Genomic DNA, 72089 nt, shown 5'->3' with positions numbered 1-72089 from the left:
ACATTGAACAGTACAGCACAGGAACAGGCCCTTTGGCCCACCATGTCCGTGCTGAACATGATGCCAAATTAAACCAATCCCTTCTGCCTGCACATGATCCATTTCCCTCCATTGCCTGAATATTCATGTGCTGATCTAAAAGCCTCTTGAACACCACTATCGTATCTGCTTCCACTCCTGGCAGCACATTCCAGGCACCCACCACTCTCTGTATAAAAAACTTGCCCTGCATATCCCCTTTAAACTTTCCCCCTCTCGCATTAAAGCAACGCCCTCTAGTATTCAACATTTCTACCCTGGGAAAAAGATTCTGAGTGTCTACATTATCCATGCCTGTCATAATTTTATAAACTTCTATCAGGTCTCCACCTCCAATGCTCCAGAGAAAACAATCCAAGTCTGGCCAACCTTTCCTTATAGCTAATACCTACTTTTAAGTGGAAGATAAGAAAATTAGTGTACACAGTGGAAAATCAGGAACCTGCAAGCAAAAGTCTGATTCAAACTTTTCTTTCTCCCACCACACCCCTAATCCAGCATCCTCTCTCTGAAGAGCTGCCAACTGAGTGAATAACCAAGGACTGTAAGCAATGTTGGAACTGCTGGTGCTCCACCAGAGGAGGAGAGAAGGGCAATGAAACAAAGGATGGACAGAGAGAGACCGAGAGAGAAGGGGAAAAAATCACAGGGTGGGAGATTACATGTGCAGCTCATTTCCAATTCATTTTTGCAGATTAGCATGCAACCCGCTTGAAGCTTAAATTTAATAAACAGTAATGCTGCCAGGTTTTACCTGCATTAATCTTCCATTTAAATTCAGGGTCATGAATTCACCCTCCATTCATTTTGGCTTCAATATAATCCTCTCAGCTTCGTCCATTATGTAAAACATTTTAATTACACAAGTACCAGCTCAGCTGTCAGCTTGCTCACTCATCACGGAGAGAAAATGTGTTCACTTGGTGTGCAGGAAGCGTCCATTCTTTTAACTTCAATCCCAATTGTTCTCTTTTAACCATTTTCTCTCCTCTTTTTTCCTGAAGACCTGACTCTTTTCTGTGATGTAATCACTCTACAGCCCGTGAACTTGACCATGCGACCACTCCTGTGCCAGTCTGGACAGTACATATTGGCCAACTATTTGACTGTAGATGCATCACAAATCCCATTCCTAATGACCGGAAGGAGGATTAAGTGCAGACACTGCCAAGAGTCATACAGCATAGAAGCACCAGTCTGCGCCAGCCATCAATCATCCATTTACGCCAATCCTACGTTGATCCTATTTTATACTCTCCTCACTCCCATCAGCTCCCCCCGACGTTCTACCACTCACCTACACACAAGGGTCAATTTACAACAGCCAATTAACCCACCGACCTGCACGCCCTTTGGATGTGGGAAGAAACTGGAGCACTAGAGCAAGCCCACGTGGTCACCAGGAGAACACGCAGTCTCCAAATAGACAGTACCCATGGTGGGGATCGAACCCAGGCCACTTGCGCCATGAGGCAGTGGCTCTACTAGTGCCGCCCTGGTTATGGTAAGTGGTACGGTTTGGAAACATGCGAGTTGGGACCAATAATCCGTTTTTGCTTCTACATTTCTATGCTGGGATACAGCATCCAGGAATTCTGACTACATTGCCCTTGTCATTCTGAGAATGCTCAGGTTGCTTGGAACAGGTCAGTCCAGTCATTCCAACCTCCTCCTGCTTTCCAATCCTCCAAATGTCTGCAACCCTTAATTCTGCCTCCTCCTTCATCCCACATTTCAATGTTCCACCATCGATTGTCAGCTGCTGAGACCCAAATTCACCCCTAGACCTCACCCTAAATCTATCACCCTCCTTAAAACCTACCTCTCTGAGTAAACATTTGAGAACCATCTCATAATGTGTCTCAGTCCAAATTTTGTTTGATACCCCATGGGGCACTTTACTGTATCAGAGATGCTATGTAAATGCAGCTTCCGCGGCTGATTGAACATTGAGTTTAACTGTGGGGACAGTCTGGCCCCAGGCTCCACACTAATGAGCTACAGTTTGCTTAAGTCTTGAAGAGCATTAGCCGTTCTAATCAGCTCACCCATTTCACTGTTGCAAATTATTAGCTAGATAGTATGGGAAGAACCCAAACTGCAATTGGGAGCTAGACCTCGAGATGAGGGATTTTTCCCAACACCACGCCTCAATGAGATCGCCAGTTCTGAAGCAGTAAATTGCTAATAAGGCTTCCTCCTTATCCTTATCCCTAATCCAATCGTGCTGTAATAACTGATGAGCCATGTGTATATAACCAAAGCCCTTGCAAATATCTCAGCTCTGACAGCAGAGGGGTACGAGAAGGGAGTGTTTAACTGCAATGAACCTGTGACCTAGTAAATGGTAGCTCAGGGCCCTCAGTGACAAGCTGTGAATTTAATCGAAGCTGGTGTCAATACAGGACTACCACCACAGGAATATAATGACCTGCTCACCCCACAGTCACTCCCAATTACTCCCACAGCGCCTTCTAGATAAGCAGCACAGAAGGAGACCACTCAGCCCATTGTTCCTGCTTGCAGCTCTTTGGAAAAAGCTCTCTAATTAGCCCTGCTTTCCCTGTTACCCTGCCAATTTTTCCTTTGCAACTATTTCTCCGATTCCTTTTTGAAGTTACGATTGAATCTGCTTCCATCACCTGTCCAGACATCATTGCAGCTACGTCAAAGAGCAGTGGGAGCGAGCGACACTGTGGTGCAGCTAATAGAGCTGCTGCTTCATGGCGCCAGAGACCAGGGCTCTATCCTGACCTCGGGTGTCCTCTGTGTCGAGTTCGCAAGCACGCTGGTTTTTCCCCGGCTGTTCCAGTCTATTCCCACATCCCAAAGAGTTGCGGGTTTAAAGGTTACTTGACCACTGTAAATTGGTCTGACTGTGTGGGTCAGTGGCAGAGTCTCAGGGGAGTTGATGGGAACGTAGAGAGAATAAAATAAGATTAATGTAAGTGGGTCAGTCCAGATTCAATGGGCTGAAGGGCCTGTTGCCATGCTGTAATCATAGACACTCTATGATTGATAAGCAAAAGCTTGTGCTAAAATGCAGGACAAAGATTAGCCAGACATGATCATTGTGGCTTTATGGATCTCTCCTGTGTCTTGGATGTTAGTTATCCCTCAAACCATGTAAATAAGACTTAAATAATCTTGTCATTATGACATTGGTCTGAACTGTACTTTGGATGTACTTTGGAGATGCAAGAGAATCTGGAGCAACAAAGAATCTCCTGGAGGAACTCAGTGGGTAGAGCAGAATCTGTGAGGGGAAAGGAATTGTCAACGCTTTAGGTCAAAACCCTGCATCCAGCAGATTGTTCATTGCTCTGGAAGTACCGTGTCTCTCCCCCCGTCATGTTTCCCTTCTGTGGAGACATGGTACCCAGTGACCCTGAGGATTCAGTGCTGCAGCCATACCATGAAGCAAAGCCATCTGCAGGCAGTGACTAGGCCTCAGGAGATGGAACCAAAGGACCTGCCCCGATAGCCTTGTGCTCTCCACTCTTGCTGTCAAAATGTTTCCAACTGTCTCTGTCACTGATGACAGAGTGAAAGAGTTGAATTACATTTAAGATTTTAGATAAAATTAGTTGAAACTGCTTTTAACCCACAAAATTAATAAACAAAGGGCAGGCACAGTAGTGTAGCAGTTAGCATAATGTTATTATAGCGTCAGCGACCCAGGTTCAATTCCCGCCGCTGTCTGTAAGGAGTTTGTACGTTCTCCCTTGTCTACGTGGGTTTCCTCTGGGTGCTCCGGTTTCCTCCCACATTCTAAAGACGTACGGGTTAGGAAGTTGTGGGCGTGCTATGTTGGCGCTGGAAGCGCGATGACACTTGCGGGCTGCCCCCCAGAACACTCTGCACAAAAGACGCATCTCACTGTGTTTGGATGTACGTGTGACTAATAAAGATATTTTATCTTATCGAAAATAAAAACTTAATTGTCTGAATGATCTCCCAATCTGCCTTGTCATAGTTCTTGCACTTTGTTGTCTGCCTGCACCGCACTCACTCTGTAGCTGTAACACGATATTCTGCATTCTGTTTTTCTTTTTACTACCTCGATATACCTATGTATGGCATGACCTGGATGGCATGCAAACTAAAGCATTTCACTGTACCTCAGTACATGTGATAATAATAAACCAATACCAATGTTAGTGGACTCCATTGATTAACGGAGCCACACTTAGGTACATCCGTGTACAATCAGGTTCAGGGGCAGATATGAAACATATCCACCCTTCAGGTCAGTGATGAGCCCAAGAGCAGAGCTAAAGATCAGATGTCAAAGCAAGGACAACCAGCCCATTGTTGATGGGGTGAGAGTTACCTGCAAGGAAAGGAGCGACCATTTTACAATAGTGACTAGGCTTTGCGATGTCTGAAGCTTGGGGTCAACGTGCAATACGAATGCGCAGGAACATAAGAAGTTACAGAGAGTAGTGGACTCAGCCCAATACATCACAGGCACATCCCTCCCTACCATCGGTGGTACCTGCAGGAGGTGCTGCCTCAAGAAGGCAACATCCATCATCAAAGATCCCCACCATCTGGGACATGCCATCTTCTCGCAGCTACCATCGGGCAGAAGGTACAGAAGCCTGAAGTCCCACACCACCAGGTTCAAGAACAGCTACTTCCCTTCAACCATTTGGTTCTTGAACCAACCGGCACAACCCTAATCAGTACCTCAGTATAGCAACACTATGACCACTTTGATCACTTTGCACTTTGTTTTTTTTGTTCTATTTGTGTTCTTGCTTGCAAAAATTGTGTATAATTTATGTTTAATTTATGTTTTTCTTGTGAATGCTGCTTATCTGATGCTATGTGCCTGTGATTCTGCTGCAAGTAAGTTTTTCATTGCACCTGTGTATACATGTACTTGTGCAGATGACAACAAACTCGACTTTGACTTTGACAATTCTTTTCATCTGCTCATTCTGAGATAGTGATGTTATCACCCAGTCCTCTTCGAGCTACATTCCTTATTTTTACATAACGTGTGAACTTCTATTAATACTTACCTTTAGACACCACAAGCAATTTGGGAAGTGGAAGAGTAGGAATGATTGGGGCACAGGAAGTCAGGATGAAAAACAGTCAAGGCACCACACTTCCACCACTTGTGGGAGGGTATAATTACAGCACGACATGTTTACTTGGGTAGGTTCCATTATAAACAGAAATGCAAAGCTGACCAATGAAAGCAAGGATTTTTGGACAGGAAGTGCTTGCAAAACAATAATTGTCAGCACATAATTTTGGGTTTCCCAAAGACAAGTGGGTGGGTAAGTTAACTGATAAGTTGCTCCTAGTGTGTAGGCAAGTAGTAGAATCTGGGGGCAGTTGATGGGAACGTGGTGAGAATAAAATGGGTTTGGTGTAGGACTAGTGTCAATGGACTCTTGATGGTCAGTGCAAGTTCGATGGGCCAAAGGCCTACTTCTGTGCTTTATGTCTCTATGACCTCTCTTAACAGAGACTTGTGGGGAAATGCTTGACAAGGACCAATATCCATGTATGATCAGTGTGATATTTTCAACTTATTCCCACAGTGATCCCCACAAGAAAAGGCCTTGAGATGAGAGGCAATGAACAGACGTTTTAACACAATGCCATTCGCTCTTTGAGACATTCTTCTGAATAGATTCCCAGAACACCTGTGAGTGATGATAACACAATGTGAAGCGTTCTCCTGGATGTCACAGTAAACACTTCATAAAGCACCAAATAATTCGATTTCAAAATACTGGAAATTGCAAGTTGGGCTACATTTCTACACTATTGGTATTGGTTTATTATTGTCACTTGTACGAGGCACAGTGGAAAACTTGTCTAGAGAAATTAAATCCCACATTATCATTTTGGATTTAACTAATCATCATGGACAATCAGGTGCTCTTCATGAGACAAGAAGAACTCCCTCAGTTTTATGTTTATCCTGATGTTAACCCTTCCCGGTAACAACCCTAGGTACTTTTCAGTTGTTTTTATATACTTTTCAGAATGCCAACATCCATGGCAAAGCCAGAACTTATCATCCTTCAGAAGGTGGTGGTGAGCCATCTATTTTCAGTCTTGGTATTGGTTTATTATTGTCACATGTACTGAAATACAGTGAAAATCTTTTGTTTCACCTGCCTTAAAAGTAGATCATTCAGAACATAAGTACATCGAGGTAGTACAAAGGAAAACAATGCAGAATGTAGTGTTGTAGCTATGGAGAAAGTGCAGTGCAGGTAAACACAGTGCACGGGTTACAACAAGGTAGATTGGGAGATCAAGAGTTCACCTATAAGTGTTAGAGAGGTCCGTTCAAGAATCTGGTAACAGTGGGACGGAAGCCGTCCTTGAGCCTGGTGGTACATGCTTTTAAGTTTTTGCTTCTTCTGCCCGACAGGAGACGGGAGAAGAGAGAATGGCCAGGGTGGGAGGAGTCTTTGATTAGGTTGGCTACTTTCCCAAGGCAGGGGGAAGTGTAGACAGAGTTAATGGAGGGGAGGCTGGTTTACATGATGGACTGGGCTGTGTCCACAACTCCCTGCACTTTCTTGCGATCTTGGGCAGCTCAGTTGCCATACCAAGCTGCAATGTGTCCGGATAGGATGCCTTCTATGGTGCATCAGTGAAAATTGGTAAGAGTCTCTGGGGGCATGCTGAATTTCCTTGGCCTTCTGAGGAAGTAGAGGTATTGATATAGAGTCTAATTGGGACATGACTGTCAACCCCGTGCTTGTTCATTACCCAGTAGGAATGGATAGGTTGCACTGTCCCAGGATTTTTTTTTATTCACTTCCTCAATCACAAGACTTTGGGGTCAATTTTACACCCCCTGTGGGTTCCGCAATGAAGGCCAATTGTCCTGGTTTAGGTTGCGGTCTCTGGTGAGGCCACTTGGAGTATTGTGTACAGTTTTGGTCACCCTGTTACAGGAAAGTTGTTATTAAATTAGAAAGAGTGCAGAAAAGATTTACCAGGATGTTGCCTGGACTTGGGGGCTTGAGTTGCAAGAGGTTGTGTGGACTAGGATTTTACTCCCTGGAATGTGGGAGATTGAGGGGTTACCTGACAGAGGTATATGAGATCACGAGGGGCATAAACAGGATGAAAGCACATAGTCTTTTTCTCAGGGAGGGGGTGCTAAAAACAAGAGGGCATAGGTTTGAGATCAGAGGCGAGAGATTTAAAAGGGGCATCAGGGGCAGCTTCTTCACGCAAAGGGTGGTGCGTATTTGGAATGAGCTGCCAGAAATAGTGGTTGAGGCAGGCACATCAGCAACATGGATTGGAGAGGTTTAGAGGGCTATGGGCCAAATGCAGGCAGATGGGACCAGCTCACTGGGCAACACAGTCGGCATGGACGAGTTGGGCCGAAGGGCCTGTTTCCATGCTGTATGACTCTATGTACCAATCATGACCGTTGCGTTTCTCAAAACATCTTGCGTTGAGGATGAAGATTATGGTGGATAACTGCTGCCTTTATCAGCTTTGGCCCTCTTTATGCTCCATTGTCTAATGATACCATGGTCACTGGACTTCACCTGGAATATTGTGACCAATGCTGTACTTAGAAGGGGAGCTGAGGAGATTTACTGGAATGGAATTAAAGCAGGAAATGCTGGAAACACTCAGCAGGTCAGGCAGCATTTTCGGAGGGAGAAACAGTTCCGGTGTCAGGTCTGTGACCCTTCATCAGAACTGGGAAAGAAACAAGTTAGTTTGGCAGCACAGAAGGCTGGGAAAAACATTAGGTGGAACAAAGGGAATTTCCCTGATATGATGAAATAATTTGAGGAGGGGAAATAAAAAAAAGGATTAATGTAGGATTAGTGTAAATAGGTGGTTGATGGTCAGCAGGGACTCGGTGGGCCAAAGGGACTATTTCTATGCTGTTTCTCTCTATGACTCTATTGTGGTTGTTATATTTTTACGCTATCTCTTTCCAAATTCTGAAACATTAACTGTTTCTCTCCCCACAGATGCTACCAGACCTGCTGAGTTTTTCCAGCATTTTCTGTTTTTACTTCAGATTTCTACCGTCCGCAGTTTTTTTGATCTTCATTTACTGGAATAGCTCTGGTGATAAAGCACTTCATTCATGTGAAGAGACAAGAGAGACTGTTTGCCCTTACAGTAGGTAAAGTCAAGGTGAGATTTAACAGAGCTGTTCAAAATCATCAGGGGTTCTGACTGTGTAGATAGGGGAACAGTGTCCAAAGACAGGAGAGATGATACCCCAGATAATTGACCTAAGGATCGGGGGAAGTTGGGAACAAGGAGAAGGTGGAATTCTTACAGGTGGAAGAGTTCTTGTGATCCAATATGGGCTGCCTGAAAGGATAGGGAAAACAGATCCAAAAATAATTTTCATAAGGGAATTTGGTAAACACTTCCAAAAGGAAAATTTTGCAAAGAGAAATTCGAGGGTTATCAAGAACAAAAGGACAGAGTTGTAAGTTGAAAGGGAGGAGGTTTAATGGGAATCTTAGGGGCAAGCCTTTTTTTTAAAGCACAGAGAGTGGTTGAGATCTGGAACGCACGGCCAGACAAGGCTGTGGAATCAGATACAGTTACGGTGTTTAAGTGGTGGTTAGACAGTCACTTAAGTAGGCAAGGCATAAGAGGGTGCAGCCCTAATGTGGGCGATCTGGATTGGTGTAGATAGATGAAAGGTTTTGGTGAGCGGAAGGGCCTGTTTCTGTGACTCTAGGACTCTGTGACTCTATGAGCAGGGCAGCAATAACTCGTCAGCTGGGTCTTCAAAGAGCCAGCATGGGTATGACGGAAAGAATGGCCTTGCTCTACACTGTAAAGGTTAATGATTCCTTAGCGTGTAACCACAGCTCCTGTCCCTGTTGTTGGTGCTAACAGCTTCATTCCAGCAGCTTTCAGTGATGGGTGTACACCAGCAATTATCTGACCACATTTAATAAAAGGCTTATTAACTCCTTCATAAAATATTCATACATGTTAAATAAAGGGAGGATTTGCCAATTTTTCTGCCTATTCAGTGCCCATCAATGCAGCATTTTTAATTACCTGTGCCCCGCACATCAAGTAGCATTGGTTATTTAAGCACCCAGTGAACCCTCCCCTGGTCTTCTTCACTGGAACACAAGTGCTCACGTTGCTTTCTTCCAAACCTTCCACAGCTTCCCTCCCCAGCTCCGCAATTTCCCCTCTCAGAGCTCCGGAGGTCAGGTTTGAACCTGATCCCAGGGGCTGGAATTTGTGACACAACGCAGTGCACCAATGAGATGCCACACCTCTGGAATTACAACAGTGCCTGTACATCACAAAGTCCGTCACTGGGCAGGAACACACTCGGAGGCGTCCCGAAGTTGGCGAAGGCAGGAGGGAGGGAGTCCCAGACCCGGTGGCAGTGTAGGAACAGTGGTACGTTTCCACATTAAGATGGTGCACGATTTGGAGGGGAATTTAAAGGTGGTGGAACCCCCTGAGTGCCTGTTGCCTTTGTCACTCTAAGTGACATTGGCCAGAGTCCAAAGGATCCCCGTCCAGCTGAAGGGAGTGGCGGGCCTTTGATTCGACCAATCCCCAGGGCTCGATGACCTGGCTGTGGCTGCGGCTGAAGGAACGTCGACAACTTCCAGGATAAGGATCGCTGAAGGTTACGGCGAAGGTGGAAGGGGGAGGAAGTACACAGACGTAAGCACAAGGAGGAGAATTTTATGTTGGAAGCACTGGAAGGCAAACAAGTGTATGGGAGCTGGACGAGCAAAATGAAGCATGGGGTAGAGCATGTGATGAGCCAAAACTGGAACTGCTGTAGTCTGGGGGTGAACCACGTTCAGTCCCAACAGGGATTGGGAATAAACAAAATAAATATGGAACAAATGGGGAAATATGGATGGTTATTTTTACAAGAACTGTATAGTCACGAGTTTAGTTTTGAATCTAAATACAAAAACCCCAGGTTTCATGACCATAGGATGAGTTTCCCCTTGTGTTTAAGCAACCTCCCTCTCTATCCTGAAGTCCCAGACCACCAGGTTCAAGAACTGCTACTTCCCTTCAACCATTCAGTTTTTGAACCAACCTGCACAACCATCATCACTACCTCAGTATACCAACACTGTGACCACTTTGATCACTTTGCACTACAATACATTGTGTATCGTTCTAATTGTGTTCTTTCTTGAAAAAACTGTGTACAATTTATGTTTAATTTATGTTTTCTTTCTTGTGAACGCTTCTTATCTGATGCTGTGACTACAATGCTGCTGCAAGTAAGTTTTTCATTGCACCTGTGCAAACACACACTTGTGCATAGGGCAATAAACTCAACTTTGACTTTTTCCCATTTCCAATCAGCCCTGATGCTCCGCTAATTCTTCTCTGAACAGGAATTCTTCACAGAGCAAGAAAGAAGAACAGAAAATACAGCAAATCTTCAGGATTAGTGATCCAGCTTGATAAACCTCTCATCAGAACTGGGATTCCAGATTACTGGGGGACAGAACACAGACAGCAATGTTTCATCTCTGCTGGGACTCACCTCGACAGGGTTCATTGTTGACTCTTTTCTTCCTGAGTTCTAGCTCCATTTTCGGAGACCGTGTATAATTAAGTACACTTCTTCCCACCACCCAGGGTAGAAATGTCAAGTACTAGTGGACGTGCATCTAAGGTGAGAGGAGGAAAGTTCAAAGGAGTTGTGCCTGGCAAGTTTTTTTCACATAGAGAGTGGTGGGTGTCTGGAACAGGCTGCCAGGTGCAGTGTGGAAGCAGATATAATAGTGGTGTTTAAGAAGCTGTTAGATAGACACATGAATACGCAGGGAATGGAGGGATATAGATCATGTGCAGGCAGAAGAGATTCAGTTTAATTCAGTATTGTGTCCAGCCCAGACATCGTGGGCTTAAGGGCCTGTTCCTTTGCTGTACTTTCCATGTTCTATGTTCACACTTCCTGTGACATCTTTCTGCGCTATCTGTTCAGGCAACATCACCTCATGTACCAGCTCGTCCGATACACCTTCTTTCTGCCCCTCCTTAAGTACTTTACGGAAGCCTGGTTCGTTTCTACTCTACTTCTCACAGCTCTGTCCTCATACCCTCTCCTCCCAGCCGACTTCCCCTTGGCCACACTTTCCATCCCACCGGCCTTCACATTCAGCAATCCTCCTTTGCCGTTCTGATGTCACACACCTTCCCCTTCCCTTTCACCATTCCCAAGGGACCGTTCCCTCCGCAACTCCCTGGTTGTCTCTTCCATCTCCACCAGCTGCTGCCCTTTTTAAGGCACCTTCCCATTCCTTCACAACACCTTTCCTTTCACGCTCCTGCCTTGCCAGCATCAATGGACCCAAAATCCTTCTGGGTGAATCAGTGATCCTTTTCTACTTCCAATGAAGTCCATTTGCTGCTCACATTATAGTTTATTTTAGGGAGCTGAAGCACAGATTGGGTGACAGCTTGACAGAACAGCTCTGTTCACTCCCAGTGTCAGAGACATTGAGTTTCCAGTTATCTCTCAGCTTTACTTCCCCATCCAATCTGACCTCCCTGTCCTCAGACTTCCAGTGAAATTCTCTGCAAACTCAAGAAATGACACCAAGAAATTTCGTCACATAACTCAAAGAAAAAGGTACTGTACAGTCGAAAAAATATATAATATTATCCAAAGACTCTGTCTACACTTCTCGCTGCCTCGGTAAAGCAGCCAACATAATCAAAGACCCCACCCGCCCCGGACATTCTCTCTTCTCCCCCCTCCCATCAGGCAGAAGATACAAAAGCCTGAAAGCACGTACAACCAGGCTCAAGGACAGCTTCTATCCCACTGTTATAAGACTATTGAACTCACCTCTTGTACGTTAGGATGGACTCCTGACCTCATGATCTACCTCGTCATGGCCCCTTTTATGATAAGATTTGACTCTTGATGGTTGCACATTGTCTGCCTGCACTGTACTTTCTCTGTAACCGTAACACTTTATTTTGCATTCTGTTACTGTTTTCCCTTGTACTACCTCAATGCACTGTTGTAATGAAATGATCTGTATGGATGGCAGTTCTTCACTGTACCTTGGTACATGTGACAATAATAAACCAATTTACCAAATTTACCTTGTGCATATTTCTGGGTGCTTCAGCACATGTCACAGAATTAATTTCTTATAAGTCTCAATAAAGTCTTCTTCTAAACTCCAAGGAATACAGACCCAAACTGTTTAGCATCTCCTTTTTTTCAATCTTTTCATTAGTTTTCAAATGAATACAGATTAATATATCAATGTTTATGCATGTAATACAAAGAGATCAGGAGAAAAATCATGACATGGATAATCATAAAGAACAATAGAGTATAAAAAAATCTGTAGATCCAATGATCTGTTAGTGAATGAATATAATATAAAAGAATGAGATTTATTATAAAATATAAAAAAGAAAAAAAACAAAACAATAAGAAAAATTATAACCAATATATCAAACCAAACTAAACTAAAGAAAAAAAAATCAAAACAAACCAAAAAACAAAAAAAAACTGGACTAAAATTTCTTGATAGAAACAGAGCAATATTATGTCATCAACTCCGTTCCTCTAAATTAAAAGGTTAATATAAGGGGATCTATATCATGTGAAAATATTGAATAAATGGACTCCAAACTTCCTCAAATTTAAGCGAAGGATCAACAGTACCATTCCTAATTTTTTCCAAGTTTAAACAAGTTTGAGAGAACCATTGAAAAGTAGTAGGGGTTTTGGATCCTTCCGTTTAAGCAAAATGGATCATTTGGCCACTAATGTAACAAAGGCAATCATACGGTTAGCGGAGGCAGATAAATGGCAGTTTAGCATCTCTTGATAGGACAACCCTCTTTTCCCAGGAATTAGCCTGGTGGATCTCCTGTGGACTACTTCCAATGCGACTGTATCCTTTTTTTTAGGTAAGGGGACCAAAGCTGTGCACAGTATTCCAGGTGTGTCCTCAGCAATACCCTGTACAAGTGTAACAAAACCTCCTTATCTCTAAACTCCAAACTCTTTGCAATAAAGGACAAAATGCAGTTTGCCTTCAGGTGGATCCTATGAATACATTGTTTTTCAGGAAGATCCAGGTAGGATGTACCATCTCTGATGGGTAAAGGATCTTTGCAGATAGATATGGGTGTTTGCCTCATCCCTGAGTACAGTGTACGGTCAGCCATGCCTACCCTGGACCTTCTGGTAATGAGGTGCTGCTAGTGATATCACTACTAGGCACCCACTCTCACCCAATGAGCAGAGAGCAGCTAAATACCGCAACAAGCACCCAAGTAGCTTAAGCACATTCTGCGGACATTGTGACGTGTTATGCAGCTTGCAGTCACTTCTGAAGCTGCCGGAAACGTCAGGAAAGTGCACTATGTGCAGTGCTCCTCATTATCCCAAGAAGGTCCCTCAAGGGTTGCAGTGTGAAGCCTCCAGCTCCAGTTTACATGGGTGTGGGCTGAAACACCTTGGTTGACGTTATCGGGTCTGTGCCTGAAGCTGGGAAATGCCCGGTGCACCAACATGGGTTCAGATAGAAATTGACCAGTCCAACTTTGCAACATTTCACCTGGAAATGTTTCTTAATGCTATTCGTAGCGGTTAGCACGACGCAATTGCAGCGCCAGCGATCGGGGTTCGATTCCCGTCACTGTCTATAAGGAGTTTGTACGTTCTCCCGTGTCTGCGTGGGTTTCCTCCTGGTGCTCTGGTTTCCTCCCACATTCTAAAAAAAAGACGTACGGGTAGGTTAATATGGGTTTAAAGTGGGCGGCGTGGACTCGTTGGGCCGGAAGCGCCTGTTACAACGCTGTAAATAAAACTTAATTTAATTTAATATAGTCTGGGTAAAGTAATTTTGAATCACATATCACTGAAATAACAACACCATCCAGTCTAATTTCAAACTAAATCTGTCTGCTATCTCAATGAAACCTCCTCTGTACCCATTTCTATATCTTATCACTACCCCATTTGCCCTGCACCACTGCCCCAATTATAATCTCTTCTGTCTTCTGTCCAATAGCAGATCTTCTTTACTACCCGTCCTTTGCACCTTCAAACTAGTTTTGGCTCCGACATTTCCCAATTCCAATGGAAACTTGAAGTGTTAACAGATTTTCACTCTCCACAGACGCTGCCTGACGTGCTGAGTGTTTCCAGCATTCTCTGTTTTTATTTTAGATGTCCAACTTTTTCGTTTCAATTGCACCTTTCACAACCTCAGAAGATTGCAGAACAATCACAGCCAATGAATCACAGAGTGGGATCAATAATGCAGGAAATGCGGCGGTGAAATTATACACAGAAAGCTCCCACAACAACAGCATGATAATAACCTGACAATCTGTGTTTTAATGACTTTACAGGTAAGTATTGGCTAGGACACTGGAGATAACTCCCTTGCTCTTTATTGAGCTCAAGCCTTGGGATCTTTTGCATCCACCTGAGATGTTAACTGCTTCTCTTTTCACAGATGCTGCCTAACCCACTGAGCATTTACTCTCATCCAAAGCACGATGCCTTCAATACTGCATTGGAATTTCAGCCTGGATTTTGTGCTCACCTCTCTGGAGTGGGAATCTTCGCAGCCGTCAGGTGCAAGAGGTGAGTAAGTTCTGCAGTTGGTCATCCATCGGATATTAACAGTGTTTCTCTCTCCGCTGATACTGCTTGTTGGCCATTTCCTACAGCTCTCTCCCCTCTTGTGCACACTCTCCTCTCCCTCTCTCTCACACCCTCTCTCCTCTCCCTCCCTCTCGCCATCTCTCACACCCACTCTCTCCATGCTCTCTCCCCCCTCTCTCTCTTCCCACCACCACTCCCCAATAACCTATCAGGTTGCTTCATTAACAGCTTATCACTATGGCAACCTTGTCATCATCCTTTCAGAGCTATTGCCTTTGTCCTGTCCATCCCTCCCTCACCCTCTCTACAATTTAAAGCTGACCCGCTCTTTGTTTCTCTGACCATAGACGCTGCCTGACCTGCTGAATGTTTCCAGCATTTTCTGTTTAGAATTTTTGGTGGTGTTGGTTAAGGGAGGAACAGAGAGGTCACTGAGAGACCCTGTTTTCCTATGAACTGGACCACAGTTTCTTAACATCCACCCGACGCAGTAAGTGGGCGAGGGTTTAACACCACACTGAGAAGATAGTGCAGCACATCCTCAGCTCTGCACCCCAGGGTCACACACTCATGTCCCTCTGGTTTTGTTGACAAGTGGCATTTTCACACAAGCTGCACAAAGTACCCAAACTAGAGGGAGAAAAAAAATTGGCCTCAGCCGGCACCAAGCTTTTCCACACAGAGGGGCTCTGAGATGAAAGAACAAACATTGGCCAGAAATCTGGCAGGTGCTCCGCACCCTTTACAGACACCATGTGATACTGAACAGGACAAGATCACAAGGTCATCACAGCTGAAGGGGGTCCATCGGTTTATTATTCTGGGAAAATCCTAAAATTCTCCCCCAGTATTATCCCTAAAATGATGTTGGCACTTTCACTTCTACCACCAGTGGAAATGTCAAAGGAAGCAGAACTTCTTGCTTTGACTCACACTTGCAATTTTCAGGGCTTAGCTGAAACCAGGCCCCTACAACCGTCCTCCTCTCTTCCTTGCGCATACTCTCCTACTCGCGCTATCCCTCCCTCCTGCTCTCCCCCCTCCCTCGCGCTCTCCCCCCTCTCTCCCTCACGCTCTTCCCGCCTCCCTACTCCCTCGCGCTCTCCCCTTTCTCCACCTCCCACTGCCGAGAAAATACTCTGAGGGAAAATGTCTGCAGGAGTTCCTTGGGGCAGTGTCCTCAGCTCAGCCATCTTCAGATGCTTCATCAAAGCCCTTCCTTCCATCGGAAGGTCAGAGTGGGGATGTTGGCAGGTGATTGCACAGTGTTTGGTTCCATTCCCAACTCCTCAGCAAATGGAGCACCCTGTGCCTGCATGTATGACAAGAACGCAAGAAAATAGGAGCAGGAGTAGGCCACTCAGCCCCTCGAGCCTGTTCTGTCGTTCAATGTGATCCATGCTGGCCTCAACTCCTCTTCTGTGTCAGTTCCCCATCGCCCTCAGTTCCTTGATCTTTCCAATATTTATCTATCTGCACCTTAAATAGATCTAATAATCTGACCTCCATTACCCTCATGGGCAGAGAATTCCAGAGATTCACCACCCCATGAGGGTAAGGCCACAACTTTCAGGGGGCTGATGTGGCACCATTTACACCCCAAAAGTGCCAGATAATAACCAGCTCCAACAAGAGGCAGTCTGACCACCTGCCCCAACACTCAATGACAATAATATTGCCAAGTCCCCCATCATCAACATCCTGGGGGTCACCATTGACTGGACCGGACACAACACTGTAGCCACAAGAGAAGATCAAAGGCTCAGCTTCCTGTGGCAAGTATAACAGTTAAATTACTGGATTAGCAGCCAAAGTTCTAGATCAATCCAGAAACACAAGTTTAAATCTCACCATGCGGCTAGGGGACTTAAAATAAAGCAACTAAATTATTAAAAATGGGATTAAATAAAGTCCCCTCAGGAATGGCAGCATTGAAACTCAGGCATTGTTGTAAAAAACATTGTTCAAGGAGAGAGACCCACTGTCCTTACCTGGTCTGGTCTTACCCATGTGATTCCACAGCCACTGAAGAGGTTAATTCTTAGTTATCTCCTCAGATCAAGGTCACCTGGGGATGGACAATCAGTCTCAGCATTGACAGTGATGCCCCCACCCCTCCATATCCCTGTTAATGAAAAAAGGTTATTAGCTGTTCTTTACCTCTCGCTGCCTTGGTGTAGCAGCCAGCATAATCAAAGACCCCACCCACCCGGTTCATTCTCTCTTCTCTCCTCCCCCATCAGGTAGAAGATACAGGAGCCTGAGGGCACGTACCACCAGACTTAAGGACAGCTTCTACCCCACTGTGATAAGACTATCGAACAGTTCCCTTATACAATGAGATGGACTATGACTTCACGATCCACCTTGTTGTGACCTTGCACCTTATTGCACTGCACTTTCTCTGTAGCTGTGACACTTTACTCTGTACTGTTATTGTTTTTACCTGTACTACCTCAATGCACTCTGTACTAACCCAATGTAACTGCACTGTGTAATGAATTGACCTGTACGATTGGTATGCAAGGCAAGTTTTTCACTGTACCTTGGTACAAGTGACAATAATAAACCAATACCTCTGATTCCCCAAATCCATCTCCACCCTCTCTAAGATGTATCACACCTGGATGAGTGCATTCAAGAAACCCAGCTGAATGGCACCCTTCCATCACTCGCCCACAATGGCTAAGGTATACACCGCCCACAAAATGCACTGCGGTTCCTCTGACAGCACCTCCTAACCCAACGGTCTCCAGCCCACGAAGGTCAGGGGCAACACCTGCATAAGAACACCACTGCCTGCTGGTTCCCCTTTGAGTCGCCCATCAACCTGATATGGAAGTACATCAACGACACACGAGGGGCAATCCACCGCGGCCAGTTGACCGACCCACCCACACAGCTGTAGATGTGGGACGAGGGCGTACCCGAGGGAAACGCATACAGTCACAGGGAGAGCATGAAAACTCCACACAGACAGCACTGGATCGCTGGAGCTGTGAGGCAGCTACCCAACTAGCTGTGCCACTGTGTCACTCTTATCTATTTTTCTCATCAGTCCCATCAATTCTTCACTGACCATCAAGCACCCCTTTACATTAATTCTATGTGAATTCCATTTTTTATTCTGTTCACATTCCCATCAACTCTCCACCCCTGCCCCCTGCCGCCAATTCTACCACTCGCCTACACACTGGGGGCAACTTACAGCGGCCAGTGAACCAAACAACCCGTGTGTGTTTGGGACGTGGGAGGAAACTGGAGCACCCGGGGGGAAACCCCCGCGGCCACAGGGAGAATGTGCAAACTCCACACAGACAGCACCCAAGGTCGGGATCAAACCCGGGTCTCCGGCGCTGTGAGGCAGCGGCACTACTAACAGCTCGACCGTGCTGCCCACCTGCAGCGGAGTCCGTGGGCCTCACAGCAGCTTCATCCTCCATCTCAGAGCTCATTGAGCTGGAGGGGAGACATTGTGCTCTGTATGAGGGAATCCTCCAAGAATAGGGCAAATGAAGGAAGAGGGGGAGGGGAGGGGATTGCTTCGAGGGTCTGTTCCTAATGCAGCAGACTGCTCCACTACCCCCTTGTTGCTGAGCTTCCAGCTGACAGACGCCTGATGGTAAAAGCCTGGATCGGGACATGCCTCTATTCACCAATTCCTGGGCAGTGGTACAACTGAATCATTTCATCTGCCTGTAGGGGTCTGAGCATGACTGACAGCTCTCTGGCACTTGGCTGCACAGAGGGGAGGCGTCTGTTGTATCCTCTCCCTTAAACCATCACTGCCTGAGAAACATCTGAAGAGCCTCTGTGGAGTGGGTGGCGAGGTCTCGCCATTCTGCAGAGCTGGGGCTGGGCTACTTGCCCTCAGCACCGAAGGGGACGGAGTTGCAATTCCAGCCTCCAATCCCGGGGTCCCAGCTCTCTCCCATCTCACTGACTTGTGGAAGCAGCCTGCGTAACGCGAACCCAGTAACAGGTACCCCTCCCCTATCCCAATCCCTGGCACCAGTCCCACTCCGACCACATGATGTTTACAAGCAACCGAAACACTGCGGTAGCTCTAAACAAACAGTGAGGCTTTGGGACAAACACAAGAAATTGGCTGCGTATTGTTTTTGCTTAACTCTTTAAATACTGGATTCGAACACATGGCCTCACCCCTTCTCTTTCCCCAAAATCCCGTCTGGGACAGTGGCGCGGCTAATAAAGCCACTGTATCACAGCAGCAGAGACCTGGGTTCGAGCCTGACCTCGGGTGCTGTCTGTGTGTGGAGTCTGCAGGAACTCCCTGTGGCCGTGTGTGGGATTCCACCCCCCCCCCCCCCCCGGGTGCTCCGGGTTCCTCCCACATCCCTGAGACTTATGGGTTGGTAGGTTAATTGGCCACTGCAAAGTGGGTGTGTGAGTGGTGAAATGGGGGCAATGGGGGGGGGGTTAATGGGAATGTGGAGATGATTACAAAATAAATGAGATTAATGTAGGATTGGTGTGAAGGAATGGCTGATGGTCAGCACAGACATGATAGGCCAAAGGGCCTGTTTCTGTTCTGCGTGACTCGATGATTCCCCTATTTTCGCTGTATTCCTCCAATTCCATCCTCTTGTACAAATCCAAGACCCCACCACCACTAGTGGCTCTGCCTTTAGAGGCCCCAACTTCTAGGATTCCCTCCCTAAACCTCTCTGCCTTGCTAGCCCTCTCTGCCGCCTTAAGTTACCTGAAGGCATTCCTCCCTAGCTGACGCCTTGGTTACCTGTCTCCTTCTGCTCCTCTTGTGGCCCCATGCTAATGCTCATAGTTCATCTGGGGTTATCATAAAGTTAACGGCATTACATAAATTTAATTTGTTTCATTTTCTCCCTGACTCTGATATTTCTGTGTTTCCAGGTGCAGTCACTAACACACATCCCACTTCTGCTCTGTTGTTGTCCCATTATAAAACTCTGAAACAGGACATTGGCAGTGCTGGTACAGCAGATTTCCGGACTATTGGATGTTACTTGCACTAATACTAAAACCTTTTTATTTCTCTTTTTACCCCCAACAGTATAATAAATTCTCCAATGCTCTCGTTAAGTTTAAAGGATACAGGAAATACACAAGAACTCCAGCCTTATCCACATTCCTGACCCCTGGTGTTCCGGACTCCAACTGCACACCCAAGTAGCAGCCACCCTCTAGATCCCAGCACCACTTTCTGGACTAATGAGTGAGCCAGATCCCAAACCATCAGGATTTCCAAACAATCAGATGCCGGATTATCAGAGTTATACTGGACACAGGAACTCTCTTTCTCACGTGGAGTGGGTGGGGGGATAAGAGGCAGGCTGTTTGAGTGATCAGAGGTGCTGTACAGATTAGGAGGTGCCCAGGACTGCGTGTGGTCAATCTGGAATTGGAATATTATTGTCACGTGTACTGAGATACAGTGAAAAGCTTTTCCGGACAGATCATTCAATACGCAAGTACATTGAGGTAGTAAAAAGGAAAACAGAATGCAGAATACAGTGTTACAGTTACAGAGAAAGTGCAGTGCAGGCAGACAAATAAAGTGCAAGGGCCACGACAAGGTTGATTGGGAGATCATCTTTTAGTGTATGAGAGGCCTGTTCAAGAGTCTGATAACAGCGAGATAGAAGCTGTCCTTGAGCCTGGTGGTGTGTGTTCTCAGGCGTTAGTACTTTCTGATTAAAGTACAGTTGAAGTTGATATACCACCGTTAGGGAGGCTGTTCCATGATCCTGTCACTCTGTGACCCTTGCTACTAATTTCCAGATGCATAAAGAGAACAGTTTTGCCTTATATCATTGGATAGCGAAGTAAAAGCTTACAATGTTGATTCAGCCTGAACCCAGAGTGAGGCAAAATCAGTAATGAGGGGGATGCACACTCTAAATGCAGGGCTAAGCAGTTTTCTGATGGAGGGCCTCAGATCTGAAAGGTTGACTGTTTCTCTCTCCACAGAGGCTGCCTGACTTGCGGAGTGTTTCCAGAATTTTCTCTTCTTATTTCAGACCACCAGCACCTGCAGATTTTTTGTTTGATTTTCATGGGCCAAACACCTCTTTGTTTGAGATTTAATTTTCCCCTCCATTTCCTCTGAATCTAGGACACTTGGCCTGCAGCCTCTGCATCATGACGCAGCGAGGAAGGAAACAGCTCCCTGTTGTTGCAGTTGGCTGAGCTTCAGGCACGGCCAGCAAACAACACTGGCACAGCCTCGCCTGACAGGACTGTTACCCTGCATTCAAAGACCAATGAGTTTCACCCAAGCCCTGGTGAGCTTAGGGAAAGAGGTACTGATATTCCTTACTCAAGGAGCACACATTCTGGGGCTGGAGTTTTGTAAAGAGCCACTTTAACACTGTTGATAATTCTCAGAGCTGACCCCAGCCAGCAACTTTACCAAGAGCTACGGTATCTATTATGCACAACAACACATCCAGGGAACTAATGCAACAAGATATCACACAGAGCCACTAAGGACAGATTCTCTCAGGTAACACCGTGGGTGGTACAGTGGTGCAGCTAATAAAACTGCTGCCTCAAAACTCCAGCAACCCAGCTTCAATCCTGACCTTGGTTGCTGTCTGCCTGGAGTTTGCACGCTCTCCCTGCGACTGCATGGGTTTCCTCTGGTTTGCTCCCACATCCCAAAGGCGTATTGTTTTGTAGGTTAATTGGGCCGCTGTAAATTGCCCTTATGTGTAGGTGAGTTGGAGAATCTGGGGGGAGTTGAGGAGAAGGCAGGGAGAATAAAAAATGAAATTGATGTAGGATCATGTAAATGGGAGGTTGATGCTCAGTGTAGACTTGAGGGGCAGAAGGGCCTGCTTCCGTGCTCTATGACTAGACGCCTGATTGACAGGGTAGGTTTTAGAGAGGAGAGGTGCAGAAGTCCAAGGAGAGAATTCCAGAACTCTGGACTTCAGCAGCTGTTGGCGCAAATACTCTGGTATGACCTGGAATAGCAGCCATGGAACATGGAATCTTCCCACAGGAACCACAAATACTAACCCAGTTGTCGAATTGGGAAGTCTAGGGAATGAGGAGTTTGAATACAGGATAAGGATCATTCATTCACTGCAGTTTCCGACTCTTTACGTACCACTGCTCACTGGTGCTCAAAGCAACACCAGAGTCCAAGAGGCAAGAGCCCTGATTAATGAACTGTATTGGTGCTAATTGACAGTAATTGACAAATAGGATGATAACTGGTTATCTATTCAGTAACCGACCAGTATTCACAGAGCCTGTCTGGAAGTGAACCAGCCATCGGGCTTTAAATGGAGATAGAAGATGCCAGAATCTGGAGCAATAAACAAGCTGCTGGAGGAACTCATCGGGTCAAGCAGTGTCTGTGGAGGCAGAGGGATGGTCGACGTTTCAGGTTGAACCCCTGCATCAGGACTGAGAATGTAGAGGGAAGACAGCCAGTACAGAGAGGAGAGGGGGAGGGATGAGGCAGGGGCTGGGAGGTGATAGGTTGAACCAGGTGAGGACGGAGATGATGGGGAGGGGGAGGGGGGAGATGATGAGGAGGGGGAGGGGGGAGATCGGGGGGAGGGTGAGGGGGATATAATGGGGAGGGTGAGGAGGGAGATCAGGGGGAGGGTGAGGGGGATATGATGGGGAGGGTGAGGAGGGAGATCAGGGGGAGGGTGAGGGGGATATGATGGGGAGGGGGAGGAGGGAGATCAGGGGGAGGGTGAGGGGGATATGATGGGGAGGGGGAGGGGGGAGATCAGGGGAGGGTGAGGAGGGAGATTAGGGGAGGGGGAGGGGGAGGGGGAGGGGGGAGTTGAGAGACAAAGGCTGCTGTAAATAGGTGGAAAGAGATGAGAGGAAAAAAAACAATGAGCAGATGGAGCCGGGATGGAGGGTGGAGGGTGGAGGGTGGAGAGGGGAGGGTGGAGAGGGGAGGGGTGGTGGGCAGATGGTGCCAGGGTGGAGGGTGGAGGGTGGAGAGGGGAGGGGTGGTGGGCAGATGGTGCCAGGGTGGAGGGTGGAGGGTGGAGGGTGGAGAGGGGAGGGGTGGTGGGCAGATGGTGCCGGGGTAGAGGGTGGAGGGTGGAGGGTGGAGAGGGGAGGGGTGGTGGGCAGATGGTGCCAGGGTGCAGGGTGGAGGGTGGAGAGGGGAGTGGTGGTGGGCAGATTGAACCAGGTGAGGGAGGGTAGGCCAGGGGAGAAGGTACCAGGTAGATGGGTGTCTGGGTGATGGGCAGATGGGGATGTGTGAACAGAGGGAGATAAACCGAGGTGGGACCAGCAGGAGTGGGACCAGCACCCCATTCCACCTGGGCCAATGGTATGAACATTGAATTTTCCAGTTTCAGGTTCCACATCCCAAGCATTCATTTCCCACTTCTACCGGTTCTCCGTCCCTTTGCTCACACTCTGCCCATCACCCACACACCCATCCATCTGGGCATCTTCTGCCCTGACCTACCCCCCCCCCCACCCATCCCCTTCCCCCATCTCGTTCCATCTCCCCGTGGATGAGATTCTGCCATCCTTACTCTCTCTGGCCTGGATGTGATTCCAGACCCATTCCGTGTGGTTGGCTCTACCTGCCTCCTCAGTTCTGGGGTAATTAGGGATGGACAATAGATGCTGGCAACACCCACAGTCTGTGAGTTAAAAATAAAACCCCGAAAAATTCTCTGCATCCACCCGATCAATCCCTTTTATTATTTTAATGAGGTCACACATCACCTCTTAGAGCAGAACTCATCCAGTTCAACCACTCCTGGATCTTTAAGCTCTCAGTTCTAATATCAATCTTTTTTCACTGAGGTCTCTATGTTGTTTTTGTAATGTGTGGATAAATACTGTTCACTGTACTCAGTGCGGTTCAAGATAACCTGATTCATTTTTTGCTCTTACTTTCAATTATATTATCTGTAGATCAAACTTTTTCCTCACTATCATCTTCCAATAAAAGTCTAAATTTTATACTTGCTGTACTCAGTTAATGTCTAAAAGGCATTAACTCTTAGCTTTGCCCTTTAATTGTTACACTTATGAACCTGACCTTGATGTACAGACAGCCTGCCTAGCTTGGAGACCAATGAGTGTGACTTTGTGGCTCTTGTACTGTAGCCTATAGCTCAGTGGTTAACACCTTTACCTTTAAGTCAGAAAGTTGTGGGTTTAACGGTCATTCTGGGTACCTGAACAGAATATCTGGCGGACACTCCAGCCGAGAATATTTGGCCAAACTTCAGTTCAAGAGCAGCACCAAATGCAATCTGCGGTGCACACTTACGAGAATTAATTGTCCCAGTTACTATGTTGGTGAGGGCCAAGTTTGTACCCATTGATTGCTTGCTAGACCTATCCCGGTCACAATGTCAATCAGAATGCTATGCACATTGGACAGCAGTGCTGACTTTTTGAAGTTACTACAGCTAACACCTGCTCTTAATCATTTACAGCTGCAGGAAGGAACTCCCATCAGTGCTGTTAAAGGGATCATCCACTATGTACAGGTTAATTACTGACTGACTTCTTCTGGCTGTTGTTAGGAATGTTACAACCCTTTGGTGCTTTCTAGGGTTGTACAGGAAATGATGTGTGAAGTCTTTTCGGGTTCAGGCTAGGCGTGAGTGGTCATTGCTCTTGGATTGCAGTGGGAGCACAAGAATAAGCAGAAGGCAGGCAAAGCAAGATCCCAACTGGATGACTGATGAAGATGTTACGGTCCATATTCTCAGATGGAGCTGGGGTTGCTCAGGGAACTGTTCTGCTGTCTGGGCAAGGAGCAACATGTGAGACATCTCCATTCCATACGGACACCCTCACTGAAACCTATCACCTCCTGCAGCCACAACTAACCTCAAAGCAGGACAGGGACTGCATCGCCTGTGTCCATGGCAATAACTTTTTTTACATCTGTCTCCTTGCAGTCTGCAGCTGGAGAGAGCCGTAACCTCTCTCGGTTTGTGTGGAGCACTTTATACTGACACATTCTGATCAAAGAGAGCTGACCCTGTTTCATTCCCTGAGGCAGTGAGACCAAAAGCAAAATACTGCAGATGCTGAACATCTGAAATAAAAGTAGAAAATGCTGGACATACTCAGGCACGATCTGAAGACAGAGAAACAGAGTTAATACTTCAGGTCAATAACATTTCATCAGAACTGGAGAAATTTGGAGATAAAATTTTAAGAAGGAGAAGAATTATAGAGTTGTACAGCACAGGAACAGGCCCTTCAGCCCATCATATCCATGCCGTCCATTTTACCTATGTATACTAATCCTATATACCTGCGTTAGGTCCGTAACCTTGCAGGGGGAGTGGTGGAGAGAGCACAAGGGAAGATCTGCAGTAGGGAGAAAGGCAGGAGAGATCAAATAACGAAGGGAACCCATAGTTCAAGGTAAAGGGAGGTAATGAAGGAATCAGTGAGTAATGGAGATACGAGACTGCAGACGCTGGAATCTGAGGCAACAAACAAACTGCTGGAGGATCTCAGCAGGCTGAGCAGCATCTGATGCACGGTTTCGACCTGAAGCGTCAACAATCCCTTTCTCCCCACAAAGGCTGCTCAACCCGTTGAGTTCCTCCAGCAGATTGATGTTGTTCTCAATGGAAGGTGCTCGGATGAAAGAACTACAAAGGGCTACTGTTGTCCAGGATAGCTGCCCTGCTTCCTACATTACAACAAAAATAATTTGTTGGCTGTAACGTGTCTCAGGACAACCTGAGTGGGGAAAAAAGAATTTTTATTCCTATAGCATCTTTCACCTCCTCGGGATGTCTCAAAGCACTCTACAGCCCTCTGAAGGGGAATCACTGCTGGAAGGGAACAGCGAACATTCCTCAGGGTAGGCTCCTACAAACACCAGTCATAATGAGTAACAGATAATCTGAAACAGCTAATTGAGGTATAACTTTTATCCTTTACATCTCCCCCTGTTCATTGAAAGGGTGCCACAGGATCTTTTGAATCTACCTGCAGACAGACTATCCAAAGGCAACAGCAGTACACATCAGGTTAAATCCCAACACCCATCGCTCAGAAAGAGGGGGGTATTGCCAAACCCACCATTTCATACACACAGAGTCCACAATGATGCTCATTGTACCAGTCTCCACCTAACTGAGGAACCAGTTGACAAACACAACATAATGGTAGGGTTAAAAGGAAGAGTTGCATTTATATAGCCAGCTTTCAAGTTGTCCTAAAACACAGTGTAACCAATAAGGCATTCTTGAAGTGCAATCCCTATAGGAAACGTCAGCCAGTTTTAACTTAAAGATCCCATAAATAGCAATGCTATAATAATTAGATAATCAGTTTTTAATGATGCGTGACAGATAAACATCAGTTGAGACACAATGGGCAACTCCCAAATCTCCCATAGGATGCCACAGGATACCTGTTAAGGAGGTGGGTACAGTATTGGTATTGGTATTGGTTTATTATTGTCACTTGTACTGAGGTACAGTGAAAAACTTGTCTTGCATAACGTTCCTACAGATCAATTCATTACACAGTGCATTGAGGTAGTACAGGGTAAAAACAATAACAGAATACAGAGTAAAGTGTCACAGCTACAGGGAAGTGCATTGCAGGTAGACAATAAGGTGCAAGGTCAAACAAGGTAGATTGTGAGATCAAGAGTCCATCTCATTGTATAAGGGAACCATTCAATAGTCACCACCATGAGATAGAAGCTGTCCTTGAGCCTGGTGGTACGTGCCCTCAGGCTCCTGTATCTTCTGCCTGATGGGAGAGGGGAGAAGAGAGAATGACCCGGGTGGGTGGGGTCTTTGATTATGCTGGCTGCTTCACCAAGGCAGCGAGAGGTATAGACAGAGTCCATGGAGGGGAGGCTGGTTTCCGTGATGCGCTGGGTTGTGTCCACAACACTCTGCAGTTCTTTGTGATCCTGGGCAGTGCAGTTGCCGTACCAAGCCGTGATGCATCCAGATAGGATACTTTCAATGGTGCATCAATAAAAGGATACTTTCAATGGTGCATCAATAAAAATTGGTGAGTGTCAAAGGGGACATGCCAAATTTCTTTAGCTTCCTCAGGAAGTAGAGGCACAGTCCTTCATCGCTGGGAAGAGGGTGTCAGGCTAAATCTTTGTCCTCAAGTCTTTCAAGGGAGTTTGAACTTACAACGTTCTGGAAGAGGGAACTGACGACAGGAGGTGAGTTAAAAGAGTGAAGACTTTGGAAAGCAAGAATAGGATCTTGCAGATGGAAGTAGAGTCCATTTCCAGAGACATCCAGTACGGCTAAAGATGTTGCTTGCATTAATTATATCGTGGCAGCTTAGATGAGTGAATTGGAGCTTGAATGTAGCTGGAATCCCTTCACTCACTGATAACAACGAATGTAAAACCTTTAATTGAGTAAAGTATCTCAAGATGCTTCACAGCAGCATTATCAAGGTAAACTGCAGAGAGTTGTGGATACAGCTCAGCACATCACGGAAACCAGCCAGAAAAACATGAACTCTATACTGCTGCCTTGGTAAAGCAGCCAACATAACCAAAGGTCCCACCCACCCCAGACATTCTCCCTTCTCCCCTCTCCCATCGGGCAGAAGATACAAAAGCCTCAAGGATACCTTCTGTCCTGCTGTTATAAGACTCTTAAACAGACCTCTTGCACAATAAGATGACTCTTGACCTCACAATCTACCTCGTCATGGCCTTGCACCTTATTGTCTGCCTGCACTGCACTTTCTCTGCAGCCGTAACAGTATATTCTGCATTCTGTTCTTGTTTTCCTCTTGTACTACCTCGATGTACAGATGTGATGAAATGGTCTGTATGGATGGCATGTTGTCAAGATGAAAGGTCTTGACCCAAAACGTCGACTGCCCATTTCCCTCCATGGATGCTGCCTGACCTCCGAGTTCCAAAGAAGACCTGTGCTCAATCAACATTCCGCCTTCAAGTATTAGCACCAAAACAGAAGCTGATTGGTAACTTATTCCATTGATCCTTTTAGTACAAGACATAATTGCAATCCCTGCTGCAGCATTAATTTTGAAAGTTCTCTCATACAGATGAGATGTTTAGCCAAGGCCCAAATGGCCACTTGGTAGAATGCAGATCATATTTTTGAAGGCAAGGGAGTAGTCTTCACTCTGGTAGATATTTAATTATTCACCCCCAACATCGTCAATGATGTAGTCATGGAATCATAGGATCTGCCACACAGGAGTTCATTTGGTTCATCACATCCTTGATAACCAAAAATGGACTATTTAGGTTAATACCAGCTCTTGGTCTTGTACATCTTGGCACTTCAAGTGGTCACCCAGCTGTGGGATTCTGCTTCCACTATCCCTTGGGCTCAAGACCCCACAACTTGCTGGGTGAAAATATATTTCCTCAACTCCACCTTAATCCTCAACTAATCAATTTAAATCCACGTACCTGAGTTACCACCCTCTCTCTTCTCCAGACCTGATCGCGTTCCTTATTATGGGAGGAACCCGGCTTCCTACATCACTACAGTGAGCTGACGAATGACTGCAAACTGGGATCCTAAAGTTGTGAATCATTTTCCTTTTCTTTACAGTGGCAAAACATTTTATCGATAATTATAATAGCATCCTGATATAAGTAGACTTCTAAACTCATTATTAAATAATTCAATGCAATAGCCTTGTGTATTACCTCCTGTATTAGCAATTTCCTATTCCAAGGGGACTTTCATGGATGTCCTGACAAGGCATGACTTAATGTTCCATGATTGGTTTAATTGGGAAATTACGTGATAATGTAAATCTTTCTCTTTTGCTTTATTACTTTTGAGCATGCTGTCAAAATAGCCCACTGTGTTGACACTGATTTCTCAGTATGATGTTGCCTGCTGAGTTATACTGTACTCTGGGAGCTGCGACTGTTCACCTGCAGAGACTGAGGCACTTTTGTTAGAGCACGAAATGCAATGCAGGATATACAACCGGAACCTCAGTTACCTTGCTGCCATAATGCAGCCTGTCTGACAGCAACCTACACAGGTCAACCTTGTTCTTATACCTGTCGATGCTATGCTTGAATTAGAATCTTAAACATCAGGGCTCCAGCAACTTAGGAACAAGATTGGATCACTCGGACAATCAAACCAGCATGTCATTTGGTTTAATTAGGGCAGTTCTTATCTTTCCAATCCCAATTCCCCACTTTAAAAAAATCTTAACTTAATTCCCAACGTTGTTGCTCACAATATCCCACATAATTTAGAATACTGGGATTAGTTTATATTGTTCTACATTGGAACCATCCCTAAATTCACTCCTTGTGTTCAGTATAGGTCAATGAATCTGGTTCAAGCAGTGGTGAAGTTTACAGTGGGATCCAGAACTAATCCATGTTCAGGAAAGTTTCATTATTTGGCCTGTGTTATTTGAACTTACAATGGCAATGTTGGAGAAGTGTGCATTTGGTCTCAATATCACCCCGATTCGAAGGGGAGGAAGTAACAAGCAGTGTGGATTCTCTCTAGAAATGTGACCCTGCTGGAAAGAGTCCTTGTGGAGACCAGTTGCAGGTGTATTCTGATAGCTAAATAGAAAGTATAGAAGCAAATCCCTTGGATCATTTCAGCTCCAAGGTAGCAAGGATCCCACCCAGTTCCCATATCCCTTTACCTCATTAACCTCAGTTCATCTGTGGAAATTGACTAAAGGAAAGGGGGTGCACTGACCATCTCCAGAATTGGCAGGTGGCACATTGGCAGAGCCAGTAGTGCTGCTGCCTCACAGTGCCGGAGGTCTGTGTTCAATCCCAATCTCCGGTGTTGTCAGCATGGAGTTTGCACGTTCCCCCTGTGACCGTGTGGGTTTCCCACGGCTGCTCCGGTTCCCTCCCACGTCCCAAAGACGTGCAGGTTGGTGGGTTAATTGGCCGCTGTAAATTACCCACAGCGCATTGGTGCATGTTAGAATCTGGGAGGAGTTGAAGGGAATATGGGGAGGATAAAATGGTGTTTAGTACAGGATTGGTGTCAATGAGTGTGAATGGATAGTCAGTGCGCAGACTGAATGTGCCTGGATGACAGATAGTCCAAAGCATTAGAAGCTGTCACCACCTACGAGGTCATCCCCCAAATGGGTCAGCCCTGTCCAGAAAGGAGAGGGAAATGGGGAATGAACAGAATAGACCGACCAACTACAATTCATCCATTCCCCAAAAAATCCAAAATGCTACATTAGAATTATTTTCATTTATTTGGAAAAAAATAAATTTGAACTTCTCTTCAACAGAAAGACATATATAAAACATAATAGATAAACATATGTACAATTCTCTTATAAATATACACTATATACAAAATAAAATTAGAAAAAGTATATTTCATTTTGTATGCATATCAAAATTCTTAAATTATAAAATATTAAAATAACATTGGCTTGACTTTGAAACAGAAATGCAATAATTTTCCATGTTATTAAAAGGAGTCCTTCATGATAAGACATATACACAGCATATTCCCATATTTGACTATATATAGAATAAGAGAATCCACCGGGAGGCAGCAGGTTGATGGAAAGGTTTGAAAGGTGTCCTGAAGCTCGGATTCATGAATGGGCTTTACTGAAGTCTGAATGGATGCCTGCCTTGAACTCAACTCACTGAACATTTATCTTTTGTAATGTATACTGTACGTCTTCCTCATTCTGATGTCTAGAATGTCTTCTTGCAATCCTCTGATATTGTCTGTCATTTTAAACAGAGAGAAGGGCAATATTCTGCAGAGCAACAGCCCCTCAAGATTGTGGGTGCCATGTTGCAATTTGATAGAGCAACTTATTTTTGCAAAAGGGATTCGAAAAAACACCTAGGAGACATCAAGTTGAGAACTCATGGCCACAATCGGTTCAAAAGGTCCTGCCTTTTTTGCTCCACCATTCCTCCCTTTTTCAGTCCTTGGGATGCAGATTTTTTTTGGGCATAACTTTGCCCTTGAAAATAGTGCAAATGTTTCCCAGCTTCCAAAGAGGTGTCAGCAGGCAATCTTCATTATCCAGAAGCCAGGTTCAAAAAAAACGGTCTTAAACAATAAGGAGGTTCTCCGTTCCAAAATCCAGCAGCATGAATAAATATTAAATACAGGAATACAAAACCCCATAGAGTCCAATAAATCTGTAAACATTCAGAAACAGGAGAAGCTTGAGCATCAAAACTTAAGGAGACCAAATTCATACCTGCAATAGGGGAAGAAAAGAAAGAAGGATTAGCTGTTGCGATGGTGATCTGTCCTTGTTGTGGGTCAAGCTGGAGCTTTGTGCTTTCATTTCTATGGCCCAGGACTCCAGCACCAGGAGCCAAGTCTTACCTCAGTCGCAAATATGCATGGTTCAACCCTCTCCGGCATGATGTACATTGGATGGTACAATCCCTCCTTCTGAAACGAGCCCGGGGGTTTGGAAGTTGACAGGCAATCAGATTTCTTACTGCAAGGGAAGAAGGTGGGTGGGGGAGTTGGAGAGATATTAGACTTCCAATATTTGCTATTGCAGAAAGCCTCCCAACGTTATACAAGCAAAAGTTATAGTATTTAAATCCAGTACTCACTTTTCAATATTCTTTTTCAAAGGCTGTTCCTCTTTCAGGTCCCCAGACAGATTGTAATCCAGTGCATGAAGTTTCTGTTTACAGTTAAATTTATCAGTCAGACAGTCTGTGCTCAGTGCAGCATCCTTGTTGGAAACTTTGAACTGTCCTGTGGAGATGATGAAGGCTTCCTTCTCCTTCTGGTAATCCGACAGGTTGTTGATGGTCTCCAGATCATTCCGCACCGCACTTCGGCTGCCCTGGTTTCTCCGCACGTGCTTCAGAATCACCACCGCGGCAAACACCACCAAGGTCAGAGTTACAAAGCCCAAGGCGAAAGAGATGGCAAGGGCAACGGGGAAGGGGTTATCCCCGTCAGTGGGAGTGGTGGGCGTCACGTGGAACTCACAGTTGGGTCCCATAAATCCAACCGGGCATTTGCAGACGTGGCCAGTGTAGTGAGTATAGCAAATACCATTGTTTCTGCAGGGGTTGCTGACACAGGGGTCCTTGCGAATGCTGCAATCCTTCCCGCCATAGCCAAGGGTACAGCTACAAGTATAGGAGTTGATTCCGTCAATACAAGTGCCGCCATTTGCACACGGACTCTTGGCACAGTCATCCTCATTGATCTCGCATCTCGGTCCGATGAACCCAGTCCGACAACGGCAGGTGAAGCTCCGACCAAGGACGTAGCAGACTCCTTCGAAAAGGAGGACAGATTAGGGCAAACACGCACGCAATCCGGTCAAGTCGGGAAGGGGGAAGAGCTCGGGAATGGGGGGGGAAGAGCTCAGAGGGGCGCTGGGACTTACCGTTCGCACAGGGGTTGTTGGTGCAGCGGCCAATCTTCTTCTCGCAGTTGGAGCCAATGAACCCAGCAGGACATCGGCAGGTGTAACCTCCATGTGGCTTCTCGGTGCAGGAACCTCCGTTAAAGCATGGAGCATCAGCACAGGTCATAGCGCTGATCTCGCAGTTCTTGCCGTAGAATCCCTGGGGACAAGTGCAGGTGTAATTGTTTTCTAGATCCTGCAAGATTGCCAAAGAACAGGGAGAGAATTAATTAAACCATCAAGTTCCAAATGCAGTAGAATAGTAGGAAGTGTTTTAGTCCCATTCAGTGGTTGCAAAGGGGAGGAAATTAATTCCAGTGTTAAAAGACTGAGACTTGAGTGGAGTTGAACATGGTACCAAACCATGGCACAGAGTGTCCAGAACAATGTTGCCCAGAACTTGGAGCAGGTTGACCACACAGACCTCCGTTCAATGGTGTTTTGGTAAAGACACTATATAGGGAACATAGAAAACCTACAGCACAATACAGGCCCTTCAGCCCACAAAGTTGTACCGAAGTGCTAGAACACTCATTCTCGAGTAGAATCACAGATCTGAGACAGCTGATTTCTCAACAGCAGACACAAGGGCAGTGTTACCGCAGGGCAGATAAGAAATCAGGTTACAGAAAACAATCACAAACAAGGCAAGATAAAGTAAGGGAGACGGCTAGCTCAGAGCAATGCAGGTACTGGAGTTAAACGTACGCGAAACGCTCAGATATTTCAAACATAATCACATACATGCTGAGCAAAAACAGATCCAGAACTTCACTGCAAATGAAATCATTCCCTTAATCATGGCACAGATTACAGGGCCCCTTAACCTGCTGTAGACACATGCCATAATTTACCTAGGATCATTATTACTTCCTGCCATAATTAACTTTGCAGACCTTAACAAATCCTGTCGCCAATCAGAGATCCTTAATTCATGGTATACCTGACTTTGGGCTCTTAACTCTTCTGTACTTAACCCAAGGTCCTCAAGTCATCTCGATGAGTTATCCTTTATTTAGTATTGGATGTGGGCATGAGAGACAAACCTCTTTAGATATAAAATTCCAAAACTTCACTACCCTGTGGGTGAAGAATTTTTTTAGTCCTGAATAACCAGCCCCTGACTCCAAGACTGTGATCCCTAATTCTGGACATCCCAGCTAAGAGTGCAACTACCCTATCAAAGCCCATATGAATTTTGTGGGTTTCAATGCTATCACTTCTCATTCTCCTAAATTTGTGAGACTAAATCCCAATCCACCTAATCTTTTCCCGTACAACAAATCCCAGGAATCAATCCTGCATTGATAATGTGAACCAAGGAGAGGTGGGTTAGACTTTTACTGTAGATGGCCATTCAATGATGTGAATGGTACTTGCCCTTTATCAGTTTAAGCCTGAGGCTTTACCGCAAGGAGGCACGGACCTGAGGGATTCAGGGGACTGAACACATTTATCAGTGAAGGTCCTCATCTCTGTTGAGCCAAGCAGTTGAAAATGGTGGGGCATAGGACACTACCCTGAGGAACCACTTGAGTCAGATACCCATTGTCAGATCCTCAACTGGGTATAAGATGCCCAGGAACATGCCACAGATCTCAATCTGGAATCAACACGATTTTTTTTTCCTCCAGGTTTGTTAACCCATCCTTTACCTGATCCCTAGGTTAGGGAGGTGTTAGGAGTTGATTCCTGACTCTTCCAGTATCCGGATAAAATCCTTAATGTTTTCTTTTCCTAATCCAGGAACCGGAATATCCGGTTTTTGAAATGGGATCCTTAACTCCATCCTCTACTTTGTCTGGGGACTTAACTCAGCCTGGACTTGCCCCAAGATGAGGATCTCATCCTGTATCCGAGTGAGATTCTTAACCCTTCTTACATGATCTAAGATCCTTAGTACATCCTTTCATCAACCTACAGTCCTCACCTTATCCTAATTTCATACAGAATCCCTAATTCTGCACCTGATCCAAGACTCTAGACTTCCCTGTCAATTCTAACACACTTGAACCCATCCCAAAATTCTTAATTCATCCTGGACTTCACCTAGAACATTTAACTTTTCCTGTACCTGGATCAGAAGTTTGACTTATCCTGGACTGGACTTAAGAATGTTAATTCACTCAGTTCTACATCCAGGATATTTAGCATGTCCTCAATGGAACACAACCCTGGGATTGTTAATTCATCATAAACCCAAACAAAGGTCCATAATTTATCCTGGATCTAATTCAGAATCTTAACACATTGTGTAGATAGCTGGGAAACGCAGTTTCTCAACTCGTCCTGAGACTCATCCTGTACCTTGCTGGAGATCCATAATTCATCCTGTACTTCAACAGAGGTCCTTGGCTCACTCCATATACAGCCCAACCAACCATCCGAATTAAACCTAAAAAGCTTAATTTATCATTGATAGAAACATTATGGCACAAAAGGAGGCCATTAAGCCCATAATGTTCACACCAGCCAAAAACAAATACCTCTTCTACCCTTTCTGGCAGTGATACAGGAAAACTATGAACCCTGATTATTAACTCTGCTCCCTATCCACTGTATAAAGGCCCCTCATGATTTTATCCATCTCAGTAAAATCTATCCTCCCACCTTCCCCAGTTCAAAGAAAACATCCCCAGCCAAACAAATCGTTCCTCATAGCTAAAATCAGCCCTGGCAACATCCTGGTAAATCACCTCTGTGCCTTCTCAAGCATAATCACTTCCTTCCTGTATTATGTTGACCAGTATTGCACTTTGCCTGTAAACTGTGGAGACCTTTGTCGAATTCCAGCACCACCTCTCTGGTCTTATATTCTTAGCCTCAGCCACATCTAGCTGCCCTGTGACATGGACAAGGACAACAAATTCATTATTATTTCTTTGTCCTCCCTAAAATCAATGCCTCTCATTCTCTGAATTAAACTTCACTTGCCACCTTACAGCCCATCTGAGCACCCACTGACATCCTTCTGCAGTCTGCATCTTTCTTCCCTACTAGCAATAACATTGCAGGCATCATAATCAAGGGTCCTACATTTGGTGAGGTCATTGTTTGCGAGACTGGAGCCACTCAGTTCCACTTTTCCATTCAATAACATCACAGTTGTTATTGGAATTGTTACAGGAAATGTGGCCGGGAACTGAGCTCCCGGGCGGCAGAAAACACCTGCAGCAGCCAGCAAATCCATCCCACTGGTCTCCCAAACGCTCGCTCGAACGTACGGGCTGTACAAAAGTCGGGCGTTCGTATGCTGGGGAGGAGCTGTACCACATTAAGCGAGGAAAGCCTCGAGTTGTGTGGTAGGGTTCCCTCAAACACCTTACACTCGCTTAATGTTACCCTCTGCTCCTGCCATTGGGACAGGTTTGGATCCAACTCATTACTTCCCTTTGGGCTTTTACTTCTTGAATCAGTCTGCCCCAGGGAATCTTGCTCTTGTTGAAATCCACAGACGGCATCAATCACGCTGCCCTCATCGACTCTCACATGAAATGCAATCAAATCAGTCAGAAGTGACCTCTTCTCAAACCCACGTTGGCAGTCCTTCATTAATCTGAGCTTCTCTAATATTGTCTCCCAGTGATATATTGCCATTTCATTACTGAGTGTGGATACTTAGTCAATCCTTTACTCCATTTTTAGGTACAGATGCCACATTCACCGTCTCCCAATCCTCAGCCAACACAGCTGTAGCCAGAGCAGATTAGAAAATAATGGTCAGAGTAATCGTGTTCCATACAACAGCCTAGGATACAGTTGCCCAGCTTTGGCCATGATATATTTTCATATTTCCCCTCTCACTCTATTTATCTGAATCCTTCACAATGCTCCTTAACTACAATGTCTGCACAATCATAGAATTCTACAGCACAGTACAGGCCCTTCAGCCCATAATGTTGTGCTGACATTTTATCCTGCACTAATATCTATCTAACCCTTCCCTCCCATTTCTCGATCATTCATGTGGCTTTCTAAGAGTCTCTTAAACGTCCCTAATGTATCTGCCCCCACAATCTCTGCCAGCAGTGCGTTCCACGCACCCACCACTCTCTGTAAAAAGCTTACCTCTTCTTTCTTGTTATCAAGGAAATCCTCGTTAAATAACACTTTGGGCCTTTGATTTTTTTCTGCTCCCTATCTTCTGAATTTCCTTTTAAACTTCCCCTGCACTCTCTACACTCCTCTGGCCTTCAGAAGTATTACCTCTCTGTATTCAAGATAAGCTCACCTTCCCACCCTGTGAGCTTCCTGAAATCCAAGGGTGGGAATCCTGCCCTTTTTTCCCCCTTTATGGGAACATTTCCTCCTCCTCTGGGAATGCACACTTCTTGGTATGACCTGACCGGGAGTCCCCTCTTGAGATTATTAACTCAAACTGTACTTAACAGGGACAGTTATCCCATTGTGTAGTGCGATCCCTAACTCACCTTGTACCTGACCCCGGGGTCCTGATCTTATTCTGCAATTGACCTTTGCAAGTGTCTTTAACTCCACATCTGTGACTCAGATGTTAATGATCAAACTTAAAACTCATTCCCATTACAGTCCTGATTTGTGTCTTGTAGGTGCTGGAAAGACCTGGGTAATCAGGGGTTGAGTCACTCATTACAGGGTACCCACAGCCTCTGACCTGCCCTTATAGGTACAATAACCTATGGGCTGATTCAGCTAAGCTTCTGGGCAATGGTGACCCCCATTCCCCTTACAGCAGGTGGAAGTTGACGCTGGAAGATTTACTAGTGGTAGAAATGTCATTAGATTCTGTCATTGGTTGGCACTTGTGTGATGGGAATGATACAGGCTAACTATCAGCCTATGTTTGAGTACTGCCTGAGCCTCACTGCCAATAGATAGGAACTGCTTCAATATCTGATGAAGTGGAAGTGAACATTGTCAGAGGGTCATAGACGCAGCAGAGTGGTGCAGCTGACAGAGCTGCTCCCTCACCGTTCCAGAGAACCGCCTTCAATCCTACCCTGTGTGGGGTTTGCACATCCTCCCTGTGACGTGGGTTTCCTCCCACATCCCAAAGACATGCAGATAATTACCCACTGCAAATAGTGTAGGTGAGTGGTAGAATCTGGTGGGTGTCGATAAGAAGTGTGGGGAGAATAAAATGAGATTTATGTAAGACTTATGTAGAAGATGGTCGAGCTTGTTCCTGTGCAATCAGCAACAGACATCCCTTCTCTGACCTTACGATGCATTGATGGCACTCCAGGACTTGCGCACTCCCCCAAGGACCTCCTACACCAACATCTAAAGCCTAGGCTTACTGCTTTCTAACAACTAAACCTTCCTCTGTGCTCTCCAGGATTGTAACTGGTGGCAATTATTGCTTCGAATTTTACTGGGGTCTTTGATATCAAGCATAGGCAGAGCTGCCTTGATGTCAAAGGCAATACTTGCACTTTATCTCTGGAATTGAGCCAAGGCTATAATGCTGTTTAAACCAGGTGTGTGTGTGAATTCAATCTGGGCACCGTTGAGCTGGTTCTTCCTGACAACATCTTCTAGTACATTGTTGTGTGCACACTGATTGGATGGTGACAGGTCAGACTGGATTTGTTCCACTTTTTTTTTTGATGGCAGGACATACCTGGGCAATTTTCCAGGTTTTCAGGTAGATGCTGGTATTGCAACAGAACTGCAGCAGCATGACTAGTTCTGGAGCACAAGCCAGGGTGTTGGTTCATTCCATAGTCTTTGCTTTATCCAATGATCTTGGCCTTTTCTTGAAACAAAGTGGTGTGAATCAAGTTGCCTGAAGACCAGTTCTCTGAAGGTAGGAATCTGATCTCAGGAGGGTATCAAGATGGATAACCTGTCTTTGACCCCCACACATTGGTTCACATCATTATTTAGGATGGGGAATTCTTGGAGCCTCTTCAATTGCTCAAGGCCATTCATGACTGGACGTGTCAGGAATCCAAATCTTTGATCTGATCCATTAGTGTGTGGGTTGTGTTGTTTAGCACACATGTTGCCCTGTGTGCACATCTCCATAGGAGGGTGCCATTTGGCCCACTGAGTCTGTGACAGCTCTCAGAGCATTGGCGTCAGTCCCATTCCCTCATTTCCCTGTAACCCATTCTCTCTCTCATGGCCAATATCACACTCCTGATTCTCCTACAGCCCACTTGCACAAGGGGCAATTTACAGCAGCCAATTAACCTACCAGCACATCTTTGGGAGGTGGGGAGGAAGCTGGAGAACCCACGTGGTCACAGGGAGAACATGCAAACTCCACAAAGCCAGCTCCCAAGGTCAGGATTGAACCCAGGTCACTGGAGTGGTGAGGCAGCTCCTCCACCAGTGGCACCACTGTGTCACTCACCTGTACTTCTCAACTACGCTGGATGAGACTTTGGTGCATCTGAATCTAGCTGGTCCGTTGGTTATTTATTTTGCACATTGCAGTTTTTGGTGCACCTGAGTGGCTTGCTGGGCCAATTCAGAAGAGAATTAAGAATCAACAACATTGTTGTGGGACTGGAGTCACATATAGAACAGTCCAGGTTAGGATGGTGGACTACCTTCCCTCAGGACATTAGTGAGATAGATGCAGTGGGTTCATGGTGCGTACTACACTCACTGTATGTCAGTAATGGAAAGAATGAATTTTGTGGATAGTTGATGAAGTACACATCAAACGTACTGCTTTGTCCTGGATGGTGTTGACCTTCTTGAGTGTTGTTAAAGCTGCAATCATCCAGAACAGAGCTAATTCCATCAAACTCCTTACTTATGCCTTGCAGATGGTGGAAAGGCTCTGGGATATCAGCAGACAAGTCATTCATTGCAGGACAGTCTATAACCAGAGTATTTACATGGCTGGTCCATTTGGGTCAATGGTGCCCCCCAGCACGTTGATGGTGTTGGGGGGGGGGGGGGGGTGCTCAGTGATGCTAATGTCATTGAATATCAAATGGCTTGACTTGCTCCTATTAGAGATGGTCATTTGTGGCGTGAACATTACTTGCCACTTATCAGGCAAAGCCTGAACGTTGCCACAGTCTTGCTACATGCAAGCATGGGCTACTTCATTTGCTGAGAAGTTGCAAACAGAACTGAACATTGTATAATCAGAATGCATGCTCACTTCCAAACACTGTGATGGCAGAAAGGTCATTGATGAAGTAGCTGAAGAGGGTCAGGCCTATGACACTGCCCTGAGGAACTTGTGGGATGATGTATTAGGGTTGTCCAATTCACACCCCAGCTTAACTCAACTTGTTCTCAACCCAGGATCTTAACTCATCCCATCCCAGACAGGGTTGGTTCTCATTCCCTACAACCACTCATTTATATTTGAAGCAAATACTTTGCTCATCCTACATCTAACCTGTGACCAATAACCTATCCTGCACTAGCCACTGATCATTAGTTCATCCTGTACAGAACCACATACTAGTTTGATGGGTTAGATGGTAGGTTGGATTGGCCACTGTAAACCGTTAAACATTTGATCCGTCCTGGCCTCCTCCAGAGTTCCTACTAGCACAGTTCATTACAAACCACGTGATATCAAGAAAAGGCCAAGGGCGGGGGATACAGCAAAGGCAACACAACCAGACCTCACACTGGCTGTAGTATCGTAGATCTGCCTTCCAACTGTAACTGTGCCAGTATAGTCATAACTCTGGTATCTATCCAATGTTCACAAAATGTAGGACTAATTCAATCCAGCTGCGGACTATCTTCAGCCTAGTCCCAATTAGGAGAAAAGTAACGGGAAGTGTTAAGCAGCACTTGTTCTATACTCTGCTCACCGAGGTCGTTTCTCAGGAACACTTGGCTCCAGGTCCCACCACAGCCTTGGCCCACACACGAATTCCAGAGAGGAGGAGAGAGTGAGATCAAAGCATTTGACTGAATGGAATCAAGGAATCTGGGTAACACAGGAGTCAGCGAGCATCAAGAGGAGATCACATCAGTGCTTGGAGGCACATCTCATGCAGAAGAAGATGGTCGTGGTTGTTGGAGGTCAATCATCCCATCCCCATGACATCACTGCAGGAGTTCCTCAGGCCAGTGTCGTGGACCCGCCATCTTCAGCTGCTTCATCAATGACCTTCTGTCTTTCATAGAAGGTCAGAAGTGGGGACGCAATCATCAGTGAACACAATGTTCAATTCCACTGCAAGTCCTCAGCAAATTAACCAGCCCCATGCCTGCCAGCAGCAAGATGGATACCATTCAGGCCTGGGCTGACGGGTGGCAAGAATCCTGCCACTTCCCCAGGGTGTTAACATTACTTTTGCCAAGTTACCTACCATCAACATCCTGAGCATCAATGCTGACCAGAAACTTACCAGGACCAACCACACGAATACTGCAGCCATACAAAAGGCTGGGTATCCTGTGACAGGCAACTCACCTCTTGACCACCCAAACCTTCCCATCACATGTGTGATACAACACTCTCCACTTGTGTGTCCAGTGCTCAAGAAACTCAACCCCCATCCAGTCCACAACTGGCACTTTATCTTCTAAACCTTCATAAACATCATTCTGTACAACACTAGCACACAGTGGCTATAGTGTGTGCCATCTACAAATCACAGTTCAGTTACACACCAAGGATTCTTCAACAACACCTTCTAAACCTGTGACCTCTACACACCAAGAAGCACAAAGACAGCGGAAGCATCACCACACCACCAACCTGCAGATTCCCCTCCAAGTCACACACCATCCTGACCTAGAAATACATTCCCATTACTTCATTATCACCGGGTTTAAATCCTGGAACTCCTTCTCAAAATAGCACTGTGGAATAACCTTCACCAGAAGGACTTGAGCTGTTTAAAAAAAGGTAGCTCACTGCACCTTCAAGGGCAATTAGGGAGAGGCAATAAAAGCCTTGTTAGAGATGGCCACATCCCATAAACAAATAAAAATAAGTTTATAGGGATCCTTATCTGGTCCTGTATCTAACCAGTGACCTATTCTTAATTCATGCCCCACATAAACCTGCACCAAACACATTTTTAGATCGTCCTATACACAGCCTGAGTTAATTAGCTTGTACCAGTCCAAGATACTTCATTCATTCCTAAACCAGACCAGCAATCCTTGACTCACACAAAATCCTCAACCCATAATCCCATCCTCCAGCCAGTCTGGGATTTGTTACTCAACATGGACTAAATTAGGATCGTTATCCCTCTAACCAGATGCTTCTCGTCCTACACTCAAACCTGGATCTTTAACTCTTCCTGCACCACAGCCAGAAATTCTTACCTATAGCTGGTTTATTTATCTTAAAGTGTCCTGGAACCTTGGCTCAGGAACATCAGATCATCTTGTGCAGGTTTATTAACTCCCCCTCTCCCCAACCTTAGATTATTAACCTGCACTTGACCAGCAACCAGGGATCAAACTGAACCTGGCTCAGATCATTAACTCTTTCTGCTCCACTGGGGAATATTCACATATCATGTGCATAATCTGGGATCCTTACAATTCCGCAATTGGAATTATTTATTAATCCCACACTTGACCAGGATCCTAAATTACTCCCACAATCAAGCAGGGATCATTAACTCACTTGTGACATGACTGGGATCCTTTACTCATTGACCAAACAAATTCACTTATGACCCCAGACTACCCAGTCACCTAAAAACCCTTGGCTAACCTGACCTTCCCATCTCTTGCACAGCTGGAGATGGGATCATTCATTTCTCCTGTCCTTGATTTAGAATCCTTAACTCATCGCACACTCATCCCTGGATCCTTTCCCCACCATGTCACCTACCAGCTTGTCATCTACCCGCACTCAGATCATTAACCCCTTCTGCACCCAGTCTAGGAACTTTAACTCATCCTGTATATGACTAGTGATTCTTAAATCATTTCCTGCCTCAATGAGATCTTTAAGTCATCCTTCTAACCAATAGCATCCTTTAATCATTCGTTACTGATCCAGGAATAAATCTTGTACTACCTTGAGGTCCAAAACTAAAATTGGGATAATTTCTTCACCTGATGTACAAAGCCTGCCATCGTTAACAAATTGTGGAACCGAACAAGGATCCGTAACTCATCCTCTCTCTAACCTGGAATCATTAGCACATCATACACTTGACCCATTAAAGATGAAGAACACGATGATGCTGGAGGAACTCAGCAGGCCAGGCAGCATCCGTGGAGAAAAGCAGGCGGTCAATGTTTCCGGTCAGGACCATTCTTCAGGACTAAAGATAGGAAGAGGGGAAGCCCAATATATAGGAGGGAAAAGCAGAGCAGTGATAGGTGGACAAAAGGGGGGAGGTGGAGTGGGCGCCATTTCTTTCATATACACTTGACCCACATACTTCTTCAGTGTCTGATCAAGCCCTAACTCATCCATGCCCAACAATGCAATTCCCCCCTCCACCAATGGTGGGATCCTTTGTTTATACTGTATTGTTCCAGGATCATAACTCATTCCCTTCCTGATCTGGGATCCTTAACTTAATCAGTACTAAGATCTGAAGCTCATCTTTTAGCCAAACTAAGATCCTTAACCTCTCATCGACTTAACGTGGGAACCTGAATCCGTCCACTACCCAACCCTGTTCACCAATTGGTTTTGTACCAGCTCCCATCCCAAGCCCTGATCACCATGTGCCATGACCTTCAACTGATCCTGCACCAGTGCCTTAACCATTAAATGATCCTGTGCCTGATTCCTGATCATTGACTATTCCTTTATCAGAGTAACAATTAGTAGTTGATCTTCTATCAGATCTCAATTATTAGCTGTGCCTGATTATACTTTACATAGAACAGTACAGCACAATACAGGCCCTTCAGCCCACAATGATGTGGCAACCTTTGAACCTCACCTATGACTATCTAACCCCTTCCTCCCACATATCCGTCTATTTTAAATTCCTCCATACTTATCTAGTAATCTCTTGAATTTGACCAATGTACCTGCCTCCACCATCACCCCAGGCAGCACATTCCATACCCCAACCATTCTCTGGATAAAAAACCTTCATTTGATATCTCCCTTGAACTTCCCACCCATTACTTTAAAGCCATGCCCTCTTGTATTGAGCATTCATGCCCTGGGAAAGAGGCACTGGCTGTACACTTTATCTATTCCTCTTAATATTTTGTACACCTCTATCATGTCTCCTCTCATCCTCCTTCTCTCCAAAGAGTGAAGCCCTAGCTCCCTTAGTCTCTCCTCATAATGTATACTCTCTAAACCAGGCAGCATCCTGGTAAATCTCCTCTGCACCCTTTCCAATGCTTCCACATCCTTTACTAACTGATTCTGTGTTAGAACTTTAACTATTAACTAATTCTCCACCACATCTCATTAATTAACTGATCCAGAATTCAAGCCTTGATTTCTGAACAGCCAATACTAAATTGATCATTAACTGATTCTACATCAGGACCCAATCATTAACTAATCCAGTCGCAAATCCCATCATTAACTGCTCCTGAAAACAAGTCTAATCCTGCAACTCAGCCCGTGTTTAACTGGTCTGGTATCCAAGTCCTCATTAGCAGCTGACCCTGATTTCCCGTCATTAACTTATCCTGAACCATTAACTGACCCTGTACTTGTGTACCAATCTTTAACTGATCCCCTATTGTTAACTAACCCTGTCCCAGAGCCCATTAACTGAACCAGTAGCAGGGCCTTGGTAATAACAGATCATTCCTGATCATCAGCTTAACATGTAACCGAGTCCCATTCAGTAACTTATTCTGTACCTTAGCCCCAGTCATTAACTGATCCAGGAGTTTTGCGCTCAGTGACTGATCCTGTACCAGCTCCTCAGTTAAATGATCCTGAACCTTCACCTCCACCCATTAAGAAATCCTGTACCTGAACCCAATTGTTAGCAGATCCTGCACTTGAGTCCCAATCGTAGCCCGTCTCACAGAATCATAAGAATCATAACTTACACACAACGTGCCAGATACTTGCACTGCGATATGTCCTGTTCCCACTGGCAGCACACGCGCGCACACGCGCACACACACACACACACACACACACACACAGAGGTGGTAGAGGCAGTGGTACACAGACAGGAGAGAGTAACCCTGGGTGTCCTCAATATTGGCTCCAGTCCCCATGAATTCCCATGTCGTCAGGTCAAAGTTGGGCAAGGAAACCTCCTCCTGAACACCACTACCGTCCTCCCTCAGCTGATGAATCAGTGCTCCTCCACATTGGACCACACTTAGAAGAAGCACTGAAAGGGGACTTCCATGTCCATCGTCAGGAGTGGCTTGGTAGCACCACCACTGAGTGAAATGGCCGAGTGATGAAGGACATAATTGCCAAGTGTGGCAGGTAGAGAGTGAGACAACCTGATGGATGGACCTATTTGACCTCATCCTCACCAATCTACCTGTGGCAGATCCAGTTGATTACAACACGGTTGGCAAAACCATGGCAGTGAAGTCCCATCATCACACTGAGGACTTTCCCCATTGTGTTCTGCGGCTATGGTGCCCAATGGAATTGACTCACAATAGACTTAGCTCAACAATGGACATTCACAGGGCGCTGTGGAACTGTATTCTACCACACCTGTAACCTCATGACCCTTACTCTACCATTATGACCAAAGGCTTAAGAAGAAGTTGATAGAGCCATTCTGCGATCAGCACCAGGCATACCTAACAATGGTAGGTATGGTAAAGTTAAGCAGCAAAACTCGGCTGGCAATAGACAGGGCTCAGTGATCCCACAACAAATCAGGTCAAAGCTATGAATGGGAATGGACAACTAAATAGCTAGCAGGAGAGGGAGGCGCTAAGAATATCCCCATGCTCGGCAATGGTGGGGCTCAGAACATGACTGCTGAAGAAAAGGCTGAAGTATTTGCAGCCATGAGATGCCCAATAAATAATTCATCTCAGCTTCCCCTTAGGATCACCCCACCCCCACCCCCAGAGAAGCCAGGTTCAATTCACTCCACATTGACAAATTCACAGAGACATAGAGGGAAAAAGTACCATAACAGGCCCTTCGGCCCAACGAGTCTACACAGTTCATTGACCACCCACTTACACCAATCCTACCCAAACCGATTTTATTCCGTCTACAGTCCCATCAACTCTCCCCACATTCTACTTCTCATCTGCACACTAGAGACAATTTACAGCGGCCATTGAACCCACCAACCCACACATCTTTGGGATGTGGGAGGAAATCGGAGCACCTGGGGGAAACCCACGTGGTCACAGGGAGAATGTGCAAACTCAACACAGACAGCACCTGAGGTCAGGATTGAACCCAGGTCTCTGGAGCTGTGAAGTGTGCTGCCCCTATTATAAACCCCTATTCTGTCCTAATATTATGATATCAAGAATTAGCTGTGAACACCGCACTGGATACCGAAAAGTCTATGGGATCAGACAACATCCCCACTACAGTACTGAAGACCTGTGCTCCAGAATTAGCTACACTTCTAGCCAAGCTGTTCCAGTCCAGTTACAATGCTGGCTACTACCCACAATGTAGAAAATTGCCCAGGTATGTCTTGCAAGACAAGCCCACTCTGGCTAATTACTGCCCAATCAGTCTATTCTAAATCATCAGCAAAGTGGTGGAAGGTGTCATCAACAATGCCATTGTGTACTCACCAATTACCTATTCATTAATGTCCAGTTTTGGATTCACCAGGACCTCTCAGTTCCAGACCTCATCACTGCCTTGGTCTAAACGTGCCAAAGAGCTGAAGTCCAGAGATGAGGTGGGACTGAGTGTCCTCTGTCATGTGACTGAGTACAACATCAAGGAGCCCTGGAAAAACTGAAGTCAACGAACATCAAGAGGAAATCAGTCCAGTGACTGGTTGTCAGAACTCAATCATCCAGTGCCAGGATATCGCTGCAGGAGTTCCTCAGGGCAGTGGCCTTCAGCTGCTTCATCAAGATCCTACCTTCTATCACAAAGTGAGAAATGGTGATGTTCACAACTAAATTACACCATGTTCAATTCCAGTCACAACCGCTCAATAAAAGTAATAGTGCATCTCTGCGTACTGCAAGACCCAGGCAACATTCAGGTGTGGGCTGGAGTGGCAGGTAATGTTCATGCTGTGAAAGTGTCAAGAAATGATCATCTTTAACAAGAGAGAGTCTAAACTCATAATTTTACACTCCTCAATTAAATCTCCCCTCAACCTTCTCTGTTCCAAAGAAAACAAATAACCTTAGCTTACCCAGTCTTCCTTCAATTTTCCAGTGCTGAATTCATCCTGGTGAATCTACTCTGCACCCTCTCCAGAGCAATCACATTCTTCCTACAGTCTAGGTAATCAGAACTGCACACAGTACTTACTTAGATGTGATCTGACCAATGCTTTATATAGTTATCTTAAAGCCTTCCTACTCTTATCTTCTATACCCTAACTAATGAAAGCAAATATCCCACATGCCTTCTGAACCACCTGTGATCCTTGAACTTGTGCAGGTTCCTTTTATTCCTCAACATTTCCACAATTCCTACCATCCTTTATCAAGGGCCCTACATTTAGGTCTAAATCATTAATGTGTATTACAAGGAGCAAGGGAGCAAGTGCTGAGACCAGTGGAATCCCACAAGTTCCTATTTCAACCATTACTCTTTGCTTCCTGCCTCTGGGCTAATTTCAAACACAATTTGCCATTCTCCCTTGGATCCCACTGCCCATTTATACTTTTGGCTAGGCCACCATGTGGAACTTGTCAAGAGATTTGCTGCCAAACACACTCAACCCTCCTCAAAATAATTCAAAAGAAATAATCAGACACAAATTTCCCTAACAAATCCATGTGACTGGCTCAGATCAATCTCTGCCTTTCTAAATGAAGGTTGAGACTGTCCCTTGGAATTGTCACCAACAATTTGTTATCAAATGGGCTTGGCTTCGAGCTTCTGCATTTTCCTCCCTTGCTGTTTTTAACAGCCTGGTATATATTCCATCTAAGCCTGGTGATTTACCCCTTAATGTTCTCACAGTAGTGTAGCGGTTAGCGTAATGCTTTACAGCGCCAGCGACCCAGGTTCAATTCCAGCCACTGTCTAAAAGGAGTTTGTACGTTCTCCCCGTGTCTACATGGGTTTCCTTCCACATTCCAAAGATATACGGGTTAGGAAGTTGTGGGCATGCTATGTTGGCGCTGGAAGCGTGGCGACACTTGCAGGCTGCCCCCAGAATGCTCTACGCAAAAAGATGCATTCACTGTGTGTTTCGATATACATGTGACTAATAAAGATATCTTATCTTATCACTTTTACTAATATACACACACTACTTTTACACACACCCACTTAACCTACAACATCAGCACCATACCTCTCTTTTGTGATGACAGCACTCAGTAGGAGCCTTAGCTATGTGCTTGCTTTCTCTGTCTGCATTAGAATGAGATATTTCTGATCCAGCTCTGATACTGGCTCAGTTTTTCTCTCTCCTTGAGTACAACCTGACTCGCTTGGTATGTTGTGCACCATGCTGACATAAAAATGTCTTGCTGCTCCTTCGTCATCACTGGGTCTCAATCCTGCACCTTCCTCCCCACTGGGACTGTTGGAGAACCTTCAACAAAAGGACTGCAAGAAGGTGGCTCACCACCGACTTCTCAAGGGCAGTTAGGGATGGGCAATACATAGCTGCCCTTGGAGGTGATGACCACATCCTAAAAAACCAATCTTCTACCGCAGCCCTGATCATTAACTAACTCTGTTCCCCAGCCTTGATCATTAACGAACTCTGTTCCCCAGCCTTGATCATTAACTAACCCTGTTCCCCAGCCCTGATAATTAACTAACCCTGTTCCCCAGCCTTGATCATCAACGAACTCTGTTCTCCAGCCCTGATCATTAACTAACCTCTGTTCTCCAGCCTTGATCATTAACTAACCCTGTTCCCCAGCCTTGATCATTAACTAACTCTGTTCCCCAGCCTTGATCATTAACTAACTATGGTCCTCAAGCTCCAATCGTTGACTGACCTGTTCCCAGCCCTGATCATTGCCCATGTTTGCCTGAACATTGAACTCTGATCATCAAATGATCTAGTATGTGATGTAAATCACTAACTGATCGTGTAACCTAGTCCCAATCATGAAGTGATTCTGTACCTTGCATTAGAGTCATCTGATCCTGTACCCACACCCTGAAATAAAGGCAGAAAAAGCTGCAAACACTCAGCAGGTCAGGCAGTCTCTGTGGAAAGAGAAACGGTTAGTGTTTCAGCTCTGGGGCTCTTCATCGGAACTGGGAAAGAGAGAAAAACAAGCTAGTTTTCACAGCAGGAGAAGTGGGAGAGGGGTGAAAACAAAGGGAATATCTCTGATAGGGGGAGACCAAATGGGTTAACGGGGGGAGGCAATTAGAGTAGCAGTTAGAAGCATGCACTTCTTTGTCTATGTAATTGTTGTTAACAGCAGGGCTGTGACACATGCCTAGAAAGCCCGACTGCACAAACAGAGAAACCAAACGCCTGAACTTGTCCTCACATCGAACGACTTCTTCAACTCCACTCACTTTCTCCAGATCAAAGGTGTGGCTGTGGGCACTGGCCTGGACCCAGCCATGTCTGTCTTTTTACTGGATCCGTGGAATGATCTCTGTTTCAGGCCCACTCCATCATCTCTTTCTCTGCTACGTGGACGGCTGCATTGATGCCGCTTCCTGACTCAAAAATGTCATCACTTTTGCTGCCAGTTTCCACCCTGCTCTCACCCTCACGTGGTCCATCTCTGACTCTTCCCTTCCCACCCTGGATCTCCCTGTCTCCATCTCAGGCCACAGATATCCGTTTCAAGCCCTCAAAGACTCCCATAGCTATCTTGACTTCCTTCCACTCCTCCTCCTGTAAGAACTCCATCCCATTCTCCCAGTTCCCCATCAGGGTCACACTTGCACCTGAAATGTCTTCCTGATCCGTGCCTTCCCCTCTACCATAGTGAACAGAGGTCTTGACCATGTCTCGTTTACTTCCCACACCTCTGCTCTCAGCCTCTCTCCTCCAGGACAGAACAAGAACAGGGTTCTTGGCCCTTACCTTCCGCCCCACCAGCCTCAATGGATCACCCTTTGCAAATTTCCACCAGCTCCAGCAAGGTTCCATCACTAAACACATATTCCCCTCACCATCCCTTTCAGCATTTTGAAGGGATTGTTCCCTTCACGTTGGCTAGTCCGCTCCTCTGTCCTCACCCACCCCTCTCCTTCTCACAGCACTTTCCCACGCTGTAGATGGAGCAGCACTCGGCCTTTTACCTCCCCACCACCCAGGGACCCAAGCGGTCCTTCCAGGTGAAGCAGCGATTCACTTGCACTTCTTCCAGTCCAGTGCACTGCATCCGCTGTTCAGTGTGGCCTCCTGCGCACTGCAGTTGAGTGATCGCTTTGTGGAGCATCTGTGCTCACTCTGTTGTCCCTGAATTTCTGCTTCCCTGCCACTTTACCTCAGCATCCCACTCCCACTCTGACCTTTCTGTCAGTGGCCTCCTGCACTGTTACAATGAGGCCCAATGCAAGCTTGGGGATTGACGCCTGATCTTCCGTCTGGCACGTTGCAGCCTTCTGCTTGAATTCTCTAAAATTAAGTAACCCACTCTTTCTTTCCATCTGTATCAGAACCGGCCATTTCTGCCCATTATCATTTTGGTTCTGTTTTAGCATCTATTAGCATGGTCTAAGCATGGCCCACAGCTGTGCTATTAACGGCACATTACACAGACAAAGAAGCTCAATGTGCTTCCAACTCCTTGTCTAACCACCCAATTAACGCAGTTGCTCTCACCTTATCAGAGACAGTTCCTTTGTTGTACCCATCCTCCCCCACCTTTTCTCCAACAGAAAACCAACACACTTAATCTTCCTTTCACAGTTCTGGCAAAAAATCCCAGACCTGAAACATTAAGTTTCTGTTTTCACAAACACTGACCTTATGAGTATTTAAAGAATCTTTTGTTTTTATTTCAGATTTCCATCATCTGCAGTTCTTTGATTTCCTTTTCTGATAGCTGCACCTTGATCATAAAGTGACTCTGTACCCTGTTCATTTACTGACCCTGTACCAGTACCCTGATCATATTTACACACTGTTCATTAATTGGCCCCGTATTTACACGCTGTTCATTAGATAGACAGAAACTGCTCCCGTTGGTGAAGGGGTCACTAACTATGAGACACTCAATGAAGGTACCTGGCAAAAGAACCAAGTGTGAATGTGGAAAGATGATTTTATGCCTCAAGCAGTCAGTGTCCTGAATGCAGGGGAAGTAATGGAGGCAGATTCAACAGGGGCATTCAGCAGGGAGCTGGGTAAGTGTCTGAAAGGAAAGAGATGTTAGAACTGTGGGCCAGAGAGTGGGCACAGCTGGGTAGCTCTTATATTGAGCTAGTAGGGACTCAACGGACCCAATGACCTGTAACTATTGTGACTCAGTAATCCTGAACTTTACAAAGGTCCTTAACACATTCTGCACAAAATCTGGGATAGTTAACTCATTACAAACCTAGTCAATGATACCACGCACTGTTCTAGTGACCTTAAACTATCATCCACTTGACCTTCTGTCGGTAACTTATCCCTTATCTGACTCAGGATTCCTAATTCATCCCATACTGATTCGAATCTTTAACCCATTTTCTTCCTGATCTGATGTCCTAAACTTCCACTGTATACGATCGACATCCTGAACACTTCCTGAGCCTGACTCCTGGAATTCTTAACTTGTCCTAAACCCAACTCAAGATCCTGAACTCATCTTCTAACCAACTCGAACAGCAAAAACACAGCAGGGAATCTGAAATAAAAACAGAAAATGCTTGAAACACTTGGCAGCATCTGTGGAGTGAGAAATAGAATTAACATTTCAGGTTAAAGACCTTTCAACAGAATTGGGGAAAGTTATGAGAAGTTAACTCTCTTGTTTTTCTCTCCACAGAAGCTGCCTGAGCTGCAGAATGTTTCTAGTACTTTTTTATTTGTTATTTTTTGCAGCCTTTACTCACTGTTTTACCCCAGGATACTTAGTTCATTTTATACATGATCCAGAATACCTCACTTATTCTTTTCTTTTTCTGAGATTCATAACACATCCTGTGCCCAAACTGGGACTGTTAACTCAACCTGTATATGACCCCGGGATCCTTAAATCAGTCCAGATCATATGCAGTAATACTTCCTGCACCCAGACTCATTTTCTTTTTCCATCCTGAACATGGTACCTGAGCTCATTCTATGCTCAAAGTGTGATCCTGAACTCATTGTACACTTGACTCCAGATTCTTTTTCCTATCCTACAGAGCCTGCTCTCCTTAACTCACAGTTATAGAGTCACACAGCGCAGAAACAGCCCACTGACTATAGAGCACACATGTACACTAACCCTGCACTAATCCCATCACCCCCATCACACACACACACACACGCGCGCGCGCGCACACACACACATACACACACACGCACACACACACACATGCGCACACGCACACATGCGGGGCAACTTACAATGGGCCATTTACCTACCAATCCGCACAGGACATGGGAGGTCACAGGGAAAATGTGCAGACTCCACACAGACAGCACACAAGGTCAGGATTGAACCCAGGTCACTGGCGCTGTGAGGCAGCGGCTCTACCAGCTGTGCCACTGTGCTGCCCTCAATTATTAACATTCTAAACCCATAATAACCTGATTCCTAACCCACCCTCTAACCAGGTTAGGATCTTTAACACCAGTCCCAGGATTCTCAGTTCAACTAGAACCCGACCAGAGACTTTTAATCTATTCTATACTTCCTTTTGGTGCCTTAACTCATCACCTCCCATCTTGAGATCACTAATTCATCCACAAGTCACCTAGGAGTTGTTCATTCATTGCATATTGTCCCATCAATCCTTAACACAACCTACAACCAAATCAATTTCCTTACTTCATCTGCTTCCTGACTTAGAACAACCAGGACAAGTAACATGAGGGAAAAATGATTTTACGCGATGGACATCCCCAGGTAGTGCTGGAGGTGGATTCAATTGCAACCTTCAAAGGTGGGCTGAATATCTACCTGAAAGGAAAGAATTTGCAGGGCTATATGGACTTACACTGCACTTTATACAACACTTAACCTATGATTTTTTAACTCAACTGATAGGTGACACAGGATCATTTTGTACTCAACCAGGAATCCTTCAGTCATTTGGGAGGCAACACAAGATTTTAAAACTAACCATGCATCCAATCCAGAACCTGTATCCCATCCTGTAACTGATCTGGGACCCTTAATTCATCTTGCATTTGATCCACAATCTTTAACCTTTGTTGCAGTACTCAAGCCGGAATCTTTAACTTGCAATCCTTAGTTCAGGATCATTAACTCATTCTCTATTACACCTACATACCTAAACTTATCCTGTACTCTTTCTGTGGTTCCTAACCGAATAACTACCCTGTCCTTTGCTTCTCCTGAAATTCTTAATTGATTCCCTACACAATCTGGGAACAGTCAACATATCCAAGCTAAACTCCCAATAACCAACCTGGGATAATTAGCTCATCCTGTACCCAATCCAGTGTACATCCTAAGCTTGATCCAGAGTCCTTAACATCTCCTGCACTCTCACAAGGATCTTTGATTATTTCTGTATCCAACTTGGAATAGACTCAACTCAGGACTTCTATCTCATTTTCACTTGACCTGTCATTAACTCATTCTTCGTTCGAGACATTTTTAACTCATTCAGTCACCACATTCTCACAATACATAACTCACACAATGCTTAACCCAATATCTTTCTTAAACTGTATTTGACTTAAGATCCTTAATTCATACAGTATCCAAAGCGGGATCCTTGTCCCAAGCCATATGTGACACAGAGTCCTTATCTCACCCTCTGCTTGCCCCGGGACCTTAACTCGATTTGTACTTACTGGAGAAAGTTAAACTTTCCAATACTTCATCTGTGATCATTAACCCCCATCCAATTCAGCATCCTTAACTTATTGTGTATGCAAATGCAGACCTTTGACTCAAGTCTGGATCCTTAACTGATCCTGTACCATGGGAATATCTGACATAGGCTGCACTTGGCTTAGAACCGTTAATCTTCTGTCTTTATCCCAAATCCCTTAATTTAACCTGTACCCAGTAAGGGATCTGCAAATCATCCTGTATCCAATCCAGGATCCTCAGCAGATCCAGGGAATGATCCTGGATCCTTAATCCACCCTGGATTCCATATCTTGTCCTGAACCGGAGCAGAGAACCTTAATTCTTGCTCTTCCTCGGAATGACTTCTGTTGACATTGGATCTGGAAGACTAAGTAGGAAAAGATCTGACTCCCCAGGAGCATCAGTTGTCACCTTGACAGCCAAGATTACACTAGGTCTAACAAAATGTATGTTAATGAGGGACATGCCATCAGAAACAATAACATCAACAGACCCACAGAGCCTTTCATCTAGCAGAAGACCATGGTACAATTCACTGGTGTGTTACCAGTTTAAACTTGACTCATCACCACATACTTTACTGTTAAAGCAGTTCAATAAAAGCATGACTGCTGTTTAGATCCTCATATCCCATGTGAAGCAAGATCAACCATGATCCATACATGGAATTCTTGAACTCTCAGCGAGTAACATCCATAAACTTCCACATTAACAGAGCCCAACATTCTAACAGGGTCAATGTAGAGACTTTAGACCAGATGACAGAAGGCTTGGTCAAAGAGGGAAGTTAAAGACGTAGGGTTTTTAAAGAACATCTTAAAGGGAGGTGGAGAAGCGGGAGGTTTTTTTTTGAGGGGGGTGCATTTCCAAAGCTTGGGCCACACCAGGTGAAGGCACGGCCACCATGTTAAGTATTCAGTACAGGGGCTCCCCGAGTTATGGTGGCCTGATTTATGGAAATCCAACTCTACGGAAATTCCCCCATACATTTTTAAAGAATTTTTCAAGATAGTAATCACAAAATGTTTCATGGTATTCATTAATGACTGGATACGATAAATATTCAATTAGTTTAATTAAGGGTCGCATTAGGGTGAATATTCGATGAAATGAAGGAATCCAAGTGTATGTACAGCAACACGATATGGGTTACTGTAGAAAACAGACATTTCTGACACAGAGGAAGCAACTTACGGACCCTTCTCAGCAATGGAACCCTTTATAACCTGTATTTAGAAGTGCGAGCTACTCTGTGGGCTGATTTGTAGAGCTGGCATCAACAGTTTTATTTTGTAATTTACGGAGTGGAAATAAATGAATTTCAAATAGAAACAAAAGGTTCAATGACTGCTTTGGGAAATAAATCAAATGCTGCTTTACTGAGATGTGCAGAAGAGAAGATTCAGTCTCAGGTCAGAGCTGAGTGAAGCTCAAAATTCATTCTGTACTTGTCCTGGGACCTTTAATTCATCTTGTACTTGATCATGTTTTTGCCAGGGAATGACCTGTTGACACTGGCTGCCTAAAAGAGGAATGTGTGTGATTCTCAAGCTTCTCTTGGTGTCGGCCAGCAGATGAAGAACATCTCTTCAACAGGGACGGGGACAGAAGGGGTTAAATTGCAAGAGCCGGGGCTCCTACTCCTGACTACAACGGCAGCTGGGTCATCAAGTAAATGAAACAAGGTTAAGCTGTGATTTAGCCCGGTGAACAGAATCACACAGTGTTGGAAGGGGAGTGAGGGACCAAATGAGAAGGCGTATAAATAAATGGGAGTGGTTAAAATGGCAAGCATGGAATCAGCCTGGCCCACACTGCACGCACTAACATCTTTAATCCGCTATAATTATGACACACGGGACCAGTCGGAGGGCTCTGGTAAATGGAGAGGTACTGAAAGAGATACGAGGTTCAATTCTCCTCTGGCCATGCCACCTAGCCAACAAAGTGCAACTACTATCCGCCTCAGTGTCTCTGAGACAGGGGAGGACGAAGGGACAGGCATGGTGAGACTGAAGTCTCTTTCCTACTCCACACATTCCCTATCCTGGGGGCACTATTCCATTGCCCTAACCTGGAGGTACGGCTTTATCTTGGGACACTGCCCTATCCTGGGGGTAGTCAGACATATGCACTACCTCAGCAGGAAGCAGAAAGTGGTTCAAAAGTGCTCACCTAGATCCTGGTCCACAGGTGATCCTTAGACCCTCACACACTGGGGGAACAAAGCAATGGAAGAAGATCAAACACGGCCCATGCATGGACCTTGTTGAACTTACAGCAGTGACAACGTCTTCAGAAATGTCCACAGTAACACAGCCAAATGTCCTCGGGGTGTTTCACAGCAGCGTTGTTGGATAGACACAGGGAGAGGACAGGTAACTGAAAGCTTAGTTAAAGAAGGAGGTTTTAATGAGCACCTTAAAGGACCAAAGAGTGGAGGGTGAGGGTGAGGGTTAGGGAGCGAATTCCAGAACTTGGGACCTTGTTGTCTGAAGCTATGGATGCTGAAGGTGGATCGATTACAATCTGGGATCCAAGGGGCCAGAATGGGAGCAGTGCAGGTAACCTAGTGGATTCTAGGGATGGAGGAAATTACGAAATAAGGTGGGATGAGACATTTTAAGCTGTTGTTCAACTGGGAGCCAGTGTCAGCAGCACAGGCTGCTGGGTTTGTGGGTTCCAGGCTGCAAGGATTCAGGTAATCCCATCCAAGTGGCGTGGAATGAAGGAGGGCAGATCGGAGCAGCAGAGGGTAGTCCAAAGGATGAGGCCGGGGGGGGAGTCAGACAAAGTTATGGGTGGAAGTCGCTGTGATGGTGTGGACATGCCATTCATAGCTCGTCTAACGTGGACACCCTCTGCTTCGGTTTGAGAAATGTCAGGGGGAGGGACACAGGGTGAGTTCAAATGTTAGCGATGGTGTAAAACAGGCAGCTCCATCTCAGACCCTTGATAAACACATTGATCAAAGTTCCTTCCTGTTGACTTCAGTGGGAAGCAAAATCAGTCGGATGTACGACAGGAGATTGTTCTGACAATGCCTGTTGTACACTACTTCTGGTAGCTAACATTAACCCCTCAGGGTATGGAGAGGAGGGGCAGACAGAGAATAAAGCTAGATGATCATAGTTCACACTGGGTTATGAAGTTCTTAACCAGCCGTACGTATTGTGGTTTTGCTAAGGACAGTTCACCGTGATGTTTTGAGACGATCCCCTTCACACAACCCCCTGGACGTGTATTCCTGTGATGATCAAACGACAGCCACAAGTATTCAGTCAGATGTGAAGTCACTGATCCAGTGTTGCTGGCCCAGTGCTAACATTACCAGACCAGTGCCTTCAAATGAGGAAACAGCCTCCTGACCCTGCTGCACGGATTATGGACGAGAACAAGATTGTCAACATTCGCTTCCCCGCCCTACAGTCGGGCACCCTGCCAACACTCATTGTCTAGGATCTTGCATGTAAAAGGGTGAGGAGACTGGGGTCAGGGAACATTTCTACTCGCGTAGAATTACAAACAAAGAGGAATGTAACCGCAGAATTAAAGCCAAACTATTCGGGCAAAGCTTTCATTGTACAAAGGGTGGTCGAACTCTGAATCTCTCTCTCTCTCTCCAGAAGTCTGCCAAGGATCACTTGCAGCTTTCAAGGTTGAGATGGATGGATTTTTGATGGGAAATGGGGTGGCACCAAAACTAAGATGAGATAATCTAGTAATACTGTGAACTGCAAAGAGGATAGTGATAAATTGCAGCAGGATGGAAGGATGGGCAGATGTGCGGCAGATGAGGTTTAATGGGGAGAAATACGAGGTTACACATCTTGGTGGGAGAGCTGATATGAAGTAAAGAAATCCTGTTCTAAGCAGGGTGTAGGAACCTAGGGCTATGGTTACAGAAGTCATTGAAAGTGGCAGAGCAGGTTCAGAATGTGGTTAATAATGCATTCACACTTCTGGGGTTTACTTTAGGCATAGAGTATAAAAGCAGGTAAGTCATGATGAACCCTTGTAAGACGTTGGCCCAGCCTCAAATGGAGTAATTGTGTTCGATTCTGCTCACCTCATTATAGGAGTCAGCAGCGAGTGTCCAGAAAGGCTTACAAGAATTGATTCCAGGATGAAGGACCACTGTTACAAGGATAGAGAGACTGTTTTCTTTGAAGAGAAAGCTGAGGGGAGATTTGATAAACTGACGAGGGGTCTGGACAGAGTGGATAGAAGGAGTCTGTTCCCATTGGCGGAGGGATCGAGGTTTAGAGGTCACAGGTATAAAATAGAGGAGAAGAGAATTAACAGTGACATGAGGAGAAACTTTTCTATGTCGAGTGTAGTTGGAATCTGGAACTCACTGTCTGCAGCTGTGGTGGAGGCAGGTATCAATGTGGTTTTCAAGTGGAAATTGGATAAATATACAGTGAGGAAAAATTTGCAAGGCGACGGAGAAAGGGTCCAGAGGTTGGAACTGGTGATTTGCTCTGGTCGGGAGCCAGGATAGGCCAAGTGGCCTCCTTCTGTACTGCAACCATTCTATGATTCAATGAGATGGAGATCAGCCAGGAGCTGATGGAGTGGAGAAGCAGGCTCCATCAGAGGGCTGCATCCCAGCAGAACAAAGCAGAGTGAGCAACTGAGGAACATATCAGATCAGAACAATGTTACTGCTTCAGGAAAAAGGAACGTTTTGCTCTTCCCTGCTAATTTCATTGGTGTTTATACAGCAGCCAGAATTATATGTGGAATCTTAGTGGCCATTCCTAATGAAAAATAGCACAATTGCTAAATAACTCATGTTAAAGATTCGTCATCTGTACAGACATCTCACTGGCCCTACTCTAACTGATGGCTGGTTACCAATATCAAAACCTTGAGAGTCAACAATGACAATTATAAACCAATCTTAATAAACATGTGCAAATATCTCATGGGCTTCACAGGAGAATAACTGGATATAAATTGGCACTGACTCAAACAAAGAGATATGAGGTCAAGGAAGTAGGTTTCAAGGAGGATCTTATTTTATCACAGTATATGGACATCACTGCCAATGCGATCACTTATAGTCCATCAGGAGGAAGGAGAACATTGCACCCCCAGCATGAACCACTTCTAAAGCACATGAGCTTGGTTGAACCTGCTCACCAACCTGGTGTTGCTGGTCCCTGCTAACAATACTAGACCATGGTCACATGTCAAAATTGTCACAAAGGTCACATGTCAAAATGAGCCATTTGGTTCAGTTTGATCATCTCCATGGGACCTGCAGCCCAGTGAGGAGCTGATGCTTTAGAGAGTGGTGAGGGACTTGCAGTTTCAGAGTGAACACTCAGATACAGACCAAAGATCAAACCTGGGACTGTGGCTAATCAGTACTGATGTCCGCTGGGGCTTGTGGCTACAATTTCCCTTCTGGTTTTGAGAAGACATTTCACTCACATTATTTTATCTAAGGACCCAGACAACGCGAAAAAGATAATTGCACCTTTTGTGCATCTCCCAAATAGGACTATAGCTTTCAATTACACCGACAGAACGAAACAAAAGTAGTGGAAGAAGAACTCCTGGATCTAAAATGCTGAGTGTTCCTTTACCTTGTTAACTTGGTGAAGTAACATTCCTTGTGTCCACATTCTCTGTTAGGAGTTTTCTCCATTAAGTATTGGAAGACCACAACCATTATCTCTGGCCCCTGTCCCAAGCTCTACTTCATCACCACCAGCCCAGTCAGTCCCAGCGTGAGGAACACTGCTCTGGAAGTATTGATCTTCTCCTGGTGTTTCATTTGAACCCTGACTGAGCTTCCACCACGTCCTCTCCACAGTTGGTGTTCAGCTGATGCTTGGCCATCCATCAGCTTCTGCTTATCCAATCCAATGCTGCCGTGTCCTAACTTAAACCAAGTCCAGTTTCTTGTCACACCTGTCCTCACCGCCCTACACTGATCCAACAATGCTTCCAATATTTAAAACCTTGCACGGCAACACCCCTCCTTATCTCTGTGACCTTCTCCAGCTCGGCATTATCCCAACACACCAGACAACAACTCAATCCAAATCAAGGGGCAAACCCAGCACTCCACTGATCATCAACTCCCTCAAAACTCAACAGGAGAACCTATACGGTGCACTACACTGATTGGAAATCCAGCTTTTACTCAGATCACTTACAAACCAGCATACGTGAAGTGCAGCCCAGAATCTGGGACAGGCAAGAAATGAATAAGAGCACAAGAAAATAGGAGCAGGAACAGGCCACCTCAAGCCTGCCCCGCCATTCATTGTGACCGTGGCTGATCTGCCCCAGGTCTCATCTCCTACTCTGTGTCAGGGTTAGAAGCATCAAGTAGTTGAGATGATTTTTGCAGAGGGAAAGAAAGCCTTGCCTTCCTAGGGCTCCTGTTCCCATCTGCACATCGGAGAACTTGAACTACTGCTGGCGTCACTGCTAGATAAGACCATAAGAAATAGGAGCAGAGTTAGCCCATTTGGCCCATCGAGTCTGCTCTGCCATTCAATCGTGGCTGATTTTTTTCTCTCTCAAACCCATTCTCCCACCTTATTGCTGCAAACAGGGTGGCTAATTTACACACAACAAAGTCCCGTTGAATATCGAAATGACAATGAGGAGTTAAGCTGCTAATTTTCAGACAAGGTATGTGGTGGACCTGGCAGTGGAGTGGGTGATGGTGGGATCAGCCCAGTGAGCGGCCTCGATTAACTGGACACTTACCGTGCAGCTCCCTCCATTTTTGCAAGGGTTGCTCTCGCACTCGTTGGTCTCAATCTCACAGTTGGTGCCGCTGAAGCCTGGTTTGCAGGTACAGGTATAGCTCCCTTGCCCAGTGTTGGTGCAGGTGGCTCCATGCTTGCACGGCTTGTGGTTGGTGCAGTAGTTGAGGTCCTGGTTGCAGAAGAGGCCGCCCCAACCCTCGTGACAATTGCACTGCCAAGGTTCCTGGCACATGCCATGGAGACAACCTGGGTAGCGGATACACTGGTCACAGAACCGTCCCTGCCAGCCAATGCGACATCTGGGAGGAAGGGAAGTAGGATAGAACATGACATTATCTCCGTCACAAGCATCCAATATAACTGCAGGTTCAAGAACAAACAAAAGCTGAATAAAATGTGAAAATATAAGGAATGTATAACAGGTCGGTCAGCATCTGAGCACAATGTGATGGGTACGTGGACAACCGGAAATGCTCACTGGGAGACAGTCCAAAGGGGATTCACCAGGCTAAGTCCTGGGGATGAGAGGGTTGCAGTTAGTGTAACGCTATTACAGCGCCAGCGACCCAGGTTCAATTCCCACCTCTGTCTGTAAGGAGTTTGTACGTTCTCCCGGTGTCTGCATGGGTTTCCTCCTGGTGTTCCGGTTTCCTCCCACATTCCAAAGACGTACGGGTTAGGAAGTTGTGGGCATGCTACATTGGCGCCAGAAGAGTGGTGCCAACACAGCATGCCCACATTTCCTAACCCGTAATGAACACTCTCAGTAATGCAAAAAGATGCATTTCACTGTGTGTTTCGATGTACATGTGACTAGTAAATAAATCTGTATCTAAGGAGGCTAGACAGTTTGGGTCTGTATGCCTTGGGAGTTTAGAACAATGAGGGGTGACCTTATTCAAATATATAAGATCCTAAAGTGACCTGACAGGGCAGATGTTGAGATGTTTTCACTAGTGGGAGAGCCATGAACAAAGGGACGTAGTTACACGATAAGGGGCTGGTCTCTTAAAACTGAGGTGTGTAGAAATTTCTTCTCTCAGAGAGTGGGGAGTGTCTGGAATTCTCTGCTCTGGGGGGTGTTGGAGGCCAGATCATTAGATAGATTTAATGTGGGGAGAAATATTTGAAAGATCAAGGAATTGGGAGTTATGGGGAATTGGCACAGAAGAGTTGAGGCCTGAGGCTCACATTATATGGCAGGGCAGCCTTGAAGAACTGAGTAACCTACTCCTGCTCCTATTTCCTTGAGTTCATTGCTTGGGTGATGACAGCAATAACTCTCACCGTCGACCTGGTGTTGGAAAGAGGTCTAATAATTTGATTTTGTTAAAAAAATTGGAAATCAGAATGCTGTCTGAGGCTAACAGAGTGTAGTCTCTTCACTGAGGTGTGAGTTCCAATCCCCTCAGAAGCAGGCCAGAGGTCCTCTCAGCTGTGACCAACTCCGGACAGCTGGGGTTTGGGAGTAGAATCCCTGTCAATCTTGCGCCTGACGTCCATATCCCAAGAATAAATTAATTTTTTTAATGCATATATAAAAAGAAAGTGGACAATTTAATCCAAACTCACATGCATTCTCCGGGTCTTTCGCAGTATCCGTATTTGTCGTTGCAACCCAGCAGGCAAATCGCTGTGAAACAAATATTTGGAGAGAAGGATAATGATTTAAGACACACACTCCACACAAACCCAGATTTCGGGATGTTCTAAGGCGCAGCTAACTCCGCTCAAGCAGGGCTCCTGAACAATAACACATGCTGGCTGCCTCGCTCCCTGTAGGTAAACGGCTTGGTTCGGGTGTCTCTATTAAACCACGCTCCATGAGGCACTCAAAGAATAAAGCCTTAAAGAGATGCAGCAAAGCAAACTGACCCAACTCAAAGGGGTCTTAACAACCGCGATTGAGGAGTTAAGTTTCCATGCCAACATTCGCGTGCACTGTGGCTCTTTGAAAATGTGTTGAAATTTATTCAAATATTATTCCTCAGCTGTGGCGTGTCAGATGTCTTTGTTACCACCACCAAGGGGAGGCGGCTTGTGTTAACACACTTGAATAAGTTAACCAGACAGAACATATGCTTTTATTCGGTCAGATTCATTCCCCTTTTAATGAAAGGTTCCAGCCTCCCTCTGGAAACAAACCCAACTCCAATCCGACGCTGAATCCCAGACCCAACGTGCGGGAAATGGGCAAAACATTTCGTTTTGCAGATTATCTTGAAATCCCAAAATTAGAATTTAGACAAACTCTTACCCTAAAACTGAACGTTTAATCCTGAAAGTTAGATTTTGAGGGTGGAGATATTACTATCAAAAACTATGCATGAATTGGTCCCAATTACCTTGAGGTATTAATATTTGGAAAAATCGCCCCGCAGAATTAGCTGCAAAATAGAGACACAAGAGACTGCAGATGCTGTAATCGGGGCAAGAAACAATCTGCTGGACCTGAAACTTTTGGCCATCCCTCTCCCTCCACAGATGCTGCTCGGCCCCCTGAGTTCCTCCAGCAGTTTGCTCTTAAGGGACAAAATAGGTCTCTGTTGGCAGACACACAAACGCAAACTGCTGGAGGAACTCAACAGGTCAGGCAGCGTCTATGGAGGGAAATAGACAGTGGATGTTTCGGGTCGAGACCCTTCATCAGGACTGGAAGGGTCTCGACCCGAAACGTCGACTTCTGACCTGCTGAGTTCCTCCAGCAGTTTGCGTGTGTTATTCAAGATTTCCAGCATCTGCAGAACCTTTTGCGTCTCTGTTGGCAGAGCGGGGCGGGAGGGGAGGGATCCTTACGTTCTGAGCAATAGTCGCCCTTCCAGCCGGCCAGGCAGACTCTCTGACCGGCCTCGTCGCAGGTGTAGTGGCCGAAGGTGTCGTCTCTGGGGCGGCAGTACGCGGAGCAGCCCTCGCCGTAGTAATGCTCGCCGCACACCACATGATAACTGTAGCGCAGTTCGCTCTGCTCCACTGTCTGCACGTCCTGGGACCAGTCCTCGCCGATGGCCAGGCGCCGGCCGGTGGCCAGGCGGCTGATCAGGTTCTGGGGGTCATCTGTCGGCACAAGAGGAGAAGGGGGGTGCAATGAAGGGCAAGTGCGGGGAACAATAAACATTGAGCAGAGTCGCCGCAGGACCCGACCCCACGGCGCCCTCTGCCAGAGAGATTCAGAACTGATTACCGGTGTTGGGCTCGTCCGTCTCCGCGTTCCAAGCCTCAATGATCAGAGAGAAAGTCCCCTGCAGAAAGAGAGGCGATTTGTCACTTTATCCTGCTCGGAGACCTCGGGCGCTACAACCTTCGCTCCCGAATCAAATCACCCGCGCGTCATTTTAATCTGTAAAACTCTCCAAATCTTTTACCATAAATTATCGGAAGTTTAAATTGAAGGTACCAATCTCAAACTCTCTCCACAATGTTAAGGAGTCTGCATTAAAACTATTTTCCCCACTCAGTGCGTTGTTTGCAAAGAGTCCTCTTGTCCGAAGCGGACCCTTCTGAACGCCTCTCGCCGTTTGCGCGGAGATACTTGCCGGCCACGTGAAGTGGAAGGGGATCCGAATGGGTTCGCTGTCCCGCACCAAGTCGCCTCCTGGCCCCAATACCGGGGTGTGCCCAGTCCCGTAGGTGCACGGCGGGTCGGGGGAAATGTTAACCTGGTAATGCTTCAGACAGACCCGGAAGAACCGACCGCACTGCTGTGCCCTCTGACAACTGCGAGGCAAGCCCGGCTGCCGGGTGGTGAACGAATCCACTTTGAGTTCGAAGACGCCGGTGGAAAAAGTCTGAGGGAAGGAAAAGAAAGTGCAGGAAGGGTTTTAAAAAGAGTGGACGAGAGGGGTGGGAGAGGAACGGGGGTTACTCTGGACTTAAATCTTACCTGGGCAACAGACATCAAGACTACGATGCAAGAAAAAACTGCAGCCATCCTGTACACAAGTTGCGTGTCCACAGATAAGATCCAAGCCGACTCAACGTTACCAGACAATAACACAGCAAATGTCTTTATTTAAGGAATTCTCCAAGCGTCTACTGAAGAGGAGAGAGTGGGGTTGTCTCTCCGTTTTATGATATCAATCTGGGATTATTTTGTCCTTTCTTAAAACTCCGGGAGCCGCCGGAGCTCCTCTTGCACGCTGCCTCTGTGCTGTGTTTGAATGAAGAACAACTCGGCTCCGTCCCTTTATATGGTTCCGTCGGGTGTGAGATTCCGTCAATCACACTGTCAGAAGCCTCTGTGATCACATACAAACAAAAGCCCTCAACACCTCCAGGACGGCCAAATGCATTCAAAGAGAGAGAGAGGGAGGGGGGGGGGGCGCAGAGTAGAAACAGTGGGAAAAACAAAAAAGTCTAACGCAACATCCAAAAACTATTTTAAAGCAATTGGCTGTAAACGTCCCCAGTTCAGTAACTCCCACGTGAGTTAATTTCATGCCATTAATTTTGGATTTTCTTTCACATTCAAACAAGTTTATAAAAAGTTCCGTGCATTCTACAATGTGTCTGTAATATCGAAACATGTTTCCCAAATTTCCACCTCGTGGTGACACTGATTTTGTAGGCGGTATAACATTAATAAATCGCCTACTATTTAAAAACAAATCTTTAGGTATGAATCCTTTGGACAGATCCGGACCGTTTGTTTTGGGAGAGGATGGGAGAGGGAGAGCTTTTTTAAAATAAAGATAATCATCTCCCACTACGGTGGATTTAATTATTCAATAAATCGGATGTGTTTCTCTTCCCATTTGGAAACGGCGAAATGATAAAATTGTGTTTTTCTGACGGGGTGGATTTTTCAAAAGTTAGAAGTTGGACGCGGTTCCCCGAAATTATAAATCACGCTTTTTTTAAAAAAAAACTTTCAGGTCATCTTTTGAATATGTCATTTTTGGCTCCGCTGCCTTTCTGAAGCCAGAGTTTTAATTTTTAAAAAAAAACACAACCCTAATTGTTCTGACGCGTGCGCTCCATTCTGCTCTTTTTTTTGGGGGGGGGGGGGGAACGGAGAGGGAAATTATTGTGAGACACTAGGGGTATTTTTCTCTCTCCAGAGAGAGGTGGGGGAGGAATTGTACTCCCGTTGTCTCTGCGCCTCTGTTCAGCTGTATGATAATATTCAAACACCTGCCCGGCTCCGAAGAAACCAGTTCTTTATCCACCAGCCCCTTGTGCTTCCCTGCACAATATCTCAGTTTACAAGAAACGCTCGCATCTACGCCGATTCAAAGGAAAATTGCAACGCAAAACCACCCCCCCCCCCCCCCCCACACACACACACACACAACATGAACACAGGGTCTCCCTTCTGGGTTGGGCGACCTCACCTGTCACCCGCTTTAAGAGTTGATTTGCTTTAAAGGGAGTTGGGCGATCTTAATCAATTGCCCCCTGTCCTCCCCCCCCCCTCCCCTCCCCTCTCTCCCCGCGTGCAGAGACAAGCTGCCGGTTCCTCCGCTCCCCGCCTCGTCCCAAACCTGCCCTGAAATTCGAATCAGGGTTTATTAGCCTTTCAGACATTGTGGCAACCATCTGCTCCCAGCGACCACCCCGTCCCGCCAGACCCTGCTCCCTTCGCACTGCATTTCCCTAATTGTTTTCAAAGCTTCCACCCATCAGACAGAACACAAGGGAATGTTGCCTTTTTTTCTCGCCCGCTCTCGTCAGCATCAGCATTTAATTCATCGGCGGACGGATGTACTAAACATCCCCGCCGTCAGAAAAAGCTAGGTATAATTCGCTTGTTTGCAGGTTTGCCGCGGTGAAACTGGTTGCGTTCGGCGATCTGGGCTTCCCGAATGAAACCCTGATATGATGTCAAATTTTGCGGAAAATTGGCATTTGCAGAACACGCCACCGCATCTATAAGGTTAGACAAGAAAGGGCTGAGGCGTTGCGTCAAGAGCTTTATTCCCCTAACAAATATGGGAACATGCCCTCGGTTTTGTTTAACTGGGAACTTTTCCCGTTAATAACGCACAAGATCTTGGAGAGATATTAATTAATTGATTCTGCCGCAATGTTTTATTGGCGAGGAGGGGTGCTGGATGTTTGCGGCGGTGGAGTTGGCCACATGTTCCTTCGGATAGAGGTCCGTGCACCGAGGCAGCAGATTTGCAAACTGTTGCTCTCTCGGCCCCAAGTATTGTCATTGTAATGAGAGAGACGCGTGTCTCATCTGCTGGAGCTCAGTGAACATTTCCATAGACGGAGCAGCCGGCCACGCTTCGGTACAGCCACAAGACAAAAGGGAGGAGGGGAGCAGTGGGGGGGGGGGGGGGGGGGGGGGGAGGTGGAGAGGCAGAAAGACGCAAAGCTTGTCATCTTATCTCGTATCTCAGCACACGAATCGGTCCCCACGTGTCGAACCAGAAGTCAGGCTGAGGGATAAGCGGCAAGCGACCTCCCGCTGTCCGGCCGGGGCCCCACCGCACAAAGCCTCGGGCGTGTTCTTCACCGCAATCCTTGCCCGCAAACATAACGCCACTGCTCAAGATTTCACGACCCGGCTTTTGAATATTTAATGATAAATGCTGGAATTCGATCAGCATATACAATATGGTTGTAAATCACAGCATATAATTAGTCAAAATGTATCGAGATGGATCAGACAGTGGGGGAGTTTTGTTATTATAGGTTTAACTGGGATGTAAATTATAAGTACACACTTATTCACACATACACACACACATGCTCACTCTCTCACACACCCACATACACACACTCACACTCACATGCACACTCAAACACATTCACACATACACTCAAATGCTCTCACACACAATTCACACAGACGCGCATAGTCTCTTTTTCTCTCCCCCGTACACGGTCATACCACACACACATACAACACACAGTCTCCCCCCCCCCCCCTCCACACACACGTTAAATGGGTGATCATTGTGGGGGCAGAGGTGTCTTTTTATGTCGCCTTGTCCCTTGAATGGAGATTTTCCCAAAGATTCCTTGTGAACGGCTATGAAAAATAGCCACTGTTTTTCTGGTCGACCGCTTTACAATTTTTGAGACCTATCCGAGCACATTTCAAGTTTTCTGTGTGTCCTTTGCTCCCATGCATAGATTATATATTTACTGAAGGGACGTTAACAATGGGAAAGTTTTGCTGTTTTTTCCCCGCTAATGCTCGTGATTTATTGTCATCGTGTCCCTGTAAATAAACCATTTGTGTCCCGGTAATGTAATCGAGACTCCTTTAATGTCAGGAGTTCCAGTATTATAACATCCTGAGAGCAAATGGTGCCTATGGCCCGTGCCCTGATGTGCTACACAAATGGAACGCGTTGACACACACATGTCAGTCAGCCGAGGGTCGATCGGAATGCACTGCGGAGAAGCAAATTAATGAGGTGCCCAAATCCATTTGCTTCTACTCGTGTATCGAGCGCCACTGATTTAATAGCCGTATATTAGCGTAGATAGATAGATAGATAGATAGATAGATAGATAGATAGATAGATAGATAGATAGATAGATAGATAGATAGATAGATAGATAGATAGATAGATAGATAGATAGATAGATGTTAGACAGGTAGATAGATTCATATATTTAGATAATAATATGTTAGATAGACAGACAAATAGATAACAGATAGATAGAGATAGATAGATATTAGAGATAGTCAGACAGACAAATAGATAGAAAGCTACAGAGATAGATAGATGTTAGTTAGATTGACAGATATTCTGACAGACAAGAACAGATAGGTCAATATGCAAACACAGTCAATGATATATCCATGAGGACTGGATTATACAAACACATCAATAGAGATATGGTAGATATGGCTGGTATAGGTATGTGAGTACAAAGGCGGATGATCTACTCACTCCTGAAGGATACAAATGTGTAGATATTAAACATATAAATATATGTGAAAGACAGAGAAGGAAATTGATGTGTGTAGTCATTCGGAGAGCCGGGGGTGATCCTGCCCTGTCCCACCACGGGGCGAGGGACTTCGGTCAGAGGGGCGAGGAGGGGGTGGATGGAGATGTGGGGCGGGAGGGGTGGCGGCGGGAGTCAGTGAAGCTGCTGTCTGTGACTCGTGCTGTAAATTCCTGGCGTTGGCACGAAGTGCGAAGAATCGCACCAGAGGCCGGCACCCGGACACCTGCGGCCGCTGACCTCGCCCTCAGATCCGGCAGCCACCTCCCCGCCGAGTCGCAGTGCCGGGAGCTGCCGCCAGGGTCTCTCTGCACTCCCCTTAACTCCACTTAAACAGCGGGGCAAGCTGTCCTCCTCAATAAATAGCCCTTTCACCGCAGATCCCTTCTGTGTTTGGCATCTTTTGTTTATGTCTCAGCTGCAGTCTTCCCTTAAATAATCACTCAATGCACTTGGGAGCAAATGGAGTGGAGATGCGTCAACACAAACATAGACAGAACACCGGCTTCGATCCTGAACTCTTGTCTGTGTGGAGTCTGCACGTCCTCCCGGGGTTTCCCCCGGGTGCTCTAGTTTCCTCCCACATCCCAAAGACATGCAGGTTGGGAGGTTAATTGGCCGCTGTAAGTTGCCGCTAGTGTGCGTGGTAGAATCCGGGGGTCGGTGATGGGAACGTGAGGAGAGTTAAAACCAATTGGTTTGATGTAGGTTTAGTGTAAATGGGTGGTTGGCACTGTTTTGATGGGCCGAAGGGCAGGTGCGGACTGACCTACTGAGTATTTCAAGCATTTTCTGTTTTGTTTTAGATTTCCACCATCTGAAGTCCTTTCGTTTGGATTTTGACATCTAGGAGATAGTTGGGTAGCTGGAGAGATGGAAAAAATGGGCAGAGAGAGAGAGAGAAAGAGAACAACGGAGAGGTAGAAAGAGATGCAGAAGGAGACAAAGATAATAGAAGAGATAGAAGAGAAGCTTTATGAAAAGATCGGTAAGCAAATAAATTAAGATAGACACCAGATTATGAATGGAGCCGTTTATAATTGAGAGGATGTCAGTTATCTGAAGAGAGTCCGGGTAAATCGAAACTAGGCAGCACTAAATGACAGTAGTAGATCTTATAAACACTATAAAGCCCATCGAGATATATTGGAATTGAATGTTTATATATCTGCTCATAATTTTCTCATCCAATAGATCAGAAGAGGTCATTAAGGTAGTAAATCATAAGTGTCAATGCTAAGTAGGTTCAGTTTGTAATGGCTTTTCCCCATCCTATTTACTGTTAATGTAAGCCTGTTTATGACCTACATATCTGAATCAGATTAGTTACCGTATAGCGTTGTTTTAAATGCGTACATATTGCATTAATCAAAGAACAAATCCAGAACTCAGGGAGACAGAGGAGACCCTGACCAGCCTCCTGCCCACAAAGACCATTGGGATCCCACACCAGACCCATCCTGTCCTGTCCCTCCGTCGTCATTTGGGGGTGAAAGGCTGGTGTGAGTGCACTTGCTGGCACTGGTGGGAGTGGAGTGAAACACAGCCAAGTATGAAAGAGAGGTGCCCTACACTGCCCAGAGGTTCCTGTGCCAGAGGTGCACTACTGCCCAGAGGTGCTCTATTCCCCAGAGGTGCCCAACACACTTCCCAGAGGTGCCCTACACACTGCCCAGTGCCCGACTGCCCAGAGGTTCCTGTGCCAGAGGTGCGCTACTGCCCAGAGGTGCTACTGCCCAGAGGTGCTCTGTTCCCCAGAGATGCCCTACCCAGTGCCTGACTGCCTAGATGTGCCCTACTGCCCAGTGCCCAATACACTGCCATGTGCCAGCCCCCAACTACCTGGAGCCCTACACACTGCCCAGAGGTGCCCTACACACTGCCCAGAGGTGCCAGACTGCCCAGAGGTGCCCTACACACTGCCCAGAGGTGCCTACACACTGCCCTGAGGTGATGGACTGACCAGATGGGCCAGACTGCCCAGAGGTGCCTTATCCACTGCCAATTCCTGTTTGTGAGGGAACAGATTGCAAGGAAAGTCATTTCAGTAATATCTCTGAAGTCCCTGATTATATCAGAGGGAGGGAGATACCCCCACCCAAAGTATAATCAGCACATCTGGAGAGTTGTCAGTATTTCTTTATTGTGCCTGTCACACCCATTGGTTACCATGCCCGCTATAAGCAACAGAACAATATTGACTGAGTTGCATTGTGTGTGAACATATAAACACATCAATGATAGGAACAGGAGTAGGCCCCTCGGCCCCTCAAACTTGCCCCACCATTTTATATGATCGTGGCTGATCTGCCCCAGGCCTCAACTGCTCTTCAGCATCACAATCCCATAGCCTTCAATTTCCTGATATTTCAAAAAATCATCTACTGCCTTTTTAAATATCCCCAATAATCCAGCCTCCATGACCCTCTGGGGTAGAATTCCAGAGATTCACCACCAGGAAATTCCTACATAGCTCAGTTGTAAATGACTGCCCACCCCTGCCTTACCTGTAACTATGTCCCATCATCTGAGCTTCTCCCACTGGTGGAAGCATCTCGACATCTGCCCATGGCTCCTCAGGATTTTATGTTTCATTGAGATCACCCTTCATTCTTCCAAACTCCAAAGAAAGGAGATTTAATTTCTTTAGCCGCTCATGATAGGACCACTCTGTCATTCCATAAATTAGCCGAGCGAATCTCTTTTGGACAGCCTCCTTTGCTGGTTTATCCTTTCTTAAATATGGGGACCAAAACTGTGCGTGGTACTTAAGGTGTGGTCTCATCAATCCCCTGTACAGCTGTAACAATACTTCCTTGTTTCCCAGCTCCAACCCTCCTGCAATAAAGACCAAGATGCAATTCCTTCCAGAACAGTTGCTGCACCTGTCTACTAACTTCTCGCCATTCATAAACACCTAAATCCCTCTGTACTTTGCTCATTTGCCACCTTTCTCCACTTAGATATGTGAGTAGCAAATCATTTGATGTCAGTCAATAGGAATGCCTGGGTAAAGTAAATTTATTATAATTGTATTTTATCTGAAAGTCCCCAAGATGGAATCTGCCTAGACTCCGGTCTGCAAACTATTGGCTGCTCCTTGCATTCTCTGCTGGATGTAGTTCTGAGATTGTCCATCTCCACGGCCAATTGCAGTCATAGAACATAGAATATTATAGCACAGTACAGGCCCTTTGGCCCACAATGTTGTGCCGACGTTTTATCCTGCTCTAAGATCTATCTAACTCTTCCCTCCCACATAGACCTCCATTTCTCTTATCATTCATGTGTATATCTAAGAGTCTCTTAGATGTCCCTAATGTATCTGCCCCCACAACCTCTGCCAGCAGTGCATTCCATGCACCCACCACTCTTACCCCTGACATCCCCCTTATATCTTCCTCCAATCACCTTAAAATTATGTCCCCTCACGTTAGCCATTGTCGCCCTGGGAAAAAGTCTCTGACTGTCCACTCGATCTATGCCTCTTATCATCTTGAACATCTCTATCAAGTCACCTCTCGTCCTCCTTCTCTCCAAAGAGAAAAGCCCTGGCTCACTCAACCTATCCTCATAAGACACGCTCTCCAATCCAGGCAACGTCCTGGTAAATCTCCTCTGCACCCTCGCTAAAGCTTCCACATCCTTCCTATAATGAAGTGACCAGAACTGAACACAGTAACTCAGAAATCAATGTCAGACTCAATAAGTCAGAAATCACCTCCCACATACCAGCTGTGATAAAATACTGCTCCTTCTCCAAGACTCTTGGTTTAAAAGACCCAACCATTTTAAAATGTTAAATACTAGACAAGCCCCATAAGAATTTTGCAAACTTCAATGAAATCATTCCTTATTCTTGTGAACTCCAAAGATGCAAAACTCACTCTGCTTAATGTTTGATACACATATGAAGGATAAAACTCTTATTGATTTTAGCATGAGATGACCCACTTAGAGTTTGAAGTCACTAACCATTTTTTAAAGACATTTATATAATACACTTACTGTGTCCCATCACAACTGAAGTAGTACAGGTCAAGACTTTACAGCAAGACTGTTCCGCGGTGACACTGCGAGGCATGTGGAAATCAAAAACCTGCAGATGCTGGAAATCTGAAATAAAAGCAGAACGTGCTGGAAACACTCAGCAGGTCCAGCAACATCTGTGGAGAGAGAAGCAGAGTTAATGTTTCAGGGATATTTTGGGGAGGCATTTCTTCATACTACAGCAATACACAAAAAGTGCTGGAGGAACTCACTTTTTGTGTATTGCTCCAGATTCCAGCGTCTGCAGAACTTGTGTGTCTTCATACAACAGAGTGGAATTAGCAGATTCTCCTCCCCAGATGCTGTTAAGGCAGGGCCTATTGAGGTCTATCAGTTTATTGTTCATTGGGGATACTGAGTTCAGAGCAGAGATTGACAGAAGGTGAGGCAAGGGATGAGTGACTTCCTGCTCTTCCTCTATG

At 45.8% G+C, this 72089-nt stretch overlaps 1 protein-coding gene across 1 annotated transcript; it reads right to left on the bottom strand.

The window, feature by feature from the left end:
- Positions 1 to 29912: 29912 nt before the first annotated feature.
- On the bottom strand, positions 29913 to 63833 carry dlc (deltaC). The gene is made up of 10 exons (XM_052044390.1): positions 63587 to 63833; positions 63240 to 63491; positions 62888 to 62945; positions 62503 to 62760; positions 61279 to 61339; positions 59705 to 60005; positions 32024 to 32240; positions 31230 to 31911; positions 30991 to 31108; positions 29913 to 30859 (listed from the first exon to the last, which is right to left on the bottom strand). Exons 1-10 carry the CDS (start codon positions 63632 to 63634, stop codon positions 30854 to 30856), a joined length of 2001 nt encoding a protein of 666 aa, XP_051900350.1. The 5' UTR covers positions 63635 to 63833; the 3' UTR covers positions 29913 to 30853.
- Between the last annotated feature and the right edge of the window lie 8256 nt (positions 63834 to 72089).

This window comes from Pristis pectinata, chromosome 35, assembly GCF_009764475.1.
Source record: "Pristis pectinata isolate sPriPec2 chromosome 35, sPriPec2.1.pri, whole genome shotgun sequence".
In the NCBI taxonomy this organism is placed as follows: domain Eukaryota; kingdom Metazoa; phylum Chordata; class Chondrichthyes; order Rhinopristiformes; family Pristidae; genus Pristis; species Pristis pectinata.
The sequence above is the reverse complement of the archived record's forward strand: the minus strand, read 5'-3'. Positions and strand labels throughout refer to the sequence as shown.

Coding starts and splice junctions, on each gene's coding strand:
- dlc (XM_052044390.1), bottom strand. CDS start 63,634: ATGGCTGCAGTTTTTTCTTGCATCGTAGTCTTGATGTCTGTTGCCCAG. Junction 62,946..63,239: donor CCTTCCACTTCACGTGGCCG/GCAAGTATCTCC, acceptor CTCTTTCTGCAG/GGGACTTTCTCTCTGATCAT. Junction 32,241..59,704: donor AAAATGGAGGGAGCTGCACG/GTAAGTGTCCAG, acceptor GCAATCTTGCAG/GATCTAGAAAACAATTACAC.